Genomic DNA, 72,089 nt, shown 5'->3' on the forward strand with positions numbered 1-72,089 from the left:
TCTCAGAATCTACTGAACAGATTTACACCAACCCTACAAAAGGCACTTCCTTGACCTGAGGACTACCTCTCTGCCAAATTTCTAGTAATTCTGTTCAGCCGTTCGGGCTGTAGCCCTGTCTAAAGGTCCTATGGAAAAATGCATGGGAAAAAAGCGTTTTGGGACCCCCCTTTTATCTCAGCCCCCGCTTGACGAATCCCCCCGAGACATTCAGGGTAGGAGCGGAGCGTAGCGCCCCACCTATTTTGAAAAATTCGCGAGGATTCGTCGACCGGCGCCAAAGTTATTCAAAATAGAATGTTGCGGATTTCCTATGGAAACGTGGTCCTAACTATAACTACCTACTGGCGACCGCCAGTAGGTAATATATATATATATATATATATATATATACTGCCCACTGGCAGTTGCCAGTAGGTAGTTATGGTTTATTACCTACTGGCGGTCGCCAGTAGGTAGTTATAGTTAGGACCCCTTTTCCATAGGAAAAAACAAAAATAATAAAAGAAAAAATTATCCACACTCTCTCCATCCCGTGTGCAAATGGTGCCCGAAGGGCACCATTTGTGCATGGCTTGTAAAACTTACGAAAAATTTAAATATTACCGTGCACGGAACGAACTGCGTTAAGTGGGAGCGCACGCCACGAATGGCGTAAAGTAACTTAGCATTTAAAAAACCGTACAAATTCACTGAAAAAACCATAGGTTTCACACACGTTATAGTTAGGAATTAGCATTTAAAAAACCTTGCAAATTCACTGAAAAAACCATAGGTTTCACACATGTTATAGTTAGCGGAAATTTTACTGATAAAAAACCAGTGAAATTGCCCCGTTATAGTTAGTGCTGTCAACTATAACTCACGCGACCGCAATCTTCTGCTGATGACATATGTGTCTTTATGAAAAAAAAATATTTGTAATATATGTATAGCTAAAAATGTATGGAAGAAGACATGGGCAAATAAGTGTCTAAATACAGTATTAGCATCAGCAGAGGATTGCAGACTATGGAGGGCAGTGGAAAGGGGGGCAGGGGCAACAAACCAACAATACAGGACTTGCAAGAGAGGCTGTGGCAATGTAATAGATCATTGTGGGCAGAAGGAAGAGGAAATGGTAGTACAACCATACATGCCAACAGACCCGATTCAGCCAGGAAACGTCCAATGTTTTTAAGCTCAAATGGGCTTTATTTGATCTGTCTCCTGTCTACAATCTCCTCTTTTTCAATGTAACTCAAAGGGGAAAATCAATACCCCAGTTTTTTTTCAAAATCACCCTCTTACCTAGTTCAAAATGTTCGCAAGTATTGTACATTGGATCATGGAAGGAAATGGAGTAGGGACATGGACTTGGATAACAGAGGACAGGAGGGACATGGAGAGGTGCACCAAACTGATCCTGCAGGGCAGGCATCAGGGTTTGCAGCAGCACAATACACCACACAGGGCATGCGGGACGGGAGTGCAGTACAACAATCCATAGAAAGCAAGAGGGAGGGGACAGGACCATGCACATGGACAACAGAGAACAGAGGGGCAAGAGGCAATGGTAGCTAGCTGACCATAATGGACAGACAGGAGAGAAAGCTGCAGCATAACAGAACATAAAGGGCAGGAGGGACGGATCAGGGGCATTACAATGGAACAGACAAGCCAGGAGGGAGGGAGTAGGGGTCTGCACATGTAAACAGAGGGCTGGGGGCAAGGGGGCAGGGCACGAGCAGCAAGATAGCCATGGAGGTCAGGCAGGATGGGCACTAGAAGCAAGACACATCATGAAGAGCAACAGTGAGACTGTGATGGCATACACACAGACCATGGAGGGAAGGTGGGAGGGGGTCAGGGGCAGCTAACTGACCACACAGGGAAGGTGGGAGGGGCCATGCCAGCACAGAAGACCATACATGGCAAGTGGGAGGGTTAGTGGCAGCACAATGGCTATGATGGGCAAGAAGGAGAGTGCAGGGGCATGCACAAAGGACGATGGAGGATAGAAGGGAGGGTCAGGACCTGTGCACAGACAAGAAACTTCAGGGGAAGGGGCCTCACAACAGACCGCACGGAGCAGGCAGGAGGAGCAGTTGCAGCACAACAGACCAGGGAGGGCAGAAGGGTGTGGCAGTACAATGGACCATGTAGAACAGGAGGAAGAGGATAGGGGCATGGCATGTGGACAGGCAGAGTGGAGGTGGCAGGGACAGGTTACAGTCATCTGACAATGCTAGGCAGGTGGGAGGGGAGTGGCAGCTCAACAGAACACTCAGAGTAGATAGGAGTGGCGGGTCCATGGAACACGGTGGGCAAAAAGGATGGAGCAGGGGCATGCACAAAGACATCGGAGGGCAGGGGGAAGGAGAATAGGGGCAGCAAGCTAAGCACAGAGTTTTAGCAGGAGGTCAATGATGGGGCATAGAATTGGGCAATGGAGGGCAGGAGGAGGGGACTGGTACATCATACTAAATTGAGGGCAGCGGCAGCACATCAGACCATGCATGGCAGGAGGGAGGAGGCTAGTCCATGGATTCACACAACAGAGGATAGGGAGGAGGGGGATGGGGCAGCAAGCTAACTGTTCAGAGAAGGCAGGTATTAGGAACTTTATTGTTTTTAAAACGTGTGTCTGTGTGAACTACTTAAAATATGAACAAGTATGCAGCATAATCTCCCTTTTATTCAGGAAGAAGAGGACGTTTGTGACTGTGACTCCAGGCTCACTTGGCAGAAACACCCCCTGACCCTCCACCCCCTATCGCAAAATGTAATGCCCGTGAAAAGGGTAGGTGAACACAGTGTTATATAGAACATAGTCCTGAGAGCACGATTGAAAATGAAAACTAGATATAGTGAATGCTATAAACTATGCACCAAAAAGTGTGATATAAGATGAACCGGGCATGAAATATAATATGCAATACATTGTGCGCAGTGACAGATTGATTGGAGAGCGCGAGATAGCACAGGCACTAGTGCGTGCTGTGCGATATGCGCCTTGGAGTGTAATATGCACAGGGCAGTGTTGTGTAACCTAACTAGTCTCTAAAGTTGTAATATAAAATATGTGCTGGGGAGTGTAACATTGCAAATGCACTGTGACAAAGATATGGATCCCAGATTGTAATATGTATGGCATAGCACTGTGCGTTATAACATAGGCATCGAGGAAGGCACGTTAGATGGGGCAATATAACCCGTGCGAAGACAAGTGTGGCATTACATATTCACGGGGTGGTGTTACAGTGCACATCGGCTAGAGAGTGTCATAGCATATGCACTAGCTGGTGGAATACAACACAGAGGTGTGTGGCACTCAGCAGGCAATGGTGGGTGTAACACAGCATTGGGCTCTGCCAGGAGCGCGCTGTGACTCTCAAGTGATGTTCGTCCCCTTTCCAGAGAGTAAAATAAAAAGTATTACACATCCGGCAGTGGATGTGTGTTTTATTAACCGTGAGGGGGGTTTCTTGCATAGTTTTGGTCGAATTTTTGTCGAATCCCCTTTGAATGGCTTGGTGTGCATGTGTATTAAATGTGCCCGTCAATAGCTACCCATGTGTGTATAAATAAACGACAAGGGTGTCTACCGGGATTAGGCACGGTAGGGCATCAGACATGTCAGAGCTTCACTAGTGGTGTAAATACATTCCACGTGGATTCATTTTATGCATAGTCGCCTTTTAGTGAATATCACGCAAATCGTCATGGTGATAGGTACGTACGGTTTGTCCAGCATGTCCTAGGTGTGTCTATAAATATATAATTTTTAAAAATAATAAAAAACAGTGGCTGGCCCTGGGGATTGGGGTCAAAAAAATATAATTAGGAGACAGGCCCTGGGGGATGGGGTCATCAGGGCCAATAAATTAGAATAAGAAGGGGAACCACACAGCCCCCTTCTTAAAAAATTAAAATAAATAAAAGACTGGCATCGTGCCGGAGGCCACGCCCCCTCCTTGCAGCACTCTGCAAACGCGCCCCCTGGCGAGTTGTAAGTTGGGGAATTAATTCCTCTTCAATACTGAGGGTCCCCCAGGGCGAACTAGCCCAACAGGCATCTCCAGTATGTGCCAGGGAGCTGCGCTGCAGACAGGTGTTCTGAGGCCAAGCCCCTTTTTACACCTCTCTGCAATGCAGCTCTGTGGCGCTTACTAGTGGTCTAGTTTGACCCTAGGGACCCTTAGGATTTAAGGGGACTTTATCTCTCAACTTAGAACAGCCACAGGGCGCGTTTACACAGTGGTGAAGGGAGGGGACGGGGCCTGAGGTGACGTGTGCAAACACGCACTATGGCACGTTTTAAATTGGGGATATAATTTCCCTTCAATACTGAGGGCCCCTGGGGGCTAACTAGCCCACCAAGTGCTTCCAGTAAGCGCTACTGAGCTGCATTGCAGAGAGGTGGTCCAGGCCGTGCCACTTTTTACACCTCTCTGCAACGCAGCTCTGTGGCACTTACTGGAGGTACCTAGTGGTCTAGTTGGACCCTAGGGACCCTCAGGATTCAAATGAACTTAATCTCCCAACTAAAAACGGACACAGGGCGTGTTTACACAGTGGTGAAGGGAGGGGACGGGGCCTGAGTTAGCGTGTGCAAAAACGCCCTGTGGCCTGTTTTAAGAGGTAGTTTTAATCCCCCTGCCCTAATATATACTAGGGGCTTACAGAGGAGGTCATGCTAATCACAGGGGGACCCCAACGCATAATGTTCCCTACTGTATGTAGGTGTTTTCACTGTATTCTAAGTGTCTTTTAACATAGCACTGGCTCTAGGACTGGTTAGTCAGACTCAAATACCACCAGTATCCGTCTGAAAAAGTTGAGGGTACAGGATGATTTTGCAACTAGGCTTCTTTCTGCTCTTCTTTTTGTTCTTTCTGCACGTTATCCTTCTTCCTGCACTTTTCTTCGTCTTTGAGGACTTCTGTTGCTTCTTTCTGCACTTCTTTTTTTTCTTTCTGTGCATTTTTTCTTCTTTCTTCACATGTCCTGTCTCTGTAGGCATAGTTAGAAATTAGCATTTAAAAAACCTTTGAAATTCACAGAAAAAAACCATAGGTTTCAGGCACGTTATAGTTAGGAATTAGCATTTAAAAAACCTCAGAAATTCACTGAAAAAAACATAGGTTTCAGAGGTGTCATAGTTAGCTGGACTTTTCACTTGTACAAAACCATTGAAATTCCCCCGTTATAGTTAGTTCAGCTAACTATAACTCGCGCCCCCGCAATGCACTGCTGATGACGTCACATATTACATCACTCATGACATGGTCAGTGACATCACTCATGACATCACTGATGACATCTCAAATTACATCACTGATGACATCACTGATGACATCATCCGTGTGATAGAGTGGCAGACCTCCTCTCACCCTAATATAACCTTTGATACAAACATTCAAAAATAGAGACTACAATTTTCAAAACAATGGACATACCAATACCAGTTACAACAACCTCTTCAGTAATTCTAAGATCCACATACACATCCACTCATTCACCAACAGTCCTATACAGTCACTCATACATGTACTCACTCATCATATGTACTCATACACCTATACATCCTGTTACACAATGCCACTCATCCATAGAGTTACTCACACACATAGTCACTCATGCTAATAAAGAATCAAACATACATTTACTTGCATATACAGTTATACACACACCACCACACTTACTTCTACGGAAACTTACACATACTTAGGTGCCGATTCTGATCCGGTAAAAAAAATAACCGTACGACTCGCATCCGGTCTTTTTACCGAACGAATCGTACAAGTGCCGTACAAACTGTCAAGTACGATTCGCATGGGAAAAAGTCCATACGAATCGCATCGGGAATAATTCCCCACACGTCCTCAGGTCGGAAAATGTGTCCGACACGTCTCCGGACGATGAACCTTACAAATGTGAAAAGTTAAGTCCGACCGCGCAAGTACGATCCATCCTGTGCGTCTGACGTTACAACCGTATGGAAAAAACACCGTCCGACGTTACAACCTCATGGAAACAACACCGTCCGCACCGAACTCCCATAGCAACCATGGAGACATGTGCCCACATACGCACCGAACACCCCCCCCAGTCCCCCTATGTACGCGCCGAACCACCCCCATCCCTCGTCTGTACGCGCCGAACCACCCCCCCAGCCCCCATATGTACGCGCCAAACCACCCCCCAGCCCTCGACTGTACGCGCCGAATCACCCCCCCAGCCCTCGAATGTACGCGCCGAACCCACACCCGCGTGTGTATGGAGCATACCCCCACCCCACCAGTGTATGTACGGACCGTACCCCCCACCCCAACAGTGTATGTACGGACCGTTTCCCCCACCCCACCAGTGTATGTACGGACCGTACCCCCCACCCCACCAGTGTATGTACGGACCGTACCTACACCCGCATATGTATGGAGCGTACCCCCACACCAACAGTGTATGTACGGACCGTACCCCCCACCCCACCAGTGTATGTATGGACCGTACCCCCCACCCCACAAGTGTATGTACGGACCGTACCCCCCCCACCCCACCAGTGTATGTACGGACTGTACACCCACCCCACCAGTGTATGTACAGACCGTACCCACACCTGCGTATGTATGGAGCGTACCCCCCACCCCAACAGTGTATGTACGGACTGTACCCCCCACCCCACCAGTGTATGTATGGACCGTACCCCCCACCCCACAAGTGTATGTATGGACCATACCCCCCCACCCCACCAGTGTATGTACGGACCGTACCCACACCCGCGTATGTATGGAGCGTACCCCCCCACCCCACCAGTGTATGTACGGACCGTACACCCACCCCACCAGTGTATGTACAGACCGTACCCACACCCGCGTATGTATGGAGCGCACCCCCCACCCCACCAGTGTATGTATGGACCGTACCCACACCCGCGTATGTATGGAGCGTACCCCCCCACCCCACCAGTGTATGTACGGACCGTACCCCTCCACCCCACCAGTGAATGTACAGACCGTACCCCCCCACCCCACCAGTGAATGTACGGACCGTACCCCCCCCACCCCACCAGTGTATGTACGGACCGTACCCCCCACCCCACCAGTGTATGTACAGACCGTACCTACACCTGCATATGTATGGAGCGTACCCCACCCCAACAGTGTATGTACGGACAGTACCCCCCCACCCCATCAGTGTATGTACGGACCGTACCCCCACCCCACCAGTGTATGTACGGACCATACACCCACCCGCGTATGTATGGAGCGTATCCCCACCACACCAGTGTATGTACGGACCGTACCCCCACCCCACCAGTGTATGTACGGAGCGAACCCACACACCAACAGTGTATGTACGGACCGTACCCCCCCACCCCAACAGTGTATGTACGGACCGCACCCTCACCCGCGCATGGATTGAGCGTACCCCGACCCCAACAGTCTAACTACGGAGCGCACCCCAGGCCCCAACAGCAGCACCTTCACCCGACATCGCGCATGTACGAGTCGTACCAAGCCAGAGACAAGGACAGCACTGTACAACAAAATGGACGATGTACACACCGTACACACGCTAAAAACACACGTACACAACCAGGACAAACCAAAAAAACACAAGAAGACTCCATTCGAATCGCACAAAGCCACAAAACAAGTTAAACAAGCACAAATACAACACATTCACTGACCTGCAACTGCCAAACTCCCAAACAGAGGCCCAAAACACTACCACTCCTTATAATACACCCACCCAAACTTCAAACACAGCCACACCCACCAATGGACCAATAAAAAGGCACAACACACACAAACCATGATCCTTTGCAACAGATCCACTGCTGCCAGACCCCAGAGACAACGCACTGCACCATACTTCAACCATCAATACACCTTACACTTGCACTCCTTCACACAACCACCATCACAAACACACCCTCATCACATTCACACACACACACCTGCACACCCACAACCATCCACCCCCACACCCCCACAACCATCCACACCCACACCCCCCACCATGCCCACCAACAAGAATCCAATGTTCACTAGCAAAGAGTTGGAGGTCCTTGTCGACGAAATCCTCAGAGTCGAGCCACACCTCTTTGGAACATTGGTCAGACAGACCAGCATATCAGAAAAAACAGCCATGTGGCAGACGATTGTCGATGCTGTCAATGCTGTTGCGTCCACCAGAAGGACCAGGCATGAATGCCAAGTTAGGTGGTACGATCTGCGGAGGAGGGTCCGAGCCAAAATGACCGACGACCACAACCAGGCCAACATCACTGGAGGAGGGCCGCCCCGCAGACGCGTACAATACCATCCCTGGGAGGAGAAGGTGATGGCCATACTGCCGGTGGTGGCAGTGGACGGAGTAGAAGGACTCCGAGAGCCTGGTGAGTACACAAACAACTCACCTCACATGGGGGGAACGTCATCCACAACCAAACTCACAATCATGCACGCAACCACCCCAAGATATCGCATGACTCAACCACACTCCATAAACACGCACATGCCACTAGCGCCACCATGCCCCATGCACCCAGCTGGACAATCCCAAGTCACAGGCCACAGAACACACCAACACAAGACACGGTAACCCGGATGGCGGGAGTGTGGGCCTCAAAAATCACATAGTGCAACTCAGAAGCAGACAACAATGCCCTCTGCCCATATGACCTAGGTCACAGCCAGACAAACAGTGTGTCCCCACAGAGGAAAGACTTGCCTGCAAATGGCGGACGCCTTTCATGAAGACATGGGGTTGAAGGCACCTTCTTGCACATGACAGCAGCCAATGAACAGCCAACACTGTGAAAGAGTGGCAGCACACACCACCACAGCAGCAGCGCAGACACAGACACTACACCCAATGGTTGCCTGGAGATCACAAACACACTCACATGAACAAGCCAAGGGCCATTCAAAGATCTGCAAAAAGTATGTGCCTAGGAAGCTGGGCTGAGGTGACAGAGGGTGACACACAGAGGGAGGGAGAGGGGGAGAGAGAGGGAGGGAGACACAGGGAGACAGACAGAGGGAGGAGGCTGACACAGGGAGGGAGGGAGGGAGGGAGAGGGGGACAGAGAGGGAGTGAGAAAGTGATACACAGGGAGACCAATACAGCCTTGGGTGGTGTGGGAATGTCTGCTCGTCAGCAGGTGGACTGCGTGCATGTAGACAAGGGTGGCCAGTGCCTGAATCCCCCTCTCTTCTCCATGGCAAAACACTGGGCCATGTCTCAACCTGTGCACGAGCACAACGACAACTACCTGCATTATCTAAGTGTGTGGAACAACACCATGTGCCCACGTACAGTGCAACATGGAATGCGCCAATGCATGGCTCGCCACACCTTCTCACTCCACTGCTGACTGCAGTCACAAGTGACGCAGCAAGTAAGACTGTGTCACACATAGGTAAAGTCTCAAAAGCTGTGGCCAAGGGACATACCCATGCACAAGTGCACTGTGAGTGGAATGCAAGACATATCCAAATACCCAGAGGAAATGTGCCAACTTTGAAACAAATGAAACATGGATGTTGCATGGAACAAAAATAACATTGTCTCTCTCGCACACAGGTCAACGTCGTGGATCACCCCCCAACACTGGGGGGAAGACTCACAGGACCTGTCTCTGCGGGATGACGATCCCACCGGCAGCGACGACTATCACCACTCTGTGGACGACCCCGACCAACCTGGCCCCTCTGGTGTCCAACCACCTGCAGCACCTGCGTCAGGTACAACTGGGCCAACCTCCACCCCCACTCCTGCCACATCCCAGGAGACACCCAGGAGCCCTGCCCCACCACCACAACGCAGCCAGGCTGACCAGGAGGGACATGGTGTACCGGGCACCCAGGAGGAGGCAGGCGACAACGCAAATGCCACCCCTCAGGGGTCCCGGAGACCCGATGTGCCCACAAGGGCAGGCCAGGCGCAAGTGGGCAGGGGTGGTGGGAGTGGAGGACGGCGGAGGCGCGAGCCTGACCAGTTGGCTGCGGAACCGGTATATGCCCATGTAAGAAACATCCTAGACACATACCGGCAGGACACCACAGGCATGAGCCAGGTTGTGTCCACCCTCAACGAGATGAAGGGGACCCTCGAGGAGATCAAGACCCAGCAGGCCCAGCAACATGCGGAGCAACATGCCTGTCAACTGCGACACCAAGGGCGGATGGAGGACAGACAGGCTGAGCTTGTGAAGGTGCTCACGGGAATTAACCGTTCACTCCGTCGGATAGCCGACAACATGGGCAACCCTCCCTGTGCCACCAGGCGTAGAACATCACCACCCACAGGGAGGGATCAGGAGGAGGAGGATACATCCGACGGAGCATCCCAAGCATCGTCACGGCCTGCTTCTGAGGGTTCCCGCAGGAGGGCGGGCCGTCCATGGAAAAGACCGTGAGGGTCGGCGCAACAGCACCATCTCCCTGGACACCTGGCCTGGCACCTGGCCCACTGAACCAACAGCAGCACATCAGCAAATGACATTCTCTGCCACATGGACTTGCTGGTCACTGTCTGACCAATGTGGACAGAGACTGTGGCATGGACTCTGATGATTTCCAATGGCAAGGACACCAACTCCCCCAGTGAACTTTGGATTCCACACACCCGGAAAGCCCCTCTTGTCATACCCCCCCCCAACACGTACCCCAACACGAATTAAAACTTACACAATCAAGAGATGATGCCTACATTGTGCATTATTACCTTACATGTGTCTTGTAAAGTCTAACCATGCCTGAGTTCTCATATGACTTCAACCATCCACACCCTGGGGCCTGAGTCTGGCACAGGACACACATGGGTCACAATGTATTAGGCAAGACAGACATGGATCACCAAACACACCCGTGATGGGCCCAACCAGCTGAGGGGGTGGCCACACAACCGTGCCGACAGACATATTGAGTACAGCAACAGTCATGCGCAGAGGTCAGGGATCATGTGGAGTGTCCAGGGGGGCACCCAGGTAAGTGTAGACAGGTGGCAGAACCATGTCCTGCAAGCTTGAGTCAGGTGGATGCAGAGAATGGTGGCCTGGCCAACGTAGGATGCAGGGGGATGGCACATGTCACAATACCCACACAGTCATGGACATAATGCACAATACAGAGTCTAATCCCAGACAAACAGCTTGCATCTTGCTACTCTACACATAGACACATAGCCACTATGACTGAAAACCATGCCAGACATGCCGTATGCACCGTGGCAACACACCAGCATTGACTGAGATGAGGCACCTTGGAGGCATAGGGACACCTTTATTAGTCATGTATTCCGGAATGCAGAGGCAACTCGGAGTACACATACACAGGTCATGTGGAGTAACATGTGGGTCCAACACTGGCACCCCCCTTCTGCACCACATATGCTTGAAATCCATGGAACTGGCACACAAGTGACGGCTAACAGCTAAACACCCCCTCCTGCACACGGAGAGGCTGCGATACACCATAGAACCTCTGATGTGGAAGTCCCACAACATGTCAACCCGATGCAAACCGTATGTTTCCAAGGGCAGTGTAACACACATTGATGCCTTCATCACAATCCACTATCCCATTACAGATGACTGTCAACAAGTCTGACCATCTATTCAGGTGAATCTAGCTACATGTCATGTGACCCATGGTGATGCTACATGTCTGCAGAGGAACCTAACATCAACAGGAGCAGTGTGCACACATTGTAAACAAATACCACACCCAAAACACCCCTGATACATCCCTTACCCTAAGGTGATTTCCAAACTTGTCCGTGCATGTAACGCTGAGTCAGCACACGTTGCTCTGGCCATGAGGAATAGCAGTGCCACAACAATGCAACCAGCAGACGGCATGCGCAAGTACCTGGGGATGAGAGACACACAAGAAGTCAGCCACAAGAAGCACCTCCACTTGCATGTGCATGTACTCGACACATATAAGGATGCCAAATTGCTAGGTGACAATTATGACTCCGGAAATACACTCATCACTGGCACCATCACTCGAGAGACACATCCACACACAGGTCTGACTCACGTGGCATACATGCAGATGGACACACACATCGCAACACATGCCACACGGACACCAATGCGTGCACACTCAGACACTGGTACTCACCACTAAGCAAAGAAGTCGCGTATGAGCCGACTCCGGATGTCCTCTTGCGGAACCACATCCTCCACATCACTAGCCCCATTGCCAAGCCCTTCGTCCTCCACGGGTGGATGGTCCTGATCATCTTGATCCAGGATGAGTGGCACAGCTTTCTCAACTGCCATGTTGTGCAGCATGCAGCACACCATGAAGATTTTGCAGACCTTCAACGGGGCATATGGGAGGGCGCCGCCGGTCTTGTGTAGGCACCTGAATCGGCTCTTCAGGAGGCCAAATGTCCTCTCTATCACTCGCCTTGTCCGGCCATGGGCGGTGTTGTAGCGGAGCTGGGCCGGCGTGCTGGGGTTGCGGAGAGGTGTGATCAGCCATGGCATGTTGGTATAGCCCGCGTCCCCTACATGGAAACCACATGGACATGAGTAGGACAGGGGAAGCGTTCGTGCTGGAAGTCTACGCAAAAAACAGGACAGACAGAGTGTACCCACCAACAACACATGCTTGTTCGTTGCGCAGCTGCGTCATCATTTCAGGCACTCTGCTACGCCTCATGATGTAGGCATCGTGTGCTGATCCTGGAAAACGAGCACAGACATGTGAAATCACCATGTTGGACAGACACGCCACAAGGGCATTGATGGAGTGGTAGTGCTTGCGATTCCTGTACGCTACCTCCTATGCCTGTGGTGGTACCAAAGCCACATGTGTCCCATCTATGGAGCCAATGACATGGGGCATCCCTCCCAGGGCATAGAATCCACGCTTGACACCAGTCAACATTTCAGGAGTCGGGAAATGGATGAACTCATCCAGGTGAAGCAACATGGCCTCTAAAAAATCATGCAGCACACGGCTGAACATGGTCTGGGACATGCCACCAACATGAGCTATGGTATGTTGAAAGGTACCCGTGGCCAGGAAATGTAGGGCTACCATTACCTTCAGCTTGGGTGTCAGTGCCGTAGGATACTTATGTAGCGGTTGCAGGTGTGGTGCCAGCCTTGCCGTCAACTCTTCAATCAACGGTTGGGGGAAGCGGTAGCAGCGTATACAGTCATTCTCCCGCATGTCAGCCAAGTCAGGAATTGTTCGGGGAAGAGGCGGCGCTCTGCAGTAATTTGGAAGTGACATGGAAGTGTGAGTGCACCACAACAACAATTTCCATGTACTGAGCACATGTTAATCAGTCAATACACATATGCTACATATGGAGTCAGGTATGTGCTACATTCCCTGGACACGTATGGCTGCCAGGTGACACTTCTACCAAGACCCAGCTACACACAGGGATTGTGAACCTCCACATCCCATGGCATGGGCCTAGCTGGGTCCCAGTGTAAGTGAACAGCCAGACACAATACAGGAGTGACATACATCAACATATCAGCAGATGTAGGATGTTTATTGCAGAGACAGGTAGCAGGACCCTAGAGCCACAGGTCACATGACATACCACTAGGACAGCCCACACACCTTGCCATGAAGGTGTACATGTCATGACTCATCAGACATACATTGGGAGTATGCTGACAGGTCCTTGTTACGCTACTCCGTGTCCCATGCCTGGTGTGCGTAACAGTGTGCCATGGCCATCTACACACAGACACATGTTGTTTGCAGCAACTGCAGATGCAGTTGAGTGAACACCAACATCAAGCTAATGGGAACACAACACACACACATGACATAGTCACATCGTACAATGTGGGTAGTCACATGTCAGGTGTGCTAAAACCTGTTGCGGCCTTCAGGGGACACTTGCGTGTGTTGTTGACTGTGCCATGGCAGTGACGCTTATCTCAAGTGTCCTGTACGACATGCACACATGTCAAAGGAGTGAAGGGCATGTCTGGCACATAGTGCACCTTCACACATCACATCTGTACACATCTCATCATACATCTATTGCCTTCACAACTCAGGAGTAATGTGCCACATCACAGCCTTTCACACCTGTGCCCCACACACGTAGTCCTGCACAGACAATGCCTTGATGTCCATCCATGGACAAGTATGTCAGCTCTATTCCTGTCTGTGTGCTGCCTGTCACCACTCTTATGTGTGAAAGGCACCGTACATACGCTCTGAGGGCGTGTGTACGTTCACTATCACTATGGAGGTGCTGACGTAGGCCTACCCATAGTGATATTGAGCGTACACGCGTGTGTACGGCCCGTACCACTATGGGTACGCATACGCGAGCACACCCATAGTGATAGTGAGCGTACACGCGTGTGTACGGTCCGTACCACTATGGGTACGCATACGCGAGCACACCCATAGTGATAGTGAGCGTACACGCGTGTGTATGGTCCGTACCACTATGGGTACGCATACGCGAGCACACCCATAGTGATAGTGAGCGTACACGCGTGTGTACGGTTCGTATCACTATGGGTGTGCTCGCGTATGCGTACCCATAGTGGTACGGACCGTACACACGCGTGTACGCTCACTATCACTATGGGTGTGCTCGCGTATGCGTACCCATAGTGGTACGGACCGTACACACGCGTGTACGCTCACTATCACTATGGGTGTGCTCGCGTATGCGTACCCATAGTGGTATGGACCGTACACACGCGTGTACGCTCACAATCACTATGGGTGTGCTCGCGTATGTGTACCCATAGTGGTACGGACCGTACACACGCGTGTACGCTCACTATCACTATGGGTGTGCTCGCGTATGCGTACCCATAGTGGTACGGACCGTACACACACGTGTACGCTCACTATCACTATGGGTGTGCTCGCGTATGCGTACTCATAGTGGTACGGGCCGTACACACGCGTGTACGGGCCGTTGCTATGCATTAGAGCTGCCCTAGGGACCCGGAACGCACCGTACCGGTGTGTGAATAACCGAATTACATAGAGGACACATGAGGGACAAGTATAAAGCCAGAGATGAATGCTGGTTGCCATGGAGACGCAGTTTAAAGTTTGAATTTTTTGAATTAGGTGTCCTGCTAGAGTCGGTTTGGAAGAATCTACTTTGTAGCAAAGTGGTTGTTGACGTTACATCATCCAGACTTTTTAAAAAACTGCAACTCCCTCACAGGGGTAGCTTTAAACGGATTGGAGGATACATAGGATGCAAATGTGAGTGACCAATCACTCTGTACTCCTGTGCATGCAACAGGCCAGCAAGGCTGATAAAAGGCACACAGGTCCCATGAGAGAGCACTTTCCTGCACATCTTTGGATTCTACTACACTGCTGTTGCTCGTCATTCCCTGGCACCATGTCAAGGTCTGTGAAGAGGTCCCAGCCTTTCACCCTGGAGGAGAATATGGCATTGCTGGATGTCATCCTCCCACAGTACCCCATGCTGTATGGCAGGCCAGGGTATCAGTTGAGTGCTGAGTACACTAGCACAGACTGTGTCCCTATTTTTGTGACTGTCACTTCTGGCATTGTGTCCAGGTGTGACACACATGCATTGTACTGTAGAGTGGGTCCCGGGGGGGGGGGGAAATCCTGATGTCTCCTAGCCATAACGTGCTGTGGTGCATGTTTGCTGTCCTCACTTGCATTGTGTTCACAGTGACAATCACTGCATGGTGCATGCCACATTCTGCCTCTCTATTCCTCCTGGGATTGTTGTTTCCACACTCCTCATGTGATTCTGTGTTCACCCCAGTGTGACAGGTGACTGTACCCACAGATGTGTGTTTGTGTCGTGCAGCTGTGCTGAGAGTGTCCACATGATGTGTCCGTACCCTGGAGATCGGTGTGTGTGTAAGTCCCCTGTCATGTGGGTGGGTGCATATGTGGAGGGTAGCACCCCAGCTGCATGAGGGATGGGTATACCCTGGCCATCTGCTGTGAGCAGGGAACAGTGATGTGTGTCTGCCATGATGAGCCATCCCCACACCTGTTACCCCACCCAGTCTAGTGGCACATGTGCAGAGTGAGGTTTGTAGCTGCAGTTGCCAATGGCATGTGAATGTCCTGTGCCTGTGTTTGTCTGTGTACTCTGCTGAGGTAGCGTCAGTGGCCTGTGGCATGTGACTGCTTTGAGGTGCTGCACATGATCCTGGTGTAGCTTGTGATGCACAGTGTGAGCCTGGATCATTGATTGTGTCGTTGCCCTAATTCCACCTGTCTACTTTCAATGGCATGTACTGCTTTTGCCCTTCCCCAGAGGATAATGTCCCTATGACAGAGGTGCAATGCATTTGCTGCATACTATGCCTTGTTGTAACCAGCAAATTTGTTCTAATATGTGTCTCTGTGACATGTGCCAGGTGTATTGATGTACTGTAATTTGTTAATCCTCACAGGTAGGCGCCTCTGCCAAGAAGCAAATCTGGATGACCGCCGTCAGTGCCGTGAAGAGGACAGAGGGTCGCAAGCGGCGCCTGGCCCAGGTGAGAAAACACTGGCAGGACATCCGGTGCTGGATGCGGAGGTTCGAACGGGTCCTGCTGGGGGACTCACCTGAGACCCATAAGAACCGTGGGCGCCGCCGCCTGACCCACATCCACAAGCGTGTGCTGGCGGTGGTCTTTCCTGACATGGACAGGCGCTTACAGGAGAAGCAGCAGCAGGAAGGGGGTAGGTACATGTGTGTTTGTTGTGTGTCACCAGCATTTGTATGTGCGCAGTTGCATGGATGCACTGCCAGGGTTGAAATGTGCTGTGCAGATCCTGTTACCCACAGTATAGCGGTGCTCTCCAGCCTCCCTTCCCCTCCTTGCAATGTGTTCCCTGGTCTGTGTGTTGTCACTCCTTCACAAGGTTATCTAGGCTCGCAGTTCCTCCACGTGACCAATGCCTGTAGCATCATGTGTGGGGGTGGTGTGTAACAGGTTTTGGGAGCTTGCCTGTGCCATGTCCATTTCAGTACTTGTGGGTTCCATGTCAGTTGGCACTGATGCTGAGTCCAGACATAGGAGTTAGTCTCTCAGGTGTAATGCCTTACAGCATGCATGTCCTATGTTGTGGCCTGTGACATGATGTGCATGAGTGTGCGATACGCATAGAGCAGGGATGGTGGCGTGTGTTGCAGTCATTCCCATTCAGGACCATGGAGTTGTGTGGCCACTACTGTCCCCTGGGGCATCTTTTCCTAGGTGTCATGTGTCTCATCACAAAATGTGGACACTCTCAGTGTCTACAGCATAGGTTGTGCTCTGTGCCATTGTCCCCTGGCACCATGTATATTGACGTAAAATGTACTACAAGTGTCCACTGTACAGCCTGAGCAGATTTTGCAGGTTCCTACTCACGGTGGCCAGTGCCTGTGTGTCTTGTTACAATCATCTGATGATGCCCATTTGTACATGAAAAATTAGGACAGGCGCACCTTGGGTATTTTGTGTCCCATCTTGATTTTTAGCAGCCCATGTGTATTTCATCCAGACTAAGAGATGTAAGTGCTTCCTGTGTCTCAACAAATTGTCTCATGTAGGGGGTAGTTGGTGCGGGCAAGGTCTACATGTCAGAACCGGATATCTCCTTGCAAGGTATGACCAGTGTGTGAAGTTAGTCTGGACATACACTCAAGGTGCAGTGAGGCAGTCATGGTGGGCATGTTTTCTTTATTGCCTATGCAGCATATGCCTCAAGTTCATGGATATGGTCCCTGCTCATCCCTATTTTCGGCAACGCTGTGTGGTGCAGATGCAGTGCTGGATTGTCCACAGTGCTTGGCTTCTCAGCCATAATCCATTTCATGTCATGTGCAATTGTGTCATGCTCTCCATAGTTTTGCAGTGGCATGGTGGGTCAAACAACTGTGTGTTGCAGTGCCTACATATGTACCTTGTATTGTAGATGTTACTCATCTTTCTTTTCAGGCTATGCACTGTAACCTATGTAGATTGGACTCTTGTGACATATGTATGCACGTGTTTGATGAATTCCTGTCTCTTCACCTTGCCCACAGCATCGTCGGGGGACACGGATGGGGACATAGGCACAGACCGTGCGGAGGGACCGAGCACCAGTGCCAGCAGTGACATCTTGGCTGGCACATCGAGTGGAACTGAGGCGGAGGGGAGTGAGGCGGAGGACCTGTCCAGTGCCACCACAGATTATGAAGCGGACGGGTCCGAGGCTGAGCTCTCCGAGTGGGCGGAGGCTGCACCACCAGCTGACAGCGGCACAACATCTCTCCCCGCCCCCTCCATTGCCATCAGCCACCTCCCACTTGCTCGTGTCCCTTCCCAGCGTGCCCGGTCCCCACATGTCTCCTTCCTGCCAGGCACCGCACCCCCTGCCCCTGTCTCCACTGCTGCCGCCAATGCCGAGTCTGTGGACATCCAGCGGCAGTTGCAGGTTGGTCAGGCTGCGATCCTTAATGTCCTCCATGGCCACAGCCAAGTGCTGAACAACATGGAGGCATACTTGGAGGGCATTTACTCATCGCAGGCTGACCAACGCAACTTGCTGAGGTCGATTGACTCGACACTGACTGCAGCAGTGGGTCTCCTGCAGCGCTTCATCCAAACCCCTACCCCTGACCCATCCACACTTCCCACTCCCATGCCTGTCCCACGTACACCCAGACGTCAGCATGCACACACCACAACAGACACAGGCACCACACCAGCAGGGAAGGTCAAACGCACACCTCCTGGCACGCACACACAGGGTGAGGTAGGCACACCCACTGGATCGGGGGGCAAACGTAAGACACGCAGCCAGAGTGGGAGTCCGCATTACTCCAAATCCACTCCCTCCAAATCCCCTCCCCTCAGCTCTCCTGGCCAAAGGTCGGATACAGGGTCAGTCCTGCCCAGTCTGTCCATCAGCCCCAGTGTGGCACCACCCCGCAAGCGGTGGAGGCAGGACACCGGCTGGGGAGTTGAGTCCCCCCCTGTCCACACCCTCCCCCAGTGGCGCTGCGACCCATCCCTCCGACCCCCCCCTCCTTGGGGCCTGCGGTTCCTTCGGGTGCAGGGGAGTCGCTGGAGGACCTTGCTAAGGTGTGCAGCGCAATCCTGGACTCTGTCTTTGGCCCTGCCCCACCCCCTGTGGTGGAGTCCTCCATCCCTGCACCCACGACGCCTACCCTTCGCCCTCATGTCCCTGCGGTGCCTGGTCCTTCCCCCCCACATGATGCCCCCCCCTGTGGAAGACAAAGGAGTCTGACTGTGCAGGCCAGCTAGGGGACACGCGTCCCACTGTGTCCCCCATCCGGCTGTGACTCATGGACTGCCCTATGGGCTTTGTAAATATTGAACTTCCTACAAACAACCATTTTTTGATCATGCTGAATAAAGCTATTTTTATTTTCCTTAGAACACTACTGCTTTGCTGGTATTGCTGTTGGTGGGGCTGCTACATGATTTTGGGTGGTGATCATGTGTTGGGTGTGTGGGAAATGTAGTAGTGTGCTGCTCATAGGCGGGACCCTGGTATCTGTGTGCCATCACAAGGTGTTGGCTAAGTTTCTTTGTTCATGTACGCAGTTACTGCATGGTGCCATTGTCCCAAGGTGTGTTCCTTCCTCTGTGTACCCTGACATCTTCCCTGCAGGGTGTTTCCAATATGTTGTGCTGAGCTGTGGCTACATGAGCTGGGTGTGTGACGGACCCCTTCAACTTTGGCCATGCATGCAGAGCGATGTCTCCACCTGCATCATTCGTGGCATCCTTGGTGATCACTGTACTTGTGTATGGAGTCTGTTGACATGACTTCATGTGGACATGTTTTCTTTTAGGCGCTATGCATGTGTATACTCCCAGCCTCGCACACATGTGGTACATGTACTGCAGTGTCTTTGTACACCTGAATGACATTTGTGGGCATTGGATCTGTGGGTACTCCACCCTTTTCTTTCCAGGGGCACTGCTGTGAGTGTTAGGCACCCACCACTCTTATGTCTGGGCACTGCTGGGAGAACTCTGCACACACCCCTCTTATGTCTGGGCACTGCTGGGAGGACTCTGCACCCACCCCTCCTGCGTCTGGGCACTGCTGGGAGAACTATGCACACACCCCTCCTGCGTCTGGGCACTGCTGGGAGGACTCTGCACATACCCCTCTTATGTCTGGGCACTGCTGGGAGGACTCTGCACCCACCCCTCTTATGTCTGGGCACTGCTGGGAGGACTCTGCACACACCCCTCTTATGTCTGGGCACTGCTGGGAGGACTCTGCACCCACCCCTCCTGCGTCTGGGCACTGCTGGGAGGGCTCTGCATACACCCCTCTTATGTCCAGGCACTGCTGGGGGGACTCTGCACACACCCCTCCTGCATCTGGGCACTGCTGGGAGGACTCTGCACACACCCCTCTTATGTCTGGGCACTGCTGGGAGGACTCTGCACCCACCCCTCCTGCGTCTGGGCACTGCTGGGAGGACTCTGCACACACCCCTCTTATGTCCAGGCACTGCTGGGGGGACTCTGCACACACCCCTCCTGCGTCTTGGCACTGCTGGGAGGACTCTGCACACACCCCTCTTATGTCTGGGCACTGCTGGGAGGACTCTGCACACACCCCTCTTATGTCTGGGCACTGCTGGGAGGACTCTGCACACACCCCTCTTATGTCCAGGCACTGCTGGGGGGACTCTGCACACACCCCTCCTGCGTCTGGGCACTGCTGGGAGGACTCTGCTCACACCCCTCTTATGTCTGGGCACTGCTGGGAGGACTCTTCACACACCCCTCTTATGTCCAGGCACTGCTGGGGGGACTCTGCACACACCCCTCCTATATCAGGATGTGTACGCTTAGAACATACACGGGTGTGGGTTGGCTACATGCATACGCAGGTGGGGGTACGGTCCGTACATACACTGTTGGGGTGGGGGGTACTGTCCGTACATACGCGGGTGTGGGTATGCTCCATCCATACGTGGGTGTGGGTACGCTCCATTCAATCACGGGTGGGGGTACGCTCCGAACATACAGGGGTGGGGGTACGGTCCGTCCATACACTGTTGGGGTGGGGGGTACGCTCCATCCATACGCGGGTGGGGGGTACGCTCCATCTAGACGCGGGTGTGGGTACGCTCCATTCAATCATGGGTGGGGGTACGCTCCGAACATACGGGGGTGGGGGTACGGTCCGTACATACACTGTTGGGGTGGGGGGTACGCTCCATCCATACGCGGGTGTGGGTACGCTCCATTCAATCACGGGTGGGGGTACGCTCCGAACATACGGGGGTGGGGTTACGGTCCGTACATACACTGTTGGGGGTACGCTCCATCCATACGCAGGGGGTACGCTCCATCCATACGCGGGTGTGGGTACGCTTCATTCAATCACAGGTGGGGGTACGCTCCGAACATACAGGGGTGGGGGTACGGTCCATACATACACTGTTGGGGGGTGGTACGCTCCATCCATACGCGGGTGGGGGGTACGCTCCATCCATACGCGGGTGTGGGTACGCTCCATTCAATCACGGGTGGGGGTACGCTCCCAACATACGGGGTGGGGGTACGATCCGTACATACACTGTTGGGGTGGGGGGTACGCTCCATCCACACTCGGGTGGGGGTACGGTCCGTACATACGCGGGTGTGGGTACGCTCCATTCAATCACGGGTGGGGGTACGCTCCGAACATACGAGGGTGGGGGTACGGTCCGTACATACACTGTTGAGGTGGGGGTACGCTCCATCCATACGCGGGTGGGGGTACGGTCCTTACATACGCGGGTGTGGGTACGCTCCATTCAATCACGGGTGGGGGTACGCTCCAAACATACGAGGGTGGGGGTACAGTCCGTACATACACTGTTGGGGTGGGGGTACGGTCCGTACATACACTGTTGGGGTAGGGGGTACGCTCCATCCATACGCGGGTGTGGGTACGCTCCATTCAATCACGGGTGGGGGTACGCTCCGAACATACGGGGGTGGGGGTACGCACCGTACATACACTGTTGGGGTGGGGGTACGCTCCGTACATACCCGTACCCACGCTCAACAATGCTGGTGCGGCCCGTACCCAGGCCTTTGCCACGTGGGTACGGGCCATACCGCCATTGTTGGGATGACGTAGGTGTGGGCGTGGTACGACTCGTACCCACGCTCTTAAGGCGTGGGTGCGGGACGTACCTGTATTGTTTTGTTGCCGGTTCGCGTTGTCAACCACTTCCGTTGTGGCGGACGCGGGCTTTGCTGGACACGCCCCCACCCCCTCGTAGTGACCAGGTCCTGGGGGTCAGGTATGTCCAGGGCATGTGTGCTGTGTGACTTGGGTGGGGGTTTTGTGGGCTGCCCCTGTTCCTGCCCCCCCCTTTCCCCCCTCCCTTTGTTGTTCTGACCTTCTGCGGCGTCTGCGTCAGAGCCTGTAGAGGAGGTCGACTGCTATGAGGGCCGGGATGACACGTAGGTTCGGGTCCATGTCTGTCCGTCTCGTGCAGGTACTCCTTGTTCGCGTCGTCCTGATTTCCCGGCAGTTTTTGGCTGCCGGAAAATATTCACCGTGCGGGATGACGTCGGAGCGAATCGTACTTCCTGGTTCGTGAAAGGCAGGCTGCGTGCGTCCGGATGTCATGTCGGCGCTTTCCCGGATCACATTTGTAAGTAATTTTTCGTCGGTCGGTGTTTTGTACGAATCGTACGGAAACAGTGTTTCCGTGCGAATCGTACTTCCATGTGTGTATTTTGGTGCGACCGGGTAGCCGTCGGACGGAGAATATGCTCCGTCCGACGGTTTGTACCCGGTTTTTGCCGGATCGGAATCGGCACCTTAGTCTTTTAAACAGTCACTTATAGAAACACATACTTATTCATACAGGAACTCTTTCAATCTCTCACTCTCACATATACTCACTTATATACACCAATAGTCACATATACTAGTTTAAAACATATGTAGTTACTCATAAAGACACTATTGAGACAGTCATTCACTCACTAACACACCCATACACACACTCATCCACCCACACAGTCCTGCACACATGCTGTCTTCAACACATACAAACAGTGAGTCACTCATTCATGCACCTTTGCACTACGTAATACCCCCCACCGAACCATGCAGACACTTAGACTGATACTCAAAAAACCAACTAATAACCTATATAGACACCCATGTAGCTACTCACCAACACATGCAGCCACTTATACACAAAGTGAGAGACTGATACAGATATTTACATATTTAAACATTACTCACTCAGCCATGTATTCACTATGATACACTTAATCAGTCAGTTACACAATCAATTTTTCAAAAACAAATCATCCATTTAGACACTTATATACCCATTTATTCTTCCATTTACCTTGAGTTCTACATATATAAAACATATTTAATTTTCAGAAAAACACACATTCACTGGATGATGTCATCAGTGATGTCATCAGTGATGTCATTTGAGATGTCATCAGTGATGTCATGAGTGATGTCACTGACCATGTCATGAGTGATGTAATATGTGACGTCATCAGCAGTGCATTGCGGGCGCGCGAGTTATAGTTAGATGAACTAACTATAACGGGGGAATTTCAATGGTTTTGTACAAGTGAAAAGTCCAGCTAACTATAACACCCCTGAAACCTATGGTTTTTTCAGTGAATATATATATATATATATATATATATATTACCTACTGGCGGTCGCCAGTAGGTAGTTATAGTTAGGACCACGTTTCCATAGGAAAACCTCAACATTCTATTTTGAATAACTTTGGCGCCGGTCGACGAATCCTCGCGAATTTCTCAAAATAGGTGGGGCGCTACGCTCCGCTCCTACCCTGAAAGTCTCGGGGGGATCCGTCAAGCGGGGGCTGAGATAAAAGGGGGGTCCCAAAACGCGTTTTTCCCATGCATTTTTCCATAGGACCTTTAGACAGGGCTACAGCCCGAACGGCTGAACAGAATTACTAGAAATTTGGCAGAGAGGTAGTCCGTAGGTCAAGGAAGTGCCTTTTGTAGGTTTGGTGTAAATCAGTTCAGTTGATTTTGAGAAAATAGCCTTTAAATCAATATATATATCTGAGCCAGCTTACGGTACGCTTACCGTACGCTTCCGGTAAGCGTACGGTGGCATGCGCGAGCGCGATTCTGATTGGCTCTTAGATCTTAGTAAACATTCGAATCGGCCGAAACCAGGAAGCGGCGGCCGCCATTTTGTGTATTTCACTCTGAAAAAAAAGAGTGAAAACAAGGAAAGGGGGCAATGAGGAGAGTTACAGACCCCCTAACAATTGTAAGGGGGTCAAAGAAGGACAGAAAAGTACAAAAAAAACATTTATTGATTTTAAAAAAAATCACGGGGTACGCGTACGGTAAGCTCACGGTAAGCGTACGGTAAAAAAAATAAAAAAAAATAAATGAAAATCAGATTTAAGAGTTTAGAAATTAGGGAGCTCTAAAAAGAGCTGTTGTGTTTATGGAGTCATTTTTTTAGTGGTACCTACAAGTAAGTACCGATGCAGAGTCTAAGGTTCAAGAGGAAGACTCTGTTCCCTTCATCATTGAAGTGCACACCATCTCCTCTATAAATGTCTTGCATGTCGTAACGCAAGTTGTTGTGGTAAATGGCACCCATACCATAGTCACGGAGGAAAGCAGAAACAGATTTGTTGACGTGCTTTCTTGCTTTGTCAATCTGTGGACAGAAATGATTGGACCAGTTCCATTTTTGCCTTTGGCATATGTTGGAAAACACAAAGGCAGTTTTAGGGAAAAGTGTAAACAGTTGTGCAAAGGTGTCCTTCATAAGCATTTCCAGACCTACCCCAGTCAAAGTGCCTAGGTCATTGCCACCACAGTGCACTATTATGAGGTCAGGGTGTTGGATTTGCATGAAGGATTTCACCAATGGCATCAATTGGTGCCACTTTAACCCTCTCTGACCAATCCATTTAATGTCTACATTTGGCAAAGCAAGGTCTCTCACCATATCTGTTTTCTCTGCAAACTTTTCACTCCAGAAGACATAGCTGTGCCCTACAATCCACACTGTGAACATCTTCAAAGGAGAACTGGATGCACTCAGGAGGTGTCTTTCAGTAGAATGGCAATATGAAAAGAAAGACAGTTTGGAAATGGAGGCATACATATTTTTTACAAAACAAAAAGAACTGATTGGCTGTTTCATACCATTCTAGAAAAAAAACTAGGCTGTATGTGAAAATTAATAGAAGCATGTTTTGTATTGGTACAAAAAAATGTGTAACCAAAGAACAGTACTATGGATTTGCAGTTAGGTTTGAAAAGTCAAGCACTCTTGCTCTGTGGAATTGAAACATTGTGTGTCGAACTTCTGACCTAACTGCACACAGCAGTGTTCCATGAGCTGTTGCTATGGTAGCAGGCAGAAGTCAAGTTGGGGGAAGGGTACTAGGCAGAAGTCAAGTTGGGGGCAGGGTACTTTTGGAAAAGGGTTGGTTTTCAACCAATAGAAATGTGTCATTACATTTGAAAAAAAGGGGGAAGCACTGAGATTTGAAACTTACATGTATATGTGTGGAAAAATAGAGGGAAAGTTTGCCATTATCTGGTTCTGCTGAGAGGAGAGAGGTGTACAGAACAGAGATCCTGGCTCTGATAATCTGCTGTTTGAGTGACACATTTCTTTCACAACTAACTAATTTTAAAGGTTAGTTTACAGTTTGAGAGGGGATGTATGTGGTAACTTAAGAAATGAATAGTAGAAATGGGAATTGTTTTTGTTGTAGTTACACATGGTGGATTCATAATGTGTCAGTCTGTAAAAGAGATTTTCACTTGGCCCGAAAAAAAAAGAGCAGTAAGTGTGCTTTCAAATTGGCAAAGAAATTTTGTTTTGGCACTAATGTGAAAACATGACTGTGTGTGCATAGAAGAATTATAGGCAGAAATGTATTGCGTCTTGCTCTGGTGATTTCACAGTTGCAGTAGATGGAAAAGAGGAGCGAATTTTTGGGGGAAGAAGCAGAGGTTTAGCACACACCCATGTGCTTGCCATGTATAGTCATGCACAGTAATTAGAAGCGAGTGGGGTTTTCAGGTTTAAGTCTGTAATGCAAATACATTCAGCATCACTAAGGCTGGTTGCCCCTGCTGGAGTGTAGGCAGTCACAGAGAATGCACACGGTGGTGGTCTGAAAAAAAAACAGCTTGGACATGTGCATTTAAATAAATTTAAAAAAAAAGGTTTCAGAATGTGTCAGTCTGTAAAAGTGATTTCAAAGTGTAAAAAGAGATTTTCACTTGGCCCGAAAAAAAAAGAGCAGTAAGTGTGCTTTCAAATTGGCAAAGAAATTTCGTTTTGGCACTAATGTGAAAACATGACTCTGTGTGCATAGAAGAATTATAGGCAGAAATGTATTGCGTCTTGCTCTGGTGATTTCACAGTTGCAGTAGATGGAAAAGAGGAGCGAATTTTTGGGGGAAGAAGCAGAGGTTTAGCACACACCCATGTGCTTGCCATGTATAGTCATGCACAGTAATTAGAAGCGAGTGGGGTTTTCAGGTTTAAGTCTGTAATGCAAATACATTCAGCATCACTAAGGCTGGTTGCCCCTGCTGGAGTGTAGGCAGTCACAGAGAATACACACGGTGGTGGTCTGAAAAAAAAACAGCTTGGACATGTGCATTTAAATAAATTTAAAAAAAAAGGTTTCAGAATGTGTCAGTCTGTAAAAGTGATTTCAAAGTGTAAAAAGAGATTTTCACTTGGCCCGAAAAAAAAAGAGCAGTAAGTGTGCTTTCAAATTGGCAAAGAAATTTCGTTTTGGCACTAATGTGAAAACATGACTCTGTGTGCATAGAAGAATTATAGGCAGAAATGTATTGCGTCTTGCTCTGGTGATTTCACAGTTGCAGTAGATGGAAAAGTGGAGCGAATTTTTGGGGGAAGAAGCAGAGGTTTAGCACACACCCATGTGCTTGCCATGTATAGTCATGCACAGTAATTAGAAGCGAGTGGGGTTTTCAGGTTTAAGTCTGTAATGCAAATACATTCAGCATCACTAAGGCTGGTTGCCCCTGCTGGAGTGTAGGCAGTCACAGAGAATACACACGGTGGTGGTCTGAAAAAAAAACAGCTTGGACATGTGCATTTAAATAAATTTAAAAAAAAGGTTTCAGAATGTGTCAGTCTGTAAAAGTGATTTCAAAGTGTAAAAAGAGATTTTCACTTGGCCCGAAAAAAAAAGAGCAGTAAGTGTGCTTTCAAATTGGCAAAGAAATTTCGTTTTGGCACTAATGTGAAAACATGACTCTGTGTGCATAGAAGAATTATAGGCAGAAATGTATTGCGTCTTGCTCTGGTGATTTCACAGTTGCAGTAGATGGAAAAGAGGAGCGAATTTTTGGGGGAAGAAGCAGAGGTTTAGCACACACCCATGTGCTTGCCATGTATAGTCATGCACAGTAATTAGAAGCGAGTGGGGTTTTCAGGTTTAAGTCTGTAATGCAAATACATTCAGCATCACTAAGGCTGGTTGCCCCTGCTGGAGTGTAGGCAGTCACAGAGAATACACACGGTGGTGGTCTGAAAAAAAAACAGCTTGGACATGTGCATTTAAATAAATTTAAAAAAAAGGTTTCAGAATGTGTCAGTCTGTAAAAGTGATTTCAAAGTGTAAAAAGAGATTTTCACTTGGCCCGAAAAAAAAAGAGCAGTAAGTGTGCTTTCAAATTGGCAAAGAAATTTCGTTTTGGCACTAATGTGAAAACATGACTCTGTGTGCATAGAAGAATTATAGGCAGAAATGTATTGCGTCTTGCTCTGGTGATTTCACAGTTGCAGTAGATGGAAAAGAGGAGCGAATTTTTGGGGGAAGAAGCAGAGGTTTAGCACACACCCATGTGCTTGCCATGTATAGTCATGCACAGTAATTAGAAGCGAGTGGGGTTTTCAGGTTTAAGTCTGTAATGCAAATACATTCAGCATCACTAAGGCTGGTTGCCCCTGCTGGAGTGTAGGCAGTCACAGAGAATACACACGGTGGTGGTCTGAAAAAAAAACAGCTTGGACATGTGCATTTAAATAAATTTAAAAAAAAAGGTTTCAGAATGTGTCAGTCTGTAAAAGTGATTTCAAATTGAAAAAAGAGATATACACTTGCCCCCGAAAAAAAAAGAGCAGTAAGTGTGCTTTCAAATTGGCAAAGAAATTTCGTTTTGGGACTAATGTGAAAACATGACTCTGTGTGCATAGAAGAATTATAGGCAGAAATGTATTGCGTCTTGCTCTGGTGATTTCACAGTTGCAGTAGATGGAAAAGAGGAGCGAATTTTTGGGGGAAGAAGCAGAGGTTTAGCACACACCCATGTGCTTGCCATGTATAGTCATGCACAGTAATTAGAAGCGAGTGGGGTTTTCAGGTTTAAGTCTGTAATGCAAATACATTCAGCATCACTAAGGCTGTTTGCCCCTGCTGGAGTGTAGGCAGTCACAGAGAATGCACACGGTGGTGGTCTGAAAAAAAAACTGCTTGGACATGTGCATTTAAATAAATTAAAAAAAAAGGTTTCAGAATGTGTCAGTCTGTAAAAGTGATTTCAAAGTGTAAAAAGAGATTTTCACTTGGCCCCGAAAAAAAAAGAGCAGTAAGTGTGCTTTCAAATTGGCAAAGAAATTTCGTTTTGGCACTAATGTGAAAACATGACTCTGTGTGCATAGAAGAATTATAGGCAGAAATGTATTGCGTCTTGCTCTGGTGATTTCACAGTTGCAGTAGATGGAAAAGAGGAGCAAATTTTTGGGGGAAGAAGCAGAGGTTTAGCACACACCCATGTGCTTGCCATGTATAGTCATGCACAGTAATTAGAAGCGAGTGGGGTTTTCAGGTTTAAGTCTGTAATGCAAATACATTCAGCATCACTAAGGCTGGTTGCCCCTGCTGGAGTGTAGGCAGTCACAGAGAATGCACACGGTGGTGGTCTGAAAAAAAAACTGCTTGGACATGTGCATTTAAATAAATTAAAAAAAAAGGTTTCAGAATGTGTCAGTCTGTAAAAGTGATTTCAAATTGAAAAAAGAGATATACACTTGCCCCCGAAAAAAAAAGAGCAGTAAGTGTGCTTTCAAATTGGCAAAGAAATTTCGTTTTGGCACTAATGTGAAAACATGACTCTGTGTGCATAGAAGAATTATAGGCAGAAATGTATTGCGTCTTGCTCTGGTGATTTCACAGTTGCAGTAGATGGAAAAGAGGAGCGAATTTTTGGGGGAAGAAGCAGAGGTTTAGCACACACCCATGTGCTTGCCATGTATAGTCATGCACAGTAATTAGAAGCGAGTGGGGTTTTCAGGTTTAAGTCTGTAATGCAAATACATTCAGCATCACTAAGGCTGGTTGCCCCTGCTGGAGTGTAGGCAGTCACAGAGAATACACACGGTGGTGGTCTGAAAAAAAAACAGCTTGGACATGTGCATTTAAATAAATTTAAAAAAAAAGGTTTCAGAATGTGTCAGTCTGTAAAAGTGATTTCAAAGTGTAAAAAGAGATTTTCACTTGGCCCGAAAAAAAAAGAGCAGTAAGTGTGCTTTCAAATTGGCAAAGAAATTTCGTTTTGGCACTAATGTGAAAACATGACTCTGTGTGCATAGAAGAATTATAGGCAGAAATGTATTGCGTCTTGCTCTGGTGATTTCACAGTTGCAGTAGATGGAAAAGAGGAGCGAATTTTTGGGGGAAGAAGCAGAGGTTTAGCACACACCCATGTGCTTGCCATGTATAGTCATGCACAGTAATTAGAAGCGAGTGGGGTTTTCAGGTTTAAGTCTGTAATGCAAATACATTCAGCATCACTAAGGCTGGTTGCCCCTGCTGGAGTGTAGGCAGTCACAGAGAATACACACGGTGGTGGTCTGAAAAAAAAACAGCTTGGTTTCATAATGTGACAGTTTGTTATACAGATTTTCACTTGCCCAAAAAAAAAGAGGAGTTTGTGTGCATTCAAATTGGCAAAGAAATTTCGTTTTGTGACTATTGTGAAAAGAAATGTAGTAATATATTTAAATTCAATAAAGAATTTTTTTTTTAGTTTTTTTGCAGGTATTGCTGAAGAACAGTGAACAAAATTTAAGATGCCTACAAAATCTCGAGTTCAAAAAACGCTAAAAAAAAAACTATATTTGAGGACAACTGGAGGACCAAAGTTAGTAGAAGATGCTGATGTTGGGAAAAAGAAAAAATCTTCTGGTAAGCAAAAAAGACAATTCCTAAACAAAATATTGAAAACAAACAAAAATGTACAAAATGTCTGTTCTCGGAAAAATGTAACAAAACCTACAGAACAGCAAAAAATTGAGGATTTAGTTAATGCAAATATACCTTCTGCAATTGAAAAGTTTAACATAAACAGAAAAACAGCATTTAAAGAGATACGTAGAAAAATGTTTCAGAGAAGAGTTATGTCCAATTTGATAAAGGATATAAAGAAATATAAGCAAAAGGCTAAATATTATAAGAGAAAAAAAGAAATTGAAGCCATTGCAGCAAAGGCATTAGAATTAAAAAGGAAACTATTCATATTAATTTTGAATAGGATGCGTACATTAGATAAAATGGTTAATGTACTGAAATCACAAAGCAAAAGCAAAAGAGTAGTGAACAGAACAAATTTTTGTAAAGTGTTTTTAGGAAAGTGGATGCATAGCTCAAGTAGTGAACCTTTTTTTAATGAAGAGAGCTATTTTCAAAGTAATAGTTTGCTGCATGCAGTTGACACCAGAGGTCGTTCATACGAAGTAAAAAATGGTTGCATAATGGAGAAGGAGATAATGGTTCCAAGAGATGAGGTACAAGTGATGGCAGATGAGGCAATGGGGAGACGTCCTAAAGCCCCAGTGTACACTTGGAATTGTAGTAGTATTTGCACTGTGCGTCAGGAATCTATTGACAGATTTCGAGAGTTTCTAAGAGAATATAGTAAAAAAAGTGTAAAACAAAAGATTAAGGTGCTTCAAAGTCTGGATCCATGCAGAGTGAGAGAGAATACTGGTTTGCAGGGTCATTCTCTTGCTTGTCTATCTAGAAAAGTGTGCAATAGTGTTTTCCATCATTTTAGGATGCTGGCTGTTCATCATACTGAAATGAGAAAGTTTGTGAGACGGTTGTATTTTGCCAAAAGTCCAGCAATAAAGTTAAATGAATTGAATAGGGCTCTGTTCCGAGGAACGGTATCAGATGTAGAGAAGGTTGTTGATGAAATTCAGTTTTGTTACTTTGGTCCTGAACAAAACAGTGCAGAGAAGGACACAGTAAATGAGGCAGAAGTGGAAGAGAATGTAGAACCTTGTGTAAGTAAGACATTTAATGATCACATAACAAAATTTGCAATAGTCTCTAATGAAAGACCAAATGTTACTTGTATTTGTTGCCGCAGAACTCATTATAGAAAACAAACTAGGAATGTTGATCTCTACAGAAAGAGTGAAAATGAAGATAATTATAAGTGGATGGATTTTGCAACATATATATTTCTTGAAAATTGTTTTGAATTGGGTGAAGATCAGCGTATTTGTAAATACTGCTACAACAAGTTAGAGGAAAATAGAATGCCGACCAGAGCTGTACATAATAATTTAGAATTGGATGCTATTCCTGCTGAACTTTCTGAATTAAATACATATGAGTCTATACTCATTCAATGTGTTCATCCGTTCCAGACCATAGTACGTATGGAGCCCAAAACTGGTAAATTACCTCCTTCAGATTTAGTGAGAGGTTTAAAAGGTAGAGTGGTGTATTTGCCCTTGGATTTGAAAAAAAATATGGAAACTATTGATGCGGATACTTTGGAAACTGAACCATTAATTATTCTGGTTAATGGTGTACCTACAAAGAATAAGAAGATTTGGCAGGAGCTGGTAGATGTGCGGAAAGTACAAAGAGCAAATTTGTATTTGAAAAAAAATAACAAATGGTATGAATCAATTTATATAGTAGAAGAAGAAGAAGAAGAAGATTTACAAGGAGATACAGAAACACCAAGTGGACAAATTGAAAAAGTGGACAAGTCAAAGGAAGAAGAAATTTATGAACATTTTAGCATACATCCTCTCCATTCGAAAGAAGTTATGGGAGACAATATTGATCTCTTTCAGATGAAGAAAGCAAAAGGAAATCCCGTGAGTGTATGGGAGGAGAGCTTGGAAGCTCGATGTTTTCCCCAGCTGTTTCCTAAAGGAAAAGGAGGACGATACGATGAACGTCCGGAACAGATTCCAGCTTCTGAGTATCGGACTACAAGACTATATGCTGAAGATCCCAGATTTCGACAAAGTATCCCTTATTTGTTCCATCTTTTATTTGAAAGCGACTTGTCTGCACTGTCTTATGCAGTAAATCACATTTTAAAAAGTGGAGTACATTTACAAAATGTGTCTGCTAAGGATTTTATGGAGAAAGTGCAGCACCGAGATGATCATTTGGAAACACAACTGATCAATCTGATGGCTTGTCAGCGTGGGACAAATGAATATTGGTACCGACGCCATGGTGAACTAAAATGCATGTTACGCAATTTAGGAACACCAACATGGTTCCTTACCCTAAGCTGCGCCGAGTACGCTTGGGATGATTTACTGGATTTTCTACGAGAGGCCAATTCAAACATTGAAAACATCGAATACAAGACAGCAGGAGAACTGTGCTCATTGGATCCGGTTAATGTTTGCAGATATTTCAATCATAGATTTGAGGCTATGATGTCCTTCATCTGCAATAAAAAAAATCCACCCCTTGGAGAAGTAGTGGATTTCTTTTGGAGAAAAGAGTACCAGGCAAGAGGTGCTCCTCATATTCATATGCTGCTGTGGATCAAGGATGCCCCAAAGTTTGGAACAGATACTGATGAAGCAGTGTTATCTTACATTGAAGAATATGCAACATGTGCTATACCTAAAAGCACAGAAGAGTACAAGTTAAAGGAGCAAGTTCTACGTTTCCAAAGTCATCGGTGTGGAAAATACTGTCGACGGAAATACAAGAGCAAAGAAAAATACTACACTAAATGTCGATTTGGATTTCCTAGACCTGTTCTTACAAATGGAAGAGTCAACAGTTTTATGTCAGCTGTGAGACATACTATCACAAGAAAATCACCTAAGAATACCTACAACCTTAAAAGAAAAGAAGAATCAAAAAATATAAATGACTACAACCCAGTCATTTTATCCATGTGGAACGCTAACATGGATATACAGTATGTTGCTGACAATTCCATTGCTGTTGCTCGATATGTAACGTCTTACATTACGAAATCAGAAAAAACAGAATTGAAGGAAATGTGGGAAGAGATTTCTCACGAGAAGACTGTCAGTAAGAAGCTGTACAGTTTCAGTTTGAAGATGTTATCGCATCGAGAAATTGGATCCTACGAATGTTCAGATAGATTATCTTCTGCAAGTCTCTACTCGAAGTCAAGAAGAATAATTTGGGCAAGTTTAGGCCTTGCAGCAATGAGAAATCGGGTACTGAAATCTGTTGGAGAAATTGAATATTTGGCACAGTTCGAACCTGAAAGTACAGATATATTGAAAACAAACATGTTGGACACATATTATCCCAAGAGAAGTCATCATCTGGAGAACATGTGTCTCTATGAAGTGCTGCAGAACTACATTTATTCACGGAAAGCTGCAGAAGACATCAATAATGGAAAATATAAAGTCGTTGGTGAAGAAGGATGTTTGGTGAAGCAAACCAAAGGAAGTTTGATAAATCACCGGAAGCTGAGTTGCGACACTACCGACAAGAAAGAATTTTACTACTTGGCTCTTTTACAGTTGTTTAAACCATGGCGTTCAGAGGATGAACTACTGGGAGAATTCCAGAGCTATGAAGATTCTTTTAATGCTTGCAAAGACAGCATACAATGCAGTACATTCTCAACTTATCTGCAAATGTTAAATGAAGAAATTGAACAGGAAACTACAATTGCAGCAGAAATTGCTAGAGACAGTTCTCAGGACAGCCAAAGTTCAGGAACATACAGTCAAGATCCCCTAGGACAACCAATCGTTGAAAATGAAGCATCAATAGCCATGAATGAAGTGGAAACGGCTATGAATCAAGCTCAAGAAGAATTTATAGACTTAGAAAATTTGGAAAGACAACTGAATCAAGAGCAGCAACAAATTTATGAAGAGATCAAAAACAAAATTGAACACGGATTTCTACATGAAAAAAAAGAGTGCTCATGCACATCATTTCATCCAATCAGGATGTATGTAAGCGGACAAGCTGGCACTGGAAAAAGTTTCCTAATTAAAGTCATCAGAAGCTACCTAAAGCAAAAAACAGATTCTACTTTGTCTTGTGTGGTTACTGCTCCAACTGGGTTAGCAGCATATAACATAAAAGGAATCACCTTACATCGTTTGCTAATGTTACCAGTGGAGCATGAGAACAAAATACAATTCAACAAGCTAACTGGAGAAGCATGCTTGGAAGTTTCAAGAGTATTGAAGAAGATGCAAGTTCTCATTATTGATGAGGTGAGCATGGTATCAAACTTAATGCTTGCCTTTGTGCATTTAAGAATGCAGCAAATTTTGAAGACAGACTATGACGTGTTATTTGGTGGAAAACACGTCATCGTTTTTGGGGATCTTTTGCAACTTACTCCGGTTAAAGGACAACCAGTGTTTAATACTGTGACACATGAAGACACGAAGAAGTCATTGGGAAGCATCGGTAATACAAATATTTGGTCCTTCTTTGAGTACAAGGAACTTACAACTAATATGAGGCAAGCAAACGATGAAGAATATGGAAGTATTCTGAAAGATATCAGGATTGGACTACTCACAGAAGCTGGCAAAAAAGCATTACAGACTCGGCTGCTACATAATTTATTTCCAAAGGAAGAAATAGTTGCAGAGAAGATATACAAGAACATTGCAGAAAACAAAAGTGTCATCTGCTTAATGCCAACTCTACGTGAATGCTCAATATTCAATGAGGAGCTTTTGAAATTGGAAAAGGAAGAGATCATGAAATTGGAAGCAGTGGACAAAATTGAGGATGGAAGAATTACTGTCACAGTAACAGGCAAACTGAAAAATAAATTGGACTCACTAGAGAAGAACATCTCCAAAACAGCAGGATTAGAAAAAAATCTATATGTTTGCATGAACTGTAGAGTGTTTTTAAGGAGAAATTTGGATGTTGAAAAAGGCTTAGTAAATGGAGCGATGGGAAGAGTTGTGGGTTTTATTAATTATCAGAAAAAAGATGGAATTGAATGGTTAAAAATAAAATTTGATCAGATAGAGGAAGTTAAAGACATTTGTCGTTGTTCAGTTCGTTTCATGCTTGTGAAAGACTTATATGTACGTAGGAAGCAGTTTCCGTTTTCTCTAGCATATGCTGTAACTATTCACAAGTCTCAAGGATTGACTGTAGATTGTGCATTTGTGAACATTGGATCTAGTGTGTTCAAAGAAGGTATGGCATATGTTGCTTTGTCACGAGTCAAAACATTATCAGGTTTATTCATGATAGACTTCGATGACTCAAAAGTTAGTGCTGATACAAACTGTGTAAAGGAGTATAATAGATTAAGAAGAAGCTATGCTCCTCATTTAGGTCAGTATCCTGTGTTGGAGAAACGTGTAGTTTCTCGTAAAAGGAGAAATGAGAATATCTGTAATGAAGATGTAGAGAAGAGGAAAAAAAAGAGGAGTGATGTAATTGCAAGCAAAAAGAATAAGGAAAATGAAGAACAGGTTGTAGGATGTCATTTTGAAAATAGCTCTGGTGTCAACTGCTACGCAAATGTAGTGCTGAATGTTGCTTTTTATCTGGAAAGTTTGCAAGAGCAGATAATAATAAATCAGGGAAAAAGATTCTGTTCAGAGCTCAGTCTCCTTTTTCAAAAGCTGAGTAAAGATAAAACTCAAATAGAAAGTGCTACTGATATTAGAAAACTTTTAGATGTATGTTCAGGACGAACACAGTTTTCTCAAAATGAACAGCAAGATGCTCACGAATTTTTGATGTATTTTCTTCAGGTAGTGGAAGAAGAAGGAGTTCCCATTGACATTTTTTTTGGTCTCTCTTATAAATGGGAACATAGTTGTGATAATTGTTATAATATAAGTGGTTCTATTGTTGATAATGAAAGGTTTATTTATTTGACATTGCCAGAGAGTAAAACAGTCACTTTTGCAAACTTAGTTAAAGATGCTAATCATAGCATGAAATGTGGTGAGTGTAATTCTGACATGTTATCAACATTAATTTTAAGGGAATACGGACAGTATGTAATTTTAATGATGCAACGATGTAGAGCTGATGGATCAAAATTGGATACTTTAATAAAGAAGTTTACAGGACAGCAATTATCAATTTCAGGAAAAACTTTTGTAACTGTTGCAATAATTTTCCATGATGGACCTACTGTTACTTCTGGACATTACACAGTTTATCTAAAATGTGAAAAAGGATGGACACTGTGTAATGATTCCCAATTGATTTTCAAACAACGTTTGCCTTTTGATTTAGCAAATTCCTATCTAATCTTCCTGAAACCTAAATTTTAGAGAGACTTGGCAAGATCTGGACAAAATAATTTTACCATTTTACAGGATTACCATTGCAATTTTGTAGAAAAAAGATTTTTAAAATTATCATTTGGCCTAAAGGAAAGATAACCAATTGTAATGTGGACTTTTTAAATTTTTAATGCAATTTTGAAAAACCAATAATTTAGAGATTATCGGTAACTTCTGCACATTTTAAATTTTGGAATGTTATTGGACTGCCACTGGAAATTTTTTCAAAAATAATTTCAAAAATTACTATTTGGCCATGTGGAAAAGTAAGCAATTCTATTGTGGACTAAATAAATTATTCGAAAAATTTTCGTGAACCAAAATGTTACAGAGAATCGGTGAGATCTGGACAGATTAAACTTTAGAATTTTAATGGTTTTCCCTTGGAAATTTATTCCAGGGAAAGAATAAAAAATACTATTTGGCCTAAAGGAAATAAAATCAGATGTATTTTGGAGTTATTTGAGATATATTATTGTGAATGTACTTCTGAAACAAAAATATCAGACGGTATTTTAAAGAAAAAAGTATTGTTTTTAGATGACATTTTTTAAGAATAATATGCATTTCTGTAATGATAAGTTTAAGTGAGAAGAGATTCTGGGCTTTTTTAATACAATCTTTGAGATTGTTATTTTTTTTTGCCCGCTGTAAAATGATGAATGCAATTGCTTTCACAATTTATAGTGAAATGCAATATATTCTGAAAACAGCAAAAATAAGGCAAAAATATTTTTTGGGAAAAAATGTAAATATGTGTACTGTATTATAAAATGTTTTAAAAATATTAATACTTTTTTCTTTTTTTTCAGATCGATATAGAAAATTTTCGTAAACTACAACCATTTTAAAAACTATTTTTTAAAAAAACAAATGAATAAATATTTTTTTCAGTGAGTATGGTAAGTCAATAGTAATAATTGTAGTCTTTCAAGGACCTTGTAATGTGAAAAATGATTTTTAGTGTTTTTTTTAAAAAATAAAAAAAAAGGTACGCTTACCGTACGCGTACGGTAAAAAAAAAAAGTTTTTTAAAAAAAATGTAAAAAAAAGATGAAAGATAAGGTTGGCTCTTAAAAGAACCGTTGTGTTCATGCAGGGACAGAGGAAAGGAACCATGGGAAAATCATTCAAAGCTACAAATGTGCTGATCTATTTTGTTATTCACTAGGGAAACACTGGTCTCCCTATAACAAATTAGAGCTTTACAAAATGTGCAATGAATATCAACCTTCCGAAATCGAGGGTTCATTTCCAGAGGGCCAGCAAAAGGAGATTCTCCCCCCACAGATGAAGGGCTCACCTGAGCTGCAGAAGAAGGAGTAAGCTCTGCAGGTGATGGTCCAGGCTGAGCTGCTGTGGATGTACTGGCTCGTCTTTCTGAAGAGTTACCTCCAAAAAGTTGAGCATGTGTCCTTTTGTGTACATCCTTGAGGTGCCTCATCATGGTGTGATTCCCAAAGGAATACTTCCTGTCAGGATTACCTCTAGAAAGTACACGCTGACACAGCTTGCAAGTAACTAAGGGTGCATTCACCTTTTGCTGGCCTTCTGGAAAAGTAAAATAATCCCAAACATAAGAAGGTTTTACTTTCCTCGCTCTCTGCCTCAAGACAGTGCTGCTGGTGCTAGCCTCACTCTCAGAAGAGCTCTGCTGTTCTGCCATCGTATCCCAAAGACAAACCAGCTCCTTCTCCCAAGGGATCACAAGCAGAAATGAGGGGAATGGGTGTGGTGTAGGAGAGTTCTAGAACTGAAAGTAGTTTCAACCAATCAAAAGTTGTGTTTCAAGATCACATGACCTACCGTACGCTTACGGTACGCTTACGGTGCGCTTACGGCAAAAAGTACGCGTGCGCGTAAAAAAGACACGCGCTTGCGCACATGCGCATAACAGTCATTTCCCGGCACTTCCGCGTAACGTGCGCGTGTTGCGTAAGCGCGCACGCGTCCCACGCGCAGTACGCGCGGCTACGCAAAGTGCGTAACTATACGCAAGCAGCGTAGATAGATTACGGACGTTGCGTAAACCGTACGCTTACCGTGAGCTTACGGTACGCGTACTATAAAAAAAAAAAAAAAAAAATCTGGAAATAAATTTTACATGTTTATTTTAATAAATATATATAAAAAAAATATTTAAGGATTTTAAAAATTAAAGCATAGTCTTTATAAAAGATAAGAAAATTAAAATAAAAATATGTTTGAAAAAAATGAAGAATATAAAAAAAAAATAGCATTTAAAAAACCTTGCAAATTCACTGAAAAAACCATGGGTTTCACACACGTTATAGTTAGGAATTAGCATTTAAAAAACCTTGCAAATTCAATGAAAAAACCATGGGTTTCACACACGTTATAGTTAGGAATTAGCATTTAAAAAACCTTAGAAATTCACTGAAAAAACCATAGGTTTCACACACGTTATAGTTAGGAATTAGCATTTAAAAAACCTTAGAAATTCAGTGAAAAAACCATAGGTTTCACACATGTTATAGTTAGCTGGACATTTTACTCGTAAAAAACCAATGAAATTGCCCCGTTATAGTTAGTTCAGCTAACTATAACTCGCGCGCCCGCAATGCACTGCTGATGACGTCACATATTACATCACTCATGACATGGTCAGTGACATCACTCATGACATCACTGATGACATCTCAAATGACATCACTGATGACATCACTGATGACATCATCTAGTGAATGTGTGTTATTCTGAAAATTAAATATGTTTTATATATGTATATCTCATGGTCGATGGAAGAATAAATGGGTATATAAGTGTCTAAATGGATGATTTGTTTTTGAAAAATTGATTGTGTAACTGACTGATTAAGTGTATCATAGTGAATACATGGCTTAGTGAATAATGTTTAAATATGTAAATATCTGTATCAGTCTCTCACTTTGTGTATAAGTGGCTGCATGGGTTGGTGAGTAGCTACATGGGTGCCTATTTAGGTTATTAGTTGTTTTTTTGAGTATCAGTCTGAGTGTCTGCATGGTTCGGTGGGGGGTATTACGTAGTGCATCGGTGCATGAATGAGTGACTCACTGTTTGTATGTGTTGAACACAGCATGTGTGCAGGACTGTATGGGTGGATGAGTGTGTGTATGGGTGTGTTAGTGAGTGAATGACTGTCTCAATAGTGTCTTCAGGAGTAACTACATACGTTTTAAACTAGTATATGTGACTATTGGTGTATATATGTGAGTATATGTGAAAGTGAGAGATTGAAAGAGTTCCTGTATGAATAAGTATGTGTTTCTATAAGTGATTGTTTAAAAGACTAAGTATGTGTAAGTTTCCGTAGAAGTAAGTGTGGTGGTGTGTGTATAACTGTATATGCAAGTAAATGTATGTTTGATTCTTTATTAGCATGAGTGACTATGTGTGTGAGTAACTCTATGGATGAGTGGCATTGTGTAACAGGATGTATAGATGTATGAGTACATATGATGAGTGAGTACATGTATGAGTGACTGTATAGGACTGTTGGTGAATGAGTGGATGTGTATGTGGATCTTAGAATTACTGAAGAGGTTGTTGTAACTGGTATTGGTATGTCCATTGTTTTGAAATTTTTAGTCTCTATTTTTGAATGTGTGTATCAAAGCTTATATTAAGGTGAGAGGAGGTCTGCCACTCTATCACAAGGATGATGTCATCAGTGATGTCATCAGTGATGTCATTTGAGATGTCATCAGTGATGTCATGAGTGATGTCACTGACCATGTCATGAGTGATGTAATATGTGACGTCATCAGCAGTGCATTGCGGGCGCGCGAGTTATAGTTAGCTGAACTAACTATAACGGGGCAATTTCATTGGTTTTTTACGAGTAAAATGTCCAGCTAACTATAACATGTGTGAAACCTATGGTTTTTTCACTGAATATATATATATATATATATATATATATATATATATATATATATATATTATCTACTGGCGGTCGCCAGTAGATAGTTATAGTTACAACCTAGTTTCCATAGGAAATCTCAAAATTCTATTTTGAATAACTTTGGCGCCAGTTGACGAATCCTCGCGAAACTTTCAAAACTAATGGGGCGCTCCGTTCAGCTCCTACCCTGAAAGTCTCGGGGTGATTCGTCAAGCGGGGGCCGAGAAAAAGGGGGGGTCCCAAAACACATTTCCCCATGCATTTTTCCATAGGACCTTTAGTCGCAGCTACAGCCCGAACGGCTGTACAGAATTACGTGAAATGTGGCAGAGAGGTAGCCATAAGGTCAAGGAAGTGCCTTTTGCAGGTCTGGTGTAAATCTGTTCAGTATTTCCTGAGAAAATAGCATTTAAAAGCATATCAATATCTATACGCGCGCACCGTGCGCGCATTGCGCGTGCACCCTGCCGAGCGCGAGTGCAATTCTGATTGGTTGTTAGATGTCGGTAAACATTCGAATCGGTCAAAATCAGGAAGTGTCGGCCGCCATTTTGTCTCTCGCAGTCTGAGGGTGTTAAAAAAAAAGGTGGAGAACGTGAAAAGGGGGCAGAGTGGACAGTTCCTGACCCCCTAGCTTTGGTCGGGGGGTCACAGAAGGACCCTCAAGGGCGAAAAAAACAATTTTTATTTTTTTAAATCGCGAGGTGCGCGCATGTTGCGCGCACGCCGTACCGTGGGTGCTCGGTGCGCGCAGGGTGAAAAACCTGAAAAAAATTAAATAAAATAAATACATAACTTAGCATTTAAAAAAACGTACAAATTCACTGAAAAAACCATAGGTTTCACACACGTTATAGTTACGAATTAGCATTTAAAAAACCTTGCAAATTCACTTAAAAAACCATAGGTTTCACACATGTTATAGTTAGCTGGACATTTCACTCGTAAAAAACCAATGAAATTCCCCCGTTATGATTAGTGCAGGCAACTATAACTCACGCGATCGCAATCCTCTGCTGATGACGTCAGATATTACATCACTGATGACATATGTGTCTTTATGAAAAATAAATATTTGTAATATATGTATAGCTAAAGATTAATGGAAGAAGACATGGGTAAATAAGTGTCTAAATACAGTGATGTAATATCTGACGTCATCAGCAGAGGACTGTGGTCGCGTGAGTTATAGTTGCCTGCACTAACTATAACGGGGGTATTCCATTGTTTTTTTACGAGTGAAATGTCCAGCTAACTATGACATGTCTGAAACCTATGGTTTTTTAAGTGAATTTGCAAGGTTTTTTAAATACTAAGTCGTAACTATAACGTGTGTGAAACCTATGGTTTTTTCAGTGAATATATATATATATATATATATATATATATATATATTACCTACTGGCAGTCGCCAGTAGGTAGTTATAGTTAGGACCTATTTTCCATAGGAAATCCGCAACATTCTATTTGGAATAACGTTGGTGCCGATTGACAAATCTTTGCGAAAGTATCCAAACTTTTGGCCAGCTCCGGTCTGCTCCTATCCTGAAAATTTCACGGTGATTCATTAATCGGGGGCCGAGAAAAAAGAGGGGTCCCAAAACGCGTTTTCCCCATGTATTTTCCCATAGGACCTGTTGACGCAGCTACAGCCCGAACAGCTGAACGGAATTACACCAAATTTGGCAAAGAGGTAGTCCTCAGTTCAGACTCGTGCCTTTTGCTTAAATGGTGTAAATCCGTTCAGTAGTTCCTGAGAAAATTAGAGTTAAACAGATAGATTATATCTGGGCGGAGCCTAACCACACATCTTATCGTGAGATCTGATTGGCTGTCAGTACTTCATCCAAGAAGTGTTGGCAGCCATCTTGGGACCAATATACATGATAGCACCTCATTAAAAAGCATTGCAGTTAATAGAAGGTTTTAAGACATTAGTTACATTATAAATCATTTGTTGATGGTACCATACTCATTTTAGTAATTGTGGTGTGTTCTAAGGTGATTTTACCATGTGAAAAAGCCTTCTGCTGTGATATCATGAATCATGTTTGAGAGAAAACAATTTTCTCATGCTTTTCCCACAGAGGTTTGGAAGGTGATCTATGAGCTAAACTGAGAGCATATTTTCTGTAAATTCACATAATCTTTCTCAGTCATGTGAGAATGAAGTCTGACATTCTCAGTAAAACATGTACATCCAACAAGGGCAGAGACTGTCAGTTGATTCCTTTGTGTTCTACTGCAGCTTCCCAGAGTGTTCTAAAGAACAACTAGAGCGCTAACAGTCCTACTTATGACAAACGTATTGCACACCTGAAGCCATCTTGATTGGAATAAAGTGGTAACTCTTAAAACATTTAATTTAAAAAGGAACAAAATGAGGGGGTTAATTTTGCCATAGAAAGTATGGTTAGTGCTGCAGAAAGAAAAATTAGGGCACATTTTGAGTGACTTCTCAAATCCTCTTCTATTTCATTAAAAAATTCTGACATGCAGAGTGAAACATGCACTTTCAATACCAGCAGCAGACTTCCCTGGTGAGCAGTAGCTTTACTACAGTGATCTAATGAGCAACTAGAGTGCTAACATCCTGAATTTCTGGCAAATGTGTGACACATCTGAATGCCTTCTTGATGGAATCAAAGTAAAAAACTGATAAAAGAGCCCAAATGTAGCACAAGTATCACCCAGATGTAGCCAAAGTACAGCCCAATGACAGAATGTCCCAGAGTGTTCTAACGAACAACTAGAGCGCTAACAGTCTTACTTATGACAAAAGTATGGCACACCTGAAGCCATCTTGGTTGGAATAAAGTGGTAATTCTTAAAACATTTAATTTACAAAGGAACAAAATGAGGGGGTTCATTTTGCCATAGAAAATATGATTAGTGCTGCAGAAAGAAAAATTAGGGCACATTTTGACTTCTCAAATCCTTTTCTATTTCATAAAAAAATTCTGACATGCAGACTGAAACACGCACTTTGAATACCAGCAGCAGACTTCCCTGGTGAGCAGTAGCTTTACTACAGTGATCTAATGAGCAACTAGAGTGCTAACATTCTGAATTTATGGAGAATGTGTGACACATCTGAATGCCTTCTTGATGGAACCAAAGTAAAAAACTGAAAGGATTTCCTACTGAGGAGACTGCAGTAAATGAGGAAATTAAGAAACTTCATAACAAACAAATCTCCCAAGATGGCCACCAGAGACAAAAGAGCCCAAATGTAGCCCAAATATCATCCAGATGTAGCCCAATTATAGCCCTATGACAGAATGTCCCAGAGTGCTCAAACGAACAACTAGAGCGCTAACAGTCTTACTTATGACAAAAGTATGGCACACCTGAAGCCATCTTGATTGGAATAAAGTGGTAACACTTAAGACATTTAATTTACAAAGGCAGCACAAATGTCACCCAGATGTAGCCCACATGTAGCCCAATGACAGAAGTGTGCAAAACACTTATTTTTGTGTATTTGCAGTTTTATATAGTGCAGACTTGTCAGGTATTGGAGTGCTTTACATGAGCATTGGTTACATCACACAAGATCAAATTCATTTTGGTTGTAGACATGGGGAGATTAAGTGATTTGACCAGAATCACAGAATGTTGAGCTGAAGCAGAAACTCCAACCTGGTTCTCCAGTTGCAAAGTCTGCTGCTCTGGAAGTAACATCACATCCTCTCCCCTAGCTGCAACATTTAATCAAGTGGTCAACTGAATAAAAAAACATAAAGATTACAAATAATTTAAAAGTTCTTTGTCGCTATTTGAAAACTCAGAAAATATGTCCTCATTTTAATTTTTTAGAGCACTAACCATAATTTTGATGCAAATAAGACCCTCTCATATATGTAGTTTCTAAAGGAAATGCTCTAGGTATTACAGTTTTGATTACATCAAGATGATGTCAGGCGTTCCACACTTTGTAATAAATATAGAATGTTAGCAATCTAGTTGTTCATTTATTTATTTATTTATTTATTTATGGGTTTCTATAGCGCTGGAATCGACTCCAACCGGAGTATCTCTGCACTGTGATACCAAATAGAGTCTAAATAAATATGCAGATGAGGGGCAGGGTCTAGATTTTATCAGTAAACAGCAGAGTTTTCAGTTGCTTCCTGAATTTTAAATGGTCTGTGCAGAGCCTGAGGGCCAGAGGCAGTTTGTTCCACAGTGTGGGCCCTGCAACAGATAAAGCTTTCCCTCCATGTCTGGTTTTTTTTGCACGAGGTACTGCCAACAGAAAATTCTCACTAGATCTCAACGATCTGGAGGGAGTGTAGGGGATAAATTTCTGCTCCAGGTATGTAGGGCCATTTCCGTTTAAGCATTTATGGATAATGCAACATATCTTAAACTTGGCTCTTTGTCAAATGCTCAACCAGTGTAGTTTCTGTAATAGAGGTTTTGATGCTGTTCTGGGGGGAGCATTTAGGACAAGGCGAGCTGCCGTATTCTGGACCACCTGGAGCCTATCCAGAACTCCTTCATTAGCAGAAAGGAGCAGTCCGTTACAGTAGTCAATACGACTCAATATAAGGGCTTGCACCAAAGTTTTTCTGAAGGAATCCGGTAGCAGTGGAAATATTCTGCGCATCATGCTGATGGTGTGGAAGCATGAGCCAGCTACCATGTTACTGTGCTGTTTGAGGGAAAGGTCGTGATCAAGGCGTATCCCCAGATTTTTGACAATCTGTTTGGGCTCCGGAACAGTGCCAAGATCAGATGGCCACCAGTCAGGAGTCCACAGTAATTTGGCATCTCCAAACAGCATTACTTCCGTCTTGTTGACATTGCACTGTAGGAAGTTGGTGGACATCCACTGTGCGACGGCTTTCATGCCAGCGGAGAAGGAGTTTCTTATTTCTGTGGTGAGATTTTGAAAGGGAAAGAGGAGCTGCGTGTCATCCGCATATGACACGGGGATGAAACCAAATTTGCGCATCACTCTTGCCAGGGGTGCCACGTAGATGTTAAAGAGTGTTGGGCTCAAACAGGAGCCCTGTGGCACCCCTTTCGTAATCTCTACCTCAGTTGATCTGTATTCACCCATGGTGACAGTCTGGGTCCGATCCGTAAGAAAACTCCTTAGCCAAGCAAGGGCCTTGTTCTTGACCCCTACGTTCGACAACCGGTCAATGAGGATGTTATGTGACACGGTGTCGAACGCGGCTGAAAGGTCTAATAACACCAAAATTACCGAGTAGCCTTTGTCCTGAAACATATGCAGATCGTCAGTGACAGACTGGAGGGTGGACTCTGTACTGTGTTTCGGCCTAAACCCAGATTGAGAGTAGTCTAGGCCGCCAGCTTTCTCAATGTAGCTGGATAACTGACGATTAACATACTTCTCAGTGAGCTTTCCCAAAAATGGCAGCAACGAAATAGGTCTGAGATTTGACAAATCAGTCCATGGAGTTGTGGTGTTCTTCCTGATTGGCCTGACTAAGGCCTGTTTCCACTGCTTGGGGACAGAACCTGTACAGAGGGATAAGTTAACAAGTTTTTCGATGGTGGGAGATAGGATTCCGAGCAAGGTGGGCATGAGTCTTGCCGGGATGATATCATCAGGACTTCCACTTTTAATCTGCGTCATGAGCAAGGACACCTCTTTAGGAGTGATAGGGGGGAAGAGGTCTAAAGTATGAGGGCCACTATCAAGTTCTGAATCCTGAAAGATAGGGACTGTATTTGTAGTCAAATTGTTGTTAGAGTTGACTATTTTAGCATAGATGAGATCGATTTTGTTGCAGAAAAATTGCGATATATTGTCGCAAAGTAGTTGTGACGAAGTGTCTGCACTCTCACATGCTGTAGGATTGGTGAAAGAGTGAAGGACCTGGTATAATACTCTGGGGGAGTTGTCTGCAGCCGTGATAAGAGTGGTAATATGGGTTTTTCGTGCCGTTCTGATAGCTTTATGATATACACTTAGAGCGTCCCAATAATGTTTCCTATCTGTTACCAGATGGGTAGATCTCCAAATCTTTTCTAATTTCCTGGCTGTTTTCTTGAGATTTCTGAGCTCTTCAGAGAACCAGATCTCTTGTTTTTTGGCTGGTCGGGGTCTAAATTGTTTTAATGGAGCTATCTTATCTATGGCTGTTTTAATGTCTTTGCTAAACATATCAATAGCTTTATTGATATCATCAGGAATCACATGGTAGGGTTGGACAAATTTCTCAGCAAAGGAGGCCTCATTAACTTTATGCCATTGCCGCCGTATTTCAGGGATATTGGTGGTTTTGAGGGTAGTGGTTGCAGGATAGGGAGTATAAAACTCAAGGATAAAATGGTCAGTCCAGCTGACCTGTGTAGGGGGAAGGCATGTGACACTAGGGAAATTGGTTATAATCAGGTCTAGAGTGTGTCCGGCCACGTGAGTTGGGCCCACATTGTGTGGTTGGAGACCTAGCAATGAGAGATCGTTAAGAAAAGCCTGTGCTTCTTTACAATTTATAAGTTCACTGTGAAGGTTGAAGTCACCTATTAGCAAGAATTCTTTGTCTTTTTGAACATATGGCGCAAGATTTTCCAGTAATATGTTGACAAAGTTGGAGCTAGGTCCAGGGGGACGATAAACCAGGGCTCCTAATCTGGTTTGTTTGGTGGAATGAGTTGTTTTAAAAATCAGCAATTCAATGTCCGGAGTGCAGAGTTCTGCCAAAACAGAGCAATTGATGTGATTTTTATGAGCAATAGCAATCCCTCCACCTATTTTCTTAGGTCTGTCTAACCTAATCATTTTGTATCCTGAAGGAATGGCCAATGTAATGGAGGGAGTGGAATGGGGTTTAAGCCACGTTTCAGTCATGAAGCAGTAGTCAGGCTCATTTGTAGAGATTAGGTCCCATACTTCAGAGGTATGCTTAGGTAAAGAGCGTACATTGCAAAGAATGTTTTTATGACCAGCAATTTTAGGTGTTTTATAAGATGGTATATGGCTGTTCACACATCTATCAGGGCTTTCTCCCTTCAGAGTAGTGAACTGGGATTTACAATGTAAGCATGTAAAAGGCCCTTCTACAATAAGTTTAAGGTCTTCATGACAATCAACAATCTGTAGATCCTTAAGTACCTGGGCTGAGTAGGTAATCCTGTCAGGAAGCGGGACAAGCGGGGAGATAGGTGAGACCGCCATGGCCCCTGGCACCGTCCTGGCGCGGACGGGCGCAGACGGGCAGGTCTTTGGCTTGTCTTCGGCGCGTCTAGAGGCGCCTCCCTGCGCGCAATCGCTGCACGCTTGATCCCGACGAGTGGCTAAATAGCCCCAGTAACAGCAAGGCTAGAGCGCTACCCGCTCAGTGCTGCAGCGGGAAAGCGGAAGTGTGTCACCCAGGCTCGTACCTGTCCCGCCCTCCGCTCAACGGTATTGAATACCGAGTCGGACCAGGGCGGGCAGGCTGTAACACAGAGCGCTGAGTGTACACGTAAGTTTTTAACCCCTGTCAATGCCTAAGATAAGCGTCTAAGCCCTGAATGAGAATATTGTGGCACAGTTTAAAATATACAATTCTGTCAACTTTAAAATCAAGCTTTCTAAAATGTCGCTATAGGGCTTTGCGTTTCAGCAATACAGCATCAGCAGAGAATTCACACTGTACCTGGCATCAAGCGGGGTCGGCCGACACTGCCACTGTCAGCCTTACCGGGCTGACAGTGGCAGTGTCGGCAGTGGCAGGGATACTGTTGAGAGGCAAAGGCCAGGGGCACGGACTCTGAAAATTGAAGGCAGGTAGGAGAAGGAGAATGCAGAGGCAACAATTTGACCACACTGGGCAGGCAGGAAGGGCAGTGGCAGCACAACAGACTATGGAGGGCAGTGGAAAGGGGGGCAGGGGCAACAAACCAAGAATACAGGACAGGCAAGAGAGGCTGTGGCAAAATAATAGACCATTGTGGGCAGAAGGAAGAGGCAGTGGTAGTACAACCATACATGCCAACAGACCCGTTTCAGCCAGGAAACTTCCAATGTTTTTAAGCTCAAATGGGCTTTATTTGATCTGTCTCCTGTCTACAATCTCCTCTTTTTCAATGTAACTCAAAGGGGAAAATCAATACCCCAGTTTGTTTTTCAAAATCTCCCTCTTATCAAGTTCAAAATGTTCAAAAGTATGGTACATTGGATCATGGTAAGCAGGAGGAATTGGTGTAGGGACATGGACTCGGATAACAGAGGACAGGAGGGACATGGAGAGGTGCACCAAACTGACCCTAAAGGGCAGGCATCAGGGTTTGCAGCAGCACAATACACCACACAGGGCATGTGGGACGGGAGTGCAGCACAACAATCCATAGAAAGCAATAGGGAGGGTACAGGACCATGCACATGGACAACAGAGAACAGAGGGGAAAGAGGCAATGGTAGCTAGCTGACCACAATGGACAGCCAGGAGAGAAAGCTGCAGCATAACAGACCATAAAGGGCAGGAGTGACGGATGAGGGGCATTACAATGGAACAGACAAGCCAGGAGGGAGGGAATAGGGGTATGCACATGCAAACCGAGGGCTGGGGGCAAGGGGGCAGGGCAGGAGCAGCAAGATGGCCATGGAGGTCAGGCAGGATGGGCACTAGAAACAAGACACACCATGGGGAGCAACAGTGAGACTATGATGGCATACACACAGACAATGGAGGGAAGGTGGGAGGGGGTCAGGGGCAGCTAGCTGACCACACAGGGAAGGTGGGAGGGGCCATGGAAGCACAGAAGACCATGTATGACATGCAGTAGTGTTAGTGGCAGCACAATGGCTATGATGGGCAAGAAGGAGGGTGCAGGGGCATGCACAAACGACCATGGAGGATAGAAGGGAGGGTCAGGACCTGGGCAGGGACAAGAGTGTTCAGGGGAACGGGCCTCACAAGAGACCGCACGGGGCAGGCAGGAGGAGCAGTTGCAGCACAACAGACCAGGGAGGGCAGAAGGGTGTGGCAGTAAAATGGACCATGGAGGACAGGAGAAAGGGGATAGGGGTATGGCATGTGGACAGGCAGGGTGGAGGTGGCAGGGACAGGTTGCAGTCATCTGAAAATGCTAGGCAGGTGGGAGGGGAGTGGCAGCTCAACAGAACACTCAGAGTAGATAGGAGTGGCAGGTCCATGGAACATGGTGGGCAAAAAAGTTGGAGCAGGGGCATGCACAAATACATCGGAGGGCAGGGGGAAGGAGAATAGGGGCAGCAAGCTAAGCACAGAGGCTAAGCAGGAGGTCAATGATGGGCCATAGAATTGGGCAATGGAGGGCAGGAGGAGTGGACTGGTACATCATGCTAAATGGAGGGCAGTGGCAGCACATCAGACCATGCATGGCAGGAGGGAGGAGGCTAGTCCATGGATTCAGACAACAGAGGATAGGGAGGAGGTGGATGGGGCAGCAAGCTAACTGTTCAGAGAAGGTGGCTATTAGGAACTTTATTGTTTTTAAAATGTGTGTCTGTGCGAACTACTTAAAATATGAACAAGTGTGCAGCATAATCTCACTTTTATTCAGGAAGAAGAGGACGTTTGTGACTGTGATTCCGGGCTCACTTGGCAGAAACACCTCCTGACCCTCCACCCCCATCGCAAATTGTAATGCCCATAAAATGGGTAGGTGGACGCAGTGTTATATAGAACATAGTCCTGAGAGCACGATTGAAAATGAAAACTAGATATAGTATATGGTATAAACTATGCACCAAAAAGTGTGATATAAGATGAACCGGGGTGTGAAATATAATATGCAATACATTGTGCGCAATGACAGAATCATTGGAGAGCGCAAGATAGCACAGGCACTAGCGCGTGCTATGCGATATGCGCCTTGGAGTGTGATATGCACAGGGCAGTGTTGTGTAACCTAACTAGTCTCTAAAGTTGTAATATAAAATATGTGCTGGGGAGTGTAACATTGCATATGCACTGTGACAAAGATATGGATCCCAGATTGTAATATGTATGGCATAGCGCTGTGCATTATAACATAGGCATCGAGGAAGGCACGTTAGATGGGGCAATATAACCCGTGCGAAGGCAAGTGTGGCATGACATATTCACGGGGTGGTGTTATAGTGCACATGGGCTAGAGAGTGTCATAGCATATGCACTAGCTGGTGGAATACAACACAGAGGTGTGTGGCACTCGGCGGGCACTGGTGGGTGTAACAAAGCATTGGGCTCAGCCAGGAGCACACAGTGACTCTCAAGTAAGGTTTGTCACCTTTCCATAGAGTAAAATAAAATGTATTACACATCCGGCGGTGGATGTGTGTTTTATTAACCGTGAGGGTTTTTTTTGCATAGTTTGGTCAATTTTCTGTCGAATCCCCTTTGAATGGCTTGGTGTGCATGTGTATTAAATGTTCCCGTCAATAGCTACCCATGTTTGTATAAATAAACAACAAGGGTGTCTACTTGGAGAGTACCCACCGGCGGGGTGCCTGGATTAGGCATGGTAGGGCGTCAGACACATCAGAGCTTCACTAGCAGTGTAAATACATTCCATGTGGATTCATTGTATGCATAGTCGCCTTTTAATGAATATCATGCAAATCGTCATGGTGATAGGTACATATGGTTTGTCCAGCATGTCCTAGGTGTTTCTATAAATATATTAAAAATAATAATATTAAAAAACATAGGCCGGCCCCGGGGGATGGGGTCCCCGGGGCCATAAGTGGCCTGAGGAGGAGGGCAACGCAGCCCCCTCCTAAAGAATAAAAAAAAAAGGCCATGACCCAGGGGTTGGGGTCCCCGGGGCCGATTAAGGCCTTGGGAGGGCCAAATTTATTTTTTTCAACCAAAAAAATTAGGGTGCAGGCCCTGGGGGATGGGATCCCCAGGGCCAATAAATTAGAAAAAGAAGGGGGGCCACAAATAAAATAAATAAAAGGCCACGCCCCCTCCTTGCAGCACTCTGCAAACACACCCCCTGGCCAGTTGTACATTGGGGAATTAATTTCCCTTCAATACTGAGGGTCCCTGAGGGCCAACTAGCCTAACAGGTATCTCCAGTATGCGCCAGGTAGCTGCGTTGCAGACAGGTGTTCTGAGGCCACACCCTTTTTACACCTCAATGCAACGCAGCTCTGTGGTGCTCACTGGAGGTACCTAGTGGGCTAGTTTGACCCTAGGGACCCTTAGGATTCATGGGGACTTAATCTCTCAACTTAGAATGGCCACAGGGCGCGTTTACACAGTGGTGAAGGGAGGGGACGGGGCCTGAGGTGACATGTGCAAACACGCCCTGTGGCGTGTTTTAAGTTGAGGAAATAATTTCCTTTCAATCCTGAGGGACTCTGGGGCCAACTAGCCCACCAGGTGCTTCCAGTAAGCGCCACTGCTCTACGTTGCAGAGAGGTGATGCAGGCCGTGCCCCTTTTTACACCTCTCTGCAATGGCGCTTACTGGATGTACCTAGTGGGCTATTTTGCCCCTAGGGACCCTCAGGATTCAAGGGGACTTAATCTCCCAACTTAAAAAACGGCCACAGGGCGTGTTTACACAGTGGGGAAGGGAGGGGACGGGGCCTGAGGTGACGTGTGCAAACACACCCTACGGTGCGTTTTAAGTTGGGGAAATAATTCCCCTTCAATCCTGAGGGCCCCTGGTGGCTAACTAGGCCACCAGGTGCTTACAGTATGCGCCACTGAGCTGCATTGCAGAGAGGTGGTCCAGGCCGTGCCACTTTTTACACCTCTCTGCAACGCAGCTCTGTGGCGCCTACTGGAGGTACCTAGTGGGCTAGTTGGACCCTAGGGACCCTCAGGATTCAAGGGGACTTAATCTCCCATTACCTTACCTTAACCTTACTTATAAATTCTTGGCCTCCGTTGTGTTCTCAAAGCTCTTTACCTCTAAGGCAACTAACAAGATTCACAACTGGATAAATGGTGAGACTAGCCCAGTGCTCTAGCAAGTATTAAGGTGAACAAGGGGATACCTGAGGAGTAAAGGATGTGGAGGGATGAGGGAAGAAGGCTGATTGATAGGAACTAAGGTGAGAACAAGGGGGTAGGATGAGAAGTGATCGGTGAGTAATCAGAAGTGAGAGCTGACAACTAATGAGTGTGGGATAAGAAATGAAGAAAGAAGAATGAGGAGTAAAGAATGAGTAGAGAGAAATTAAAAATGAGGAGTGGGTGCTGTGTAATGCAGAATAAGAAATGAGAGATGAAAAATGAGATATATGACATGATGTAAGAATACTGTGCGATGAGCAAGTAATTCATGGATGATAAATTAGTACATTAGGAGTGGGGGATGATGAGTACATGATTGGAGTGGTGGATGATAAGTGAAGAATGAGGAGTGAGGGACAAGGAATGTTTAGTCATAAGTAATAAGAGATGAAGCTTGTGGGGTGAACAATGAGAAATGAAGAGCAAATGATGAGGAGAAAAAGATGATGGATGAGAAAGTTAGGCTGAAGGGTAGGAAATGACAAATAAGAGATGTAGAATAAGACATCCAGCCTCACTAGTTCCAAGAAGATAGACCCTGCTACACTCCCAAATCGGTGGCCTGACCTCGATGAGGAGCACTGGTGATGGCGGAGTAGCGACTGTGATATCAGTTGGTGTGACCTGCCCCGGCCTGGCTTCTGGACAGGATTCCATGTAAAAAAGGCAGTTTGGCCCCACTTTGTCACCTGTGTAGTGGTGGCAAGCAACAATCTGTAAAGCAGGCACTGAGGAGAAAATATAACTGGCCCATGGAGACAGGTGAGTGCCCTGGGGTCAGAGAGGGGCCTGTTGAGCTTCCCAGTATTGGGGATATGGTGGGAAGGCAAAGCTCCCTTTGAAAGTTCGGACCACTGGTGACACTGTACTGTAGAGCTCCTGATGGGCATGCCTTATCCAAGCCTGTTGCTGATGCTCACCACAGAGGGCCATACATCCTGTTGAAGTCTGAGTTACCCTTGTGCTATGTACAGGCTATATAGCACAGATGGGCCACACTGCAAATGCTTGGCCTAGGATGGGCTCCTGCATGATATTTGGTCCCCCATGGAACACTATGGCAAATAAATTGGCTACTGTGCTGCCCTATTGGGACTAACCTTGGGGGCAGGCTGCTGGATTTCCAGTGCCAGGAGCAAAAATGGACATGAATACCAATGCCTTCATTGTATACCATTCTGCTGGGTGTCCAGTTCCTCGCCCTAGCTATGTGGTGGTGATATTGGGAGAGGATGTAGCCTTACAGCTAGAGCAGTCGACCCCGAAGCTGGGAAACTGGGTTCAAGTCTCAGCAACAATGACAAGATCTTGTGATTCTGAGCAAATCAATTAATCTCCCGCTTCAAAACTGGTGCTCATGTAAAGTGCTCTTATACCTAATATCTTTGGCTGTAGTTCGTGCTATATAAAACTCTAAAAAAAAAATATGGAGGGGAGTGGACTGAATTGAGAACGTTGATATGTGCAGCATATGTACTGTAGGGCATGCGTCCACTACCCATAGCTGAGATCCCCAGCAGCCACAGCATCCTCCAATGATCATACATCCTAACCCTACGGTCAATCAAGAGGCTACAGGCACTGGCCAACTGCCTACACCCTTGTGTGCATGATAGGAAACTGTGACAACATGTAAGCTAAATTGCACTTTGTAGCCAAGAAGTCAGACATAGGTTACTCATCGATACAATCATTATCTTCTCAGGGAGCCACAGCAGAAACAGATGTCAACAACAGTAATTCACACTTAGTGCTTAGCGATTAAAGCCTGACTTCTATAGATAACAAGATTGAAATGCTTAAATCCAGAGTGGACAAGGTAACCACTGCTCTCAGCAAGCAAGAAAAAAACGGATTACTACAGCTGAAAGTCAAATTCCTACTCTTGAGGACAACACAGCTGGGTATAATGAAAAAATAGCAAACATCAGTAAAGTACTAATTGCCATAAAAGTGAAGAGTGAGTACTTTGAGTCAGATCATTATGCAACAATATGTGAATCATAGGTATGCCTGAGACAAAAAACACAGGCAATATGGCCTCTCAAATTACTTTTTGCAGCTGACAGGTTTTTGCATTTTTTGATGTGGAAAGGGCTTAAAAATCACTGGTACAAAAGGGGGTGGTGATGGATGGAGCATCAGAACCAATCAAACACTCACACCCAGTCAACAGATCCGGGTTTGATCCATCACCGTTCTTTAGCCCACTCTGCCACCCCAGTTCAGACATGGCCATATGCAAATCAGTCTGACCCTGTGCCTCATGGGAACAGTCCAGCCCGAACTGCCAAGCCATGCCTTCCCTGGACCGGAAACAAGCTTCCTAGGACCGGTTTCTGGCATTTCAGCCGTCTTCAGCCAGGCTTGCTTGAATCCAGTGGCAAAGTGAGCAAGGGACTCACGTCTGAGCATACCCTGCCAACTTATGGCGAACAAAGTGGTACAAAAGGGGGTGGTGATGGATGGAGCATCAGAACCAATCAAACACTCACACCCAGTCAACAGATCCGGGTTTGATCCATCACCGTTCTTTAGCCCACTCTGCCACCCCAGTTCAGACATGGCCATATGCAAATCAGTCTGACCCTGTGCCTCATGGGAACAGTCCAGCCCGAACTGCCAAGCCATGCCTTCCCTGGACCGGAAACAAGCTTCCTAGGACCGGTTTCTGGCATTTCAGCCGTCTTCAGCCAGGCTTGCTTGAATCCAGTGGCAAAGTGAGCAAGGGACTCACGTCTGAGCATACCCTGCCAACTTATGGCGAACAAAGTGGTACAAAAGGGGGTGGTGATGGATGGAGCATCAGAACCAATCAAACACTCACACCCAGTCAACAGATCCGGGTTTGATCCATCACCGTTCTTTAGCCCACTCTGCCACCCCAGTTCAGACATGGCCATATGCAAATCAGTCTGACCCTGTGCCTCATGGGAACAGTCCAGCCCGAACTGCCAAGCCATGCCTTCCCTGGACCGGAAACAAGCTTCCTAGGACCGGTTTCTGGCATTTCAGCCGTCTTCAGCCAGGCTTGCTTGAATCCAGTGGCAAAGTGAGCAAGGGACTCACGTCTGAGCATACCCTGCCAACTTATGGCGAACAAAGTGGTACAAAAGGGGGTGGTGATGGATGGAGCATCAGAACCAATCAAACACTCACACCCAGTCAACAGATCCGGGTTTGATCCATCACCGTTCTTTAGCCCACTCTGCCACCCCAGTTCAGACATGGCCATATGCAAATCAGTCTGACCCTGTGCCTCATGGGAACAGTCCAGCCCGAACTGCCAAGCCATGCCTTCCCTGGACCGGAAACAAGCTTCCTAGGACCGGTTTCTGGCATTTCAGCCGTCTTCAGCCAGGCTTGCTTGAATCCAGTGGCAAAGTGAGCAAGGGACTCACGTCTGAGCATACCCTGCCAACTTATGGCGAACAAAGTGGTACAAAAGGGGGTGGTGATGGATGGAGCATCAGAACCAATCAAACACTCACACCCAGTCAACAGATCCGGGTTTGATCCATCACCGTTCTTTAGCCCACTCTGCCACCCCAGTTCAGACATGGCCATATGCAAATCAGTCTGACCCTGTGCCTCATGGGAACAGTCCAGCCCGAACTGCCAAGCCATGCCTTCCCTGGACCGGAAACAAGCTTCCTAGGACCGGTTTCTGGCATTTCAGCCGTCTTCAGCCAGGCTTGCTTGAATCCAGTGGCAAAGTGAGCAAGGGACTCACGTCTGAGCATACCCTGCCAACTTATGGCGAACAAAGTGGTACAAAAGGGGGTGGTGATGGATGGAGCATCAGAACCAATCAAACACTCACACCCAGTCAACAGATCCGGGTTTGATCCATCACCGTTCTTTAGCCCACTCTGCCACCCCAGTTCAGACATGGCCATATGCAAATCAGTCTGACCCTGTGCCTCATGGGAACAGTCCAGCCCGAACTGCCAAGCCATGCCTTCCCTGGACCGGAAACAAGCTTCCTAGGACCGGTTTCTGGCATTTCAGCCGTCTTCAGCCAGGCTTGCTTGAATCCAGTGGCAAAGTGAGCAAGGGACTCACGTCTGAGCATACCCTGCCAACTTATGGCGAACAAAGTGGTACAAAAGGGGGTGGTGATGGATGGAGCATCAGAACCAATCAAACACTCACACCCAGTCAACAGATCCGGGTTTGATCCATCACCGTTCTTTAGCCCACTCTGCCACCCCAGTTCAGACATGGCCATATGCAAATCAGTCTGACCCTGTGCCTCATGGGAACAGTCCAGCCCGAACTGCCAAGCCATGCCTTCCCTGGACCGGAAACAAGCTTCCTAGGACCGGTTTCTGGCATTTCAGCCGTCTTCAGCCAGGCTTGCTTGAATCCAGTGGCAAAGTGAGCAAGGGACTCACGTCTGAGCATACCCTGCCAACTTATGGCGAACAAAGTGGTACAAAAGGGGGTGGTGATGGATGGAGCATCAGAACCAATCAAACACTCACACCCAGTCAACAGATCCGGGTTTGATCCATCACCGTTCTTTAGCCCACTCTGCCACCCCAGTTCAGACATGGCCATATGCAAATCAGTCTGACCCTGTGCCTCATGGGAACAGTCCAGCCCGAACTGCCAAGCCATGCCTTCCCTGGACCGGAAACAAGCTTCCTAGGACCGGTTTCTGGCATTTCAGCCGTCTTCAGCCAGGCTTGCTTGAATCCAGTGGCAAAGTGAGCAAGGGACTCACGTCTGAGCATACCCTGCCAACTTATGGCGAACAAAGTGGTACAAAAGGGGGTGGTGATGGATGGAGCATCAGAACCAATCAAACACTCACACCCAGTCAACAGATCCGGGTTTGATCCATCACCGTTCTTTAGCCCACTCTGCCACCCCAGTTCAGACATGGCCATATGCAAATCAGTCTGACCCTGTGCCTCATGGGAACAGTCCAGCCCGAACTGCCAAGCCATGCCTTCCCTGGACCGGAAACAAGCTTCCTAGGACCGGTTTCTGGCATTTCAGCCGTCTTCAGCCAGGCTTGCTTGAATCCAGTGGCAAAGTGAGCAAGGGACTCACGTCTGAGCATACCCTGCCAACTTATGGCGAACAAAGTGGTACAAAAGGGGGTGGTGATGGATGGAGCATCAGAACCAATCAAACACTCACACCCAGTGTGGGAGGGTATGCTCAGACGTGAGTCCCTTGCTCTTTGCACCATCAGGATTCAGGCAAGCCGAGCCGACGAAGGCTGTGATGCCAGAAACCGGTCCCCGGAAGCTTGTTTCCTTCCCAGTATAAGAATTGGCTTGGTAGTTTGGTTTGCCCTGTTCCCATCATGCACTGGGACAGGTACAGACTAATTTGCATGTAGCCAGGTTCTGAGCTGGGATGGTGCAGTGAGCTAAAAAACGGTGATGGATTAAAACCATGATCTCTTGACTTGGTAAGAGTATTCTGCATCATTCAGAAACTCTGTCCATCACCACCCCCCTTTTTCCCAAATCCTTAAAAATCACTGGGCCCTACACTCTCACCTGGGGCCTGATTATCTCTAGAATGCTCAACTATAGGGATTGGAATTTGGCCATGTACCTGTCCTTAGCAATGCAGACAGTGACATTTTGGTGCACAAGACCTCCCCTCTCTTTCACGCTAACAGTCCCAAAGGGCCAGTGTGGTTATTTGACATCAAGTGAAAACTATGCCAAACCGCAATACACAATGCAATGCTGTATCTGGTGCACCTTAGGACAATGCATTGCAACAGGCCATACCTGTTCCTTACTCCTCAAAGTTCTGTGCCTTTTATGCATAAATATATCAAAACCTCAAAGGCTGTCTGTGTCACCACATGGGTTTCTTATCCTAGAGGAGGGTTTGAGTTATGGAGACTCAGCTAACCAATATTTGCCCTATGAGCTTACAAGTTTAAAATACATTCTCTACGTGAAATCCTATGAAATCTCTGATTGAGGCAGCCACTTGACAATTGCACCCGATGGCCTCCAGCCTTGTTTGCTAAGGACTACTGATATTTTGATAGAAGCTCTCCAGCCAGATCCGAGGCTTGAGGGATGGGGAGCCCCACTCTAGGCCATGCAGCATGGGAATTTTTGAGACTGCAGCTCCTTATTTTCCTCCTTTACTACTACTAATGCTCAGTCAACTAAGTTGTAACTTGTGGATGATCTTTTTTCTGGACAGATGCAGTAATCCAGAAAAAATAAATTGTTATTGGTATACTCCTGATACTTACACATAGACAGGAAGATAGAGATCCCCTGATGAAAGCCAAAATACCCATATGGGCAGAATGTTTTGTCTGAGAACATGCCCGCAATATAGGATGTTGAAATCATTGTTTTTTTCACTGAACATTCAAATGTTTGATTTTTAATCATAGTATGGGTGCACAGTAAAAGAAGCAGATATTTTGTCACAAAATGTGATAGTGTCTTTCTATGCTGATGAGATCACTCTATACCTATTCAACCCAAAACAAAACATCAGCCCAGACACCTAAGATTCCTCCCTATTTAAAGCACTATTGAGTATTACAATCAATTGGAATAAATGCATAATTCTCCATTAACACAGGTAACTCATCGACAAGAATACGATTTCCTTTTCTTTTGGAGTACAACCTCTATCAAATAATTGGTGCGTGGATCAACAAAGATGATCATGGATAACTGTAGGACAGCTATAACACACTTTAAAGAGTTGGTATGCCTTTGGATGAAACTCTTGCTGTCGATGTTAGGCAGAATTGCCTTTATTAAGATGGTCATCTTACTCCAAATACTACCTTTTAACAATGTTCCTGTAATATTAAATCAATAGATTTTTTAAAACACTCAAATCACATATGATCAACCTGGCCTGGGCAGGCAAGCACATTCATGTTCGATGGGACACTCTGACTTTATCTTTCAAACAGGGTGTACTGGCATTGCTGGATTTAATTACCATTACCATTACATTCCAGTACATTTAGCACTGAGGTGTGCATTGCTGTGTTGCCTCTGTCATTTTAGAAGCAAGCCCTACCTTGCAGGCTGCTTTTAAATTAAAATTATGCCCAATATCGGCTCTGGGATTAAATGTACTTCCAAAGTTTTAAACTACCTTATCTTATCATACAAGTCACTCCTAAGTTCTATAATAGGTGACCCAGGGGCTGGGTGCCAAGTAATAATAAGAAAGGCCAAGTTAAAAGGTTTTTTATATGCCCTGGTGAGGAAATGACTGCAAATTTAGTTTTTTCCCATTATAGTACATGAGCTCTATAGGCTAACTTTGTAAGATTTTCTTAAACTTTAATAAAGTCGAACTATTGACAGGAGTGAGTTAAAAATATATTTCAAAGCATGATAATGAAAGTATAAAGTCAATACATTGCCATGGTTATATTTAATATTACTTTCCCAAAAAATAAGTTATATTACTTGTTTTTCTGATGTGCCAGAATCCAGCCTTCTAGCAGCCTGTACTGAGTCACCAGCGTTCGACAGGCTGAGCAAAACTGGTCTGATGAGGTGTTAAATGGCCTACATTGAAACAAAGGGACAACTGGTGGGAGGAGATCTGTGGCTGCAGACCAAAAGGCGGTGAGAAGGACAGGCATCCAAACCGGACTTCAAAGAGAAGGACAGTAAATACAGAAACCAGGCTCACCTCTAATTCCTGTACTTCCAGGTGCACAGGAGCCCCAGTAATTGAATTAGCAGAGGGTCTGGAAGGGGCATGTTAGGGAAAGTTAGTAACAATGGTACGCAGGATTATCCAGAGCTGAACAACTAATTTTAGATTTTGGTAATCAGTGCTTAAAGAAACAGAAATATGGCACACTTTTAAGGAATTTGTCATACCTGAGGTTTTCACCCTGTATCGTAATGGTCAGGGTAGCCCAACTACTTGTCATACCAGAAGAATATGGGTGATCTGCCCAGTATCTCAGATCCCTGCCTGAAGAAACAAAAAGAAAAAGGACTGCCCGGCCGGACCCCTGGCCTACACTAAGATGACTACACTCTGAATGACTGCACCTGCTGCACAGTATGGGGCTACACCAATAGAAGGACTTTGCCTTGTATTAAAAGTTTAAGGAGTAGACACCCTGAAAGCAACAGACTAAAAGAGTTCCACCTGCATCATCTCCACCAAGAAGAAGCTAGCAGACCACCTTCAACTGGACTTTAAAGGATTTTACCAGGTGCATTGTGGGTGTCGTAGTCCTAATATCCCAAGGAGCAACTCAGAGTATCTGGAACCTTGGATTATTGATGTGGACACTTTGAACCCCCAAAAGGACCTTCTGGAAGAAGTTCAAGTAGTTTGAGATCATTTAGAGCTTTTTTTTCACAGAGCTCTATAACTTGACCGACCTGTCATTGAGAGCCAAGCTGGTGATGTAGAACTGTGACTAGTACTGAAATCCAGATTTGTTCCGCTGAAAATCCGGAGCTTTGTGCCATCAACAAGACCTCCAGAAGTTCACGAAAGTGTGCTGCTGGACTAAGCCGCTGTCGTCGACTCTAAACCAAGCCTGTTGAAGAGACCGGCTCGATGTTGAGAGAAAACGAACCAAAAAAGTGACTAAGTCCAAAGGTAAAATTTTACTGGCTCAAAACCCCATGTGCATCTAACTAGCTCTACATTGCAGTCAGCCTGAAACTTTGACTTATTCCCAGTCTGGTGCATCCAGATAGCTGTGGTTGGCACTTTTAACTTTTTGGCATTTTTTGGCTCTAGAAGGTACACTTTTATATTTAATCTCTGGTTCCCTACTTTTTTTTTTTTGTCATTTTGCCATCATTTTAATCATAAAAATATTTCCTATTTTTATAAATAGATGTCACATTTTTGTGAGTGTTGTGTCTTACCTATTTAATTTATTTGTGTTTCCAAATGCTTCACACACCTTTCTCCTAAGTTAAACCTGCCTGCTTTAAGGCAGCTACCAAGGGTTAAGCAGGGTAATAACTTATTGATACCTTGCCTTGCCCTTATTTTTTTACTGTGATGTTGATACTAGCTGGAGGTAGCCACCTGCACCTACCTCCAAAAGTTTCTTACCATGATAGCACACCCCAATCCATTGGGGGCCCAGCTGTCCAGGCCTTGCGCTGCAGTCAAGGAATGGAATGAGATCTGTAGATGGCTGTGTTGTCCCCTGAACAATACTTTTTTTTTTTAAACTTTATTTTCGAAATTTGAGCGACCATACATCATAAGCAAGTTACTTCAATGGGTTCATATGGCAGTGGGAAGCAGTACAGAGGTGACAAGGAGCATCACAGCAAGCATCAATAACACAAGATATCAATAAATCAAGATCGCATTTGAAATCCATATTAACTGTGCAGTGCGTTTCAAATCAGACTCCCCCTGGTGAAGCCGCAATTCCACTCTCTCACGTCTCAGCACTGGGCAAATGGAAGACACTCTCCACGAGCCTAAGGGCCGCTGCACTTAACGGCCAGCCAGTCGCATCTGCACTGGAGCACACCATTCATCGCAGGCGTTACACATGTCATGAGGGATAGTCCCGTATGTGGCTATGGGATCGCCTCATCCCCCCCAGCAGTCTCCCCCTCCAGCAAGTAGCAAGTCAGTGGTGCCCAAATGTCAGTTGGCCTGGAAGCAGGTGGTAATAGTTCAGAGTACGTGTTAATTTGTTCCTGGCAATAAACAATATCCCGCATCCAATCCTTAAATTTGGGGGCCCTGCCTCTGCCCCACTTGCATGCAACTCGTCTTTTAGCAAGCAGGAAGGCTAATGCAATGAATTTGCGGTGCGCGGCTTGTATGGGCTCCACATACCCCAAGAGGGCGAGGACAGGGGAAGGCTCTATCTCCGAATTGATCATTTTGGATACCGCTGTAAAGATCTGACGCCAGTAACGTTGCACCGCCTCACACGCCCACGCCAAGTGGAGGAAGTCTGCCCCAGGAGCATGACACCGTTCGCACCTATCATCCTCCCGGAGTCGGTATTTGTGCAGCTTTACAGGAGTGTAATACAACCTGTGAATATATTTATAATGTATTATTCTGAATCTGCTACTAGAAGAAATACGCTCCGTTTGTTGAAGGCAGAACTCCCACTGTTTGTCCGTCAGTGGGATCTGCAGTTCCCGATCCCACTTCTCCCGAGCAGCAAGAGGCGGCGCGTCCATCAGCGATCGCACCGACCCGTAGATCTTGGAGACCAACTTGGCAGGGGTCTCGTCCCGAAGGGCACGCTGTAACGGTGTCACCTCTGGCGGTTCCCGTGGGAAATCGGGCGTGAGTGCCTTAAGCCCCTGCCGGAGCCGAATATACAAAAACACCTCAAGGGGAGAAGGCTGGATGCCCCCATAGAGGTGTTCCATAGAGCGAAACGTGCCATCATGATATAAGTCTCCCCATGTCTTAACGTGGATAGCCTGGGCCAATTTCTGAAACCCTGCCTCCTGCAGCAGGGGCATGGCAGGGTGGTAGACAAGCGGCAAGAGCGGCGCGTATACCATATTCAGGCCCAGCTTAGCAGTTATTCGCTTCCAGGCCGTCACCGTACCTGCCACTGTCGTGGGCGGTGCATCTGCCCCCGCTACCGGAGTGTACAATGCGCCCTCTATGGGGATCGGATGCGCCAGCCAGTGTTCGGCCGCAAGCTGGGGCATGTATCGGGGCTGCCGTATCCAGAAATAGGCGTAGTGCGCCTGCGCCGCTTGAAAGTACAGCTCGAAGTCCGGGACGCCAAACCCGCCCTGCACAAATGGCCTAGTGAGGACCTCCCATTTGAGTCGAGGAGACTTCCCGCCCCAAACCAAGCGAATAAGCTCCGAGCGCAGGGTCCGGAAGAAGAAACTGCCCGGGTAAAAGGGGATGTTCAGGAAGAGATACAGCAACTGTGGCAGTATTACCATTTTAACCAGCGACACCCGACCCGCCATAGAAAGGGGGAGTGTAATCCATCGAGTTATGCAGTCTGAAATACGAGTCATCTTCGTGCCATAATTGGCCCTCAGCAGTTCCTCCCTGTTTTTCTCGATGTGTATACCTAGATAGGTGAAATCCCCCTCGCACCAAGCTAGAGGGTACTCCAGCGTAAACCTGCTAGTAGATGACGTAAGTGGGAAAACCCGAGACTTGCTCCAATTGATCTGAATTCCCGAGAGCCTGCCAAACCTGATGAACTCCCTAAGAATCGGGTGAAGGTTATCACAGGGATCACGAATATACAGGGTAATGTCGTCCGCATACATAGAAATCAATATCTGTCTTTGGAAACACCGCATCGCCTTATCTTTATGATGCTGCCTGAGCCGCGCCGCGAGCGGCTCCATGGCGATAGCGAACAACAGGGGCGACAGGGGGCAACCCTGTCTAGTGCCCCGGGTGATATGAAACGCCTCCGACAGTTTCCCGTTCACCAGCACTCGGGCCCTGGGGGATACGTACAAGAGCCTAATCCAAGAAATAAAGATGAGGGGAAACCCCATCAATTCCAGAACTCGAAATACCTAATCCCACTCAAGCGAGTTGAAAGCTTTCGAGGCATCAAGGAAGACGGCAGCCATCGGGAGATCGTCATGTACGGCATTCAGAATCGAGAAAAAAGTACGCAGATTATGGGATGTGGCCCTTCCGGGCACGAACCCCGCCTGGTCAGGGAGGACCAGGTTAGGGAGGAGCAAGTTAATGCGGGTAGCTATCAGTTTAGCAAGTATTTTTACATCGCAATTGAGCAGTGAGAGGGGTCGGTATGAATCACATTGGTCAGCAGCTTTACCAGGCTTGAGGAGCGAAGTAATGAGGGCCATACGCATCGAAGGGGGGAGATGGCCCACCTCCAGTGCATCTTCATACACTTCGCGGAGGACCGGCGCCATAAAATCAATGTAAGTCTTATAGAATTCGATTGGGATCCCATCAAGGCCTGTGGCCTTGCCCGATTGCATGTGCATAATAGCCTCCCGCACCTCATCCAATTCAAAAGGGGAGCTTAAAAACGCCTGTTGTGTATCGCTAAGCCATCCCAAGGAGACATCCCCCAAATAGTCCTGCAGGTGCAGATCCCCAGCCATGGTCGATGTATATAAGTGGTGATAATGCTCAACAAATGCGTTGAGAATGAGCGTGGTGTCTCTGTACACGGCACCGCTACTGCTTTCAATTCCCATTATAGTATTTGGCGGGCGCGTCAGTCGCATCGTCGCTGCCAGGGCTTTCCCTGGCCGTTCGCCTTCGCCATAGCGGCGAGCTATCCAGTGTTTGCCCCTAAATTTCACTTCCCGATCGGCTTCAGTCATATATTCCGCTATCTTTTCACGAATACGAGCGAGCTTGGCATCTTCAGGGTTGTCGGCCAGCGACACCTCAAGCGCCTCAAGTTCACTCTCCAGAGTACGCAGGCAGGCTAATATGGTTTTGAGAATGCCTGACCCCTTAGCGATGCACACTCCCCGTATGGTAACTTTAAAAGCGTCCCATATGGTTCCGACCTCAGTCACGGAATCTTTATTGCGCTCAAAGAACTCCAAACATTCCTCCCGTAATTCCTCCTGAAATACCGGATCTAGCAGCATCATGGGCTGCAGGCGCCAAGAAGTCACAGGGGGGCCCAGGTCCGCCGCTCGCAACGTGACACGGGTCGGCGAATGATCAGAGAACGTGCGTGGGAGATGGTGTGCATGTTCAAGCGCCGCATGAAAATGAGGGGAGATAAAAACATAGTCAAGCCGTGCCCATGATTTTGCTTGCGCCGTGAAGTGTGTACCTTCACGTGCGTCCGCATGTAGGTGCCGCCACGTGTCAATTAAGTTATGATTAGCCAATGCGTCCAACAGGTTCGCACGCGCCTTAGTGTAATGGTGCGGGGCCGGGTGGGATCTATCCCTAGACGGGTCCAGTGAAGTGTTGAAGTCCCCCCCCCAAATAAGCTGTCTCGGGCCCACGCCCACAATTGCTGCATTGAGGTCTGTAAAGAAATGCGGATCATCTATGTTGGGGCCATAACAACAGACCAGGGTAACCGCCACATGTCCCAGCCTACCCCACATTAGACAGTACCGCCCCTGAGCATCACTTTTAGTGCCCTCCATACTGAAGGGCGTTCCCTTCTTTATCAATATCGCCACACCCCTAGAGTACGAAGAGTAGGAGGAGAAGGCAGCAAATGCAGCCCACCTGCCAGCAAAGGGGTGGCTGGCTTGCTCTCTGAAGTGGGTCTCTTGGAGAAAGGCAATATGTATAACATGGCGGTCTAGATAGGAGAGTATCTGTCTCCACTTTCGCGGGTCTCCCAGACCCCTAACATTCCACGTCAGGATATTTAAGGCCGAATCTACTCGTGTCATGGGGACAGTAAAAGAATATGATAGTGCTGCGACAGGGGAGGGCCCCCCACGCAACCATAAATACACATGTTTAACCGCAGTGTCACCCCAGCATCAGAGCCGCGCCACCACCTGTGTCCCCTATGCCTGCAGTTACCTCCGCCAGACCCCACGTGAATAAATGTGGGAGGAGTCGGCGCCAAGAGGGGACCCCCCAGCATGCCACCCGCAGGAGCACTGATAATCTTCAAAAAAAACCTCACATTGATGTTGGTCGCGTACAATAGTGCAATAACATATTCAAACATTCCCATCCCCCCACCCCACATCTTGAACATTTCCAACAGAATTCCCGTAACCATCTGAAGAACATGGTCTACCGGCAACGTATCTAAGACAATCTCATACTGCACCGGAAAGCGCATCTCCCCGCCCCACCCAGTGTCAGCTGCCTTGCATAGCCACCATTCCCAAGCAGTTTGATCTAAAGGTTGGGCCAGGGTCGTCACACACAATCGTTCTGTCCCAGTCGTCCAGCAGCTATCTACAAGAAATTCCTCAGTATTCCGAGCATGCCAACTCCTACCACATTCCCCAGGCGCGGGCATAGCAGGGCGGCCCGGGCTAGTAAGCTCCAGGGCCCTCGCTCCAATCCCCCCCCTTCACCCCCCGAATGTAGGACAGATAGCCCCGTACACCCCATGCTCCATGACCCATCAATGAGCGTCCCTACCTGATCGTTGCCGCAGGCCATAGTCACAAACAATGTGTGCAGCAGGGGTCTCCGCCAGCGCCAATCCCTCCGCCCGGGCAAAGTTGCTCCGGTAGAATCGAGGGCAGCGGGAGAGACCAGGGCCGTCACGCGCATCCCTACCCCACCCCCAACCCACTGAAGCAACCCCAACTTGCCAGAATCCCCTCCCCTCCCCCCACCCATAATTCCCAGCCGAAAGCTCAACAGGAGCAACACAGTCAGTGTTAGCAATGGGGTACACCCCATGGGGTCCGTCCAGAGTGCGCCCATATCCACCCCCAGCGGCCCATCCCCTCTCACAACAGGGGAAGGCACGGGGAGGTGGCGCCTGGAATACGTTACCAACCGCTGTCCCACATCCGACCAAAGAAGTTCCAAACAGTCACAGCGTCTTCATGCTTGCATGTCCCTTGGGCTCGCATCTGTATTAAGCATATGACAATAGTTCCTGAGTTCGCAGATCCATCTAGCACAAAAACACACCCTCATAGCTAGTGTTCATGTTCACGATCTTCCTCGCCACCAGCAGACCTCTCTGTACGCCCATTCTTCAGAGCCTTAAGAAATTCCTCTACCTGCTGCGGGTTTGTAAAGAAGTGCTGCCGTTCTTGGTGGGTAATTCTCAATTTAGCCGGGTAGAGTAGTGCATAATCAATTTGTTGGGCCCTCAGTTTCTTTTTAACATCGAGAAATTTACGCCGCTGTTCTTGCACGATAGGCGTGAAGTCTGGGTAAACGGTAAAGTTGACCCCATCACACGAAAGTGTCTGAGCCGTGCGAGCCGCTCGCAACGCCGTGTCCCAGTCTCTATAGTTTAGTAGCCGTGCAATGATGGGTCTAGGAGGAGCTCCCGGTTTCGGCCGCGGCCCAAGAGAGCGGTGTGCCCTCTCAACGATAAATTGCTTAGAAAAGGCGTCGGAACCAACGGCGGCCAGGAGGATCTTTTCCACGTAGTCTTCCATGCGCCCTGTATTGGTGGATTCTGGAATCCCTACCACGCGGATGTTATTGCGGCGGCTACGGGCTTCCAACTCCTCATTCTTTGCAGCTATAAGTCTCAAGACATTATCCATTCTGGAAAGCTGCGTGGTGTGGGTGGCTGTGGTATTGTCGTTATCGGATATCCTCCGCTCAGTTTCCGCAATCCTCTCTTCATGGATATCTATTTTCTGCGCGATGGCGTCCATTCTGGACGATAGCCGGTCCACTTTGTCCACAATTGTAGCAAAACCTTGCTTCATCTCTTGCATTAGGTGTTGTAGGTCTGTGGCCGGGGAGGAGGAACTCGCCTCGGGCGCGGGCGAGCTCTGGGCGCCTCCCGGGTCCTGCGCACCTCGCACCCCTTTCTTGGTCGCCGGGGGGTCAAACGTGAGCTTAGGCTGCCGGCTGTCCTGCTTGCCCATCGTGGGTGCTGAACCAGGTCTCAGTATGCCGGCTTCTGTTATCCTCAAGGGCACAGGCGGGCCCAGAAGTCCCGGACCGCACACAGCGCGACCTCAGTGGTGAGTACCAGGTCACCGGCGGGTCCGAACCAGCCTCCCCCGATCAGGGAGCAAAAGGCAGGTAAGAGGCGTCCACCACCACAGCCCCCAGAGGAAGAACCGGCCGCCGGGACCCCAATATCCAACGATGCCGTGCCAGGCAAATGGAGCGAAATGCCCCGCAGTTCGCAGGGTGCAGGGTCGCAGCGTCCGTAGCGTGTCGCCTCCCTCGAACCTCTAAACAGCAGGCCGGCACACGGGAGAGAGGCCAGCCAGGCACCGGCACATAAGAGATGAGCCCAGCACTCGTCGAGTCCCAGCAGATGGCCACGAGGCGGTGAGTCTCCGAGTCTCCCTCAACGGCCCAGGCACCTCACAGCCGCCCACTCCCCAAGGAGATTACTATGTCCAGACCAAAGGTGTAGCCATGGGAGCAGCCTTTGCTCCTGATCTAGCAATAATCTACATGGACCATTTTGAACGGCTATTCATCTTCAACAATAATCCATTCTCTGGCAAGATCGATTTGTGGAGACGCTACATCGACGATATTCTCATGATTTGGAATGGTGACGCCGCGGAGTTGACGGTCTTTCATGAATGGCTCAATCAATGCAATAATAACATTCAGTTCACAATACACTCTGATGCCAAAGAACTGGCTTTCCTGGATATCAAGATCTACAGTGAAGATAACAAATTGCATACAACATTGTATCGGAAACCTGCTGAACGCAACTCCTTACTCAGATACAATAGCCACCATCCACGTGGCTTAAGGGATAATTTACCTTTTGGCCAGTTTTTGAGGATCCGCAGAAACTGCACGAAAAAAGATGACTACCTTAAAGAATCTGATGATCTCAGTAACCGACTACTAGCAAGGGGCTACCCGAGGAGGTTGGTCAAGAAGGCACGCAAGAGGGCATGGTTCAATCCGAGAGAAACTCTTCTGACACCCAAGGATAAACAAGATGCGCCTTTGCAGAGAATGATCTGTGTCACTACTTTCTCAACACGGAGCAACGCAATTAAAAAAGTGATCAACCAGCATTGGAAACTGGTGGCTGATGACATAGACCAACCCAACCCGCCGATGCACTCCTTCAAGAAAGCCAGAAGTGTGAAGGACTTTGTCGTCCAGTCTTTCCTGGAAACAGCTACGGCACCGACCATCCAAGAACTATGGAGTCTGCCTCCAGTGATTGGACATTTTAAGTGTGGTCATTGTAAGGCCTGTGAAACAACTGACACGACTAAAATTTTTTCCTACAGAGAACATTTGATCACCCTTAGTTCATTCACTAATTGCAATTCTGTAAATGTAATTTATGGTATTAGCTGCCCGTGTGGCCTACTTTACATCGGGCAGACACAACAGAAGGTCAAGTCAAGAATTCTGCAACACCACAGTCAAATCCGGTGCAATGTGGCTGGTGCTCCCCTCGTTGAACACTGTGTTCTAAAAAATCACAAACCGGATGATCTCAAATGGGTAGTACTGGAAAAGGTGAAATTGGGCCCTAGAGGAGGCAATTTGTCAGCTATTCTTAATGTGAGAGAATCCAAATGGATGACACGGATGGACACTGTAGCTAATGGATTGAACGAACTTGATGGCAGCAACGCACAGTTAGCGGTCCTTCGAATTTAACCTCTATGTACTCCTTCCCTATATGGTACATTTCTCTCTAGTTACAGGATGTTTTCCCCTCAAATCAGTGTTTGTCGATATACACTATTGTGCAGTTATTTTTAGTGGAACATTATGCCTCATTTTAATAAATTCCATGCTAGGATGTGCACTTACCCCTCCCTCTAACCTTAATGCGGTATATGTGCAGACAATTGCAATATTTCTTTCCGTGTGGAAACTCATTTAAACCGACACAACATCAACGACATGCGGATCTTTTCTCATGTATTTTCCTGCATTTAATTGTTTTGCAATGTGGTATGATAAAATGTACGGTATCGCTGCCGTGTGCTGGGTTGTGATATACAAATTCACACATACATACACTTAGTAAGCGCCTGAGTGGCCTTTTTAGTTGCAGTCGGCTAATGCTTCTTTATCACATATAGGGCAAATCAAATCACTGAACATATTCTACCCCCGTTAAGGATCTCACCATAGTCTTTTCTCCATTACGTTTGACAACCGGCATCTAGCGCCAGCACGGTAACGGAGATCACGTGATGATCTCGCGTTTTCTGATTTATACTACGGACAAACGGCGCGCATCCCCATTCACTTCTCAAGATGGACCTGAGACCTAGGGTAAGCACATCCTTAGAACTTTTAACTAATTGTCCGTGAGTTCTTGCATTGCTCCGGTTGGCCCTTCGTTAAATTGAATGCTTTAAGTGACTGCACTGACCCGTTTCCCGGTTTGCTGCGTTGCCCTCGGACACGCATCTATTATTCAATACTCCGCAGTACAATGCTTTCGTGATCCTAATGGACACATTTATTTGACAGGTTTAGCTCTGGATTCTCGGTTTACCTCGTAGACCTTTTCTCCTAGCGCAACCTAGTTGGGTAATACCTGGGACACTTTTACATTCATTCAAGAACTCTGATTCACAATAATGCAGGTTTCCTCCTTGACTCCCGGTTATTTATTCTCCTCTCCCCCTCCCTCTCCCCTTATTTCAGATTGATTCCATGACGGTGAATTAGTGGCGAATAATCCCATACCGTCTATCCTTCATGATTTGATCACGGCTCCGGTAGTGCTGATTAATGAGAGCCTCTGGACCTAACTCGACAGTACAGTCCTTCTGCGGTTGAGTAAGTCATGCGCTTATAATGGGAGCGCTGTTCTTTTGTTAATTTAATTCTATTTTGTCCACTAATTCACCCCTTTGATTTTAGGTGGCTACCACTCCTCTCGCCCCCCCTTTTGTTACCAACCAGGAGGTTGACACCTTCTTCCTTTGACGATCTTGTGACGTCTTGGAGTTCTGTCCTCTGACAGATAGGGTAACTTCTTTACAAATATTCAATTCATTTTTCCCTCGATTTGAGACGGATTAGCCTTACACGTGTTTAATTTTGTGTTTTTTAGGTGCCCACACACCCCCCTTCCACACGCACCCCAGTCCTGATGAAGACCCCACCTTGTAAGGTCGCAAAGAATACCTACATCACACAAGGGGTCGAAACGTCGACACAACACCACTGCCAATATTATCACTAGTACATGATGCACTGTGATCTTCTATATATATGGTTTTTCTCAGAACTGTTGATATTCTAATCATGATTTGATTTGGATGAAATACGCGGCAGAGATGAAATGATGCCGATCAATTTGATTGTGTTCTGAATATTGTGGTCACTTCCTTCTTAAATCCCACACTCAATCACTTACCCTCCTACTCCTCCTTTTCTGGGCACTTTTATGACTTTCAAACTGTTACTTTAACTATGGACTTCGGAAAATAATCGTAATTGTTCAATGTGATTAAAATGGCATTTGAACTTCTTTGAATTTTTTGGTTAATTGTTTTGTAATGTTTTGCTTTGAATGATTGTGTATGCTGGGACCACTTCTATCATACTGCTCAATACCCAGGTCCCAGTGACTTTGTATGGGTTTACCCTTTCTTTAACCACCCCGGCGGGTGGGCGCAGTCTCGGACACCTTCTCGTCCTCCTCTGGCAGCAGGGGGAGGGGGGGGGAGCGCCCCACCCACACGGGCTCTCAGCGCTGGCCTTCGCGTGAGCGGGTCGGCCAGACCAGGGCAGGGTACACCGCCGTCCACCCTGCCCGCTACCCGTCGAGCAGGTCGTATCTCGTCGTCATTGCTCCAGAGCCCCCACCGCACCGTTTTAGATATGCTTCTCCCTCGGATGGCGCCGTTCCGCACAGGGCCCCGGGTGCACAGATAATGCTCACGCAGCAACGTGACTCATAGCAGGGGGGTAGTGTCCGGCTGTGCCTCCCCCTCTCTCAGCGACCTCTCCGCCATCCGCACAGTCGTCAAGGTGCCGCCAACGCGGGTCCCCAGCACGGCCCACTTGCCTCGTGGTGAGCCTCGGACTTGCGTGGATCACACGCCGGGCGGCTCGCTCCGCCCCACGTCTGCTGAGCTCCCCTTCCGGCTACCGCCGCCGCTAACTCCGCCGC

At 46.5% G+C, this 72,089-nt stretch overlaps 1 protein-coding gene across 1 annotated transcript; it reads left to right on the forward strand.

Annotated features, from left to right (window-relative positions):
- The first annotated feature begins 25,536 nt into the window (after positions 1–25,536).
- On the forward strand, positions 25,537–38,606 carry LOC146811156 (uncharacterized). The gene is made up of 2 exons (XM_085614494.1): positions 25,537–25,646; positions 30,026–38,606. The coding sequence occupies exon 2, from the start codon at positions 30,069–30,071 to the stop codon at positions 36,531–36,533; it is 6,465 nt and encodes a 2,154-aa protein (XP_085470620.1). The 5' UTR covers positions 25,537–25,646; positions 30,026–30,068; the 3' UTR covers positions 36,534–38,606.
- Positions 38,607–72,089: the final 33,483 nt, after the last annotated feature.

Source organism: Triturus cristatus, chromosome 7 (genome assembly GCF_964204655.1).
Source record: "Triturus cristatus chromosome 7, aTriCri1.1, whole genome shotgun sequence".
Taxonomy (NCBI): domain Eukaryota; kingdom Metazoa; phylum Chordata; class Amphibia; order Caudata; family Salamandridae; genus Triturus; species Triturus cristatus.

Bases quoted from the DNA above. Each gene is read 5' to 3' on its own strand.
- LOC146811156 (XM_085614494.1), top strand. From the start codon at position 30,069: ATGCCTACAAAATCTCGAGTTCAAAAAACGCTAAAAAAAAAACTATAT.